This window comes from Pinus tabuliformis, chromosome 4_1 (assembly GCF_031772625.1).
Source record: "Pinus tabuliformis cultivar Carrire ecotype Pingquan chromosome 4_1, CPIR1, whole genome shotgun sequence".
Lineage (NCBI taxonomy): Eukaryota > Viridiplantae > Streptophyta > Pinopsida > Pinales > Pinaceae > Pinus > Pinus tabuliformis.
In genome coordinates, this window is record NC_142303.1 from 648,971,442 (window position 1) to 649,043,530 (window position 72,089).

Here is a 72,089-nt window from a genome sequence, read left to right on the forward strand (position 1 = left end):
CACGGATGTACCCAACTGCCTAACCTGCTCCATCGGGTACCACCTTAATACTTCTCACCATCCAATCCCAAAGGAGGGATCGAATGTACAATCCCCTATGTATGGAACAAGCCCTCCATGATGACATTGTGCCATACTCAACTCAAGCTATTGGCCCATGCTGACCTGGTCATCCCCTATGATCTGTATAGACAACTTCGCCTCTCTCCATCCAATGCATAAGGGTGAGATAATAACAATGTGGATCCCGTCAACATGCCTCTGAAGCGAACTGTGTTAGAATCCCAACGTGTGCTCTCTGTGTTGCCCCTTGTCAATGTCTAGCACCAAGGACGCTTGCACATCCTCCTCCATCACGACCTCAACTTGAGCCTCCAATTGCTCCTCCATTGACAACCCATCATATAAAACATCCTCACCAGTCAGCTGTAGGTGATTGTCGTCCAGCAACTATGTCATACATCTATACCTATATTGGGTGCCTCTATATCTATCGGCACCTCATCAACAGTGGGGATGTCTCCCAGGCTCCAGCACCTCATCAACCTGTTGTGTGTTGCTATCACCTGAAAACTCAACCATGACCCCAGATACATCATTAATGGACACCTCAACAATGGATGGCACCTCCTCAACGGTGGACAACTTTGTGTCTCTTGGCACCTCGTCAATGGATGGCCCTATGGGTGTATGCTCCACTCTCTCCCCCAAGGTGTCAACTAGTGCTATCAAAGAGGTCTCCAACAATGGTGACTCCTGCGCCACACTGGGTATATCGATGTGCCCCTCACCATCATGTGTTTCCTCAACATCATGCTCAACCTCCTCCACAGGCTCCTCATATCTAAAGCAAGGCCTCCCCCCGCAAAAGCGCCCCCTAGTCTCATCCTCTAATTGTCCCTGTCCTGCTTGCTCCTTTTGAGGAGATCTGGTGTCTTGATATTGTTGACTTTCCCCACATGGTGTAGATCGATGCACCCCCACGACCTGCGCACCTCTAGTGTCTCTGTTGTAAGGATGAGGATGGATCTGGTCCATCACCTTCCTCAACTGGGTCAATCTCTCATCGTTCTAGTGGATTCTACCCCAAAATTCCTGCATACTGAATCTTCCTTGAACCATGGGTTGTCTATGGTTTAACCTGTCACTATGCATACATGCCCAAACCTCACATGATCTAGTTGCCTACCCCATCGTTGGCTAAGATCCTGGCTTTGATACCACTGTAATATTCCAAATTGAAATTTACAGCAAATAACAGATGCATGAACTAAAATACAACAATAAAAATTTGAACAAAAGCACAAATCAGAAAACTCCAAAATCTAGGCAAAAGTCCTAAGCCATTTTATTAATTATGCATGGAAAATCAAGTACAAGAGGATGAAATCCATAGAACCTGGTCTTGAACAACAAGCAACACAAACCCCAGGTTAGAATGTGTAAGATCATGTGCTAGAATTGCGCCAAAATTATAGCTCGAACTTGCCCAGAAACTCCACTGTAAACTGTTGAATGGAACTGATAGTCCTGCTCAAAATAATGCCTAGAATGCTTTGAAATTGCAGCCACAAGCTCCCCTCCTCAAACCCGAAAATACGCAAAAAAGGTTTGGCCTATCTCCAAGCCAAAGTCGAACCCACAAAATGGTGCAAATTCCCCAGCTAACTAGCAATTCGCCATGCTACAAGAATTAGGATTTCAGGCCCGAATATCGCCTAGAAAATTCTGTAAAATTAGTCAAAGACTCCTCTTAATAAACCCACAAAAACCCAAAAAGGGTTTGGGCTGAATCCTCAGACCCCCAGTGACCCGCAACAAGTGCAAATTGTCCAATTTGGCCTAAAAACACCCCACAAAATTGATACTATTGAATTAAGCCCAAATCCACCACTGGAAATTTCTCCCAACTTTGACTAAATTCTCCCATGAAGAATACCTCCAATCTCTGACCCTTATCTCTCCTCAACCTCTATTCCTCTAGCCCTTGTGCACTCCCTGAAATGTAGAATTTCGGCCCCAAGAATTCCCTCAACTTAGCCCTACTAATCACCACAAAATCTCCGGCTAAATTAGGGGAAAAACCCTTGCAAATCCTCTAGTGTTCTGCTCCTTCGTAACTGATCTCCCCACAAGCAATTTGAACCACTTCTACCCCCTAGAGGAAAAGTGTACCAGTTGAAATAACTTGCAAATACACCCAATGGAAACTCTGAGTTGAGCTCTCCAAATTGCCTCACTAAGGAGACACTCGAAATTCTCTGAAATGAGGGTGGAATTCTGGCTCAGAAATTCCTCGTGTTGAACAATGTGATTTTATTGGCTAAGCAACTCAAGAGAACTAATGTTAAATTGTCAAATGATCAAAGATACCAAATGGAGGCCTTCAAGCTCTATTTATAATTGTTGGCCCTCTCTCCATTGGTGGTCCCCACCTTCCACTAATTTGCACCCCTTCTTTTCTCTCTCTTTTCCCACTAATGTGAATTGCTCCATTGGGTCGAATTTCCTTCTCTTGTGGCCCCCACATTCCACTACAACTATAATTTTCCATTTCTCCTAAGTCCCATATGCCAAAAATGTCTCCAATGCCCAAATGACAAAATTGTGCTATGCTTAACACCTCCCCAATAAACTTCATTAATCCCCTCAAATGAAAAATCAAAATTGGGGATATTACATGCTCTTTACGAACTTTCACCGATGGAAGGAGTCTTGGTATAAAGGAAATCACTTGAATGATAGGATCAATGGCAAGGTATAACGTGATTTCCAAGGTCCATTCAAAGGAGGGGCTCAATTAAAGGTTCAAATGCTTAAAGAAAAGTTGAAAGCCTCCCCAAGAAAGACCTAGGAAAGATGACTTTCGGCTTGGAACATTCAATAATGATGAATCCCTAAGATCAAAACTTTCAAAATCCCTCACTTGTGATTGTCATGTCTATACTAGGATTCAAAGTGAGGCAAATATAGCTCATTCAATGGAAAGATTCAATTGAAGTGTAAGCTTTGGGAGAAGCTAGGGTGGCTTTCCATGTAAAATCCCTTGAGAGAAATACTATACGAAACTAGGGTTGAGAGATATATTGTCGTAAAGGCTCATCCAATGATCACTTATAGTTAAAAGAAAAGGTTTTGAATGATGAACTACAAAATGAAAACCTTCAAGAAATCCCCAAGTCAAAGCAGCTTCAAGGGTTCCCACTTGTTGTGATAGCTATGGCATCAATTTATTTGAAATTCTACCATCAGAATTTGTTCAAAACTGGAGGATGCCTAGAGGAGAGATAAATGAAGAAACTTGTCAGGACGGAATCCTAAAATTCCTCCTCCCTAAAATTTCGCACCAAGCCCTAGAAAATATCCTTATCCTTAGAAGGACGAAGAACATAGGTGAAAATATGATATTTCGTTAAGTTAATGTGATCACCATGGATCCAGGACCAGTGCCTAGCTATTGGGAAGATTGTAGTCAAAATGATCAAGATTTAGGAACTTCACTCTTCAAGGAGGCCTAAAGAGGCAGCTTCACTATCTATTGAGGAAGCTACATGGAAACTTTAGACTATTATACGACAATGGAAATTATTATGGAGTTTCAAAGATGAAAATGCAAATTATCCCGTATGAACTGTTACCCACCACCCTCTGGGTGATATCCATAGCAAAAAAAATTCTCCTAGATGGTCCTCAGTTGGTAGCCCCTTGCAGCCACCAGATAGCTCTATGTGTTATTTTCTCTGCCACCTGAGCCAACCATATGGTCCCCTGCCCATCTCTTATGATCATATGTTTGAAGGTGGGCTTCCAACCCCTAAGTATGGCTTTTCATTGTGTATTTGGATATTTTTGTTTAGTAATCATGGAGACTTTTGGGCATGGATTGGTGAGGGGATTCAGCAGAAAGAGTGGGCTAGGTTTGTAGTCGTGTCTTCTCTATCCAGTTTGATGGTTAACCTTGTATCCTAGTCCTGTGGGATCTCCTTTACTGGTTGCTAGCTTTAGGGGTGGCACTACATGGGAAACCCTGATTTTGGTTGAGTGGTCCTGCTTCCCAACTCCATATACATCACTCCCCTCTGCTCATTATAACCCCATTCATCACTTTTCCCATCTGGGTCCACATTTGTCCACTGGGTCCACATAGAGTTAGCTTCCCCCTCCCCTTGTCCACACCTTGGGTTGAGCCTAGAAGGATGCCCCGGAGGTTGATGCAACTAAAAAGAAAAGAAAAAAGCATAATTTGGACACTCAATAGGAAATGTACCATAAAATGTAAAAGATGGATGGGACATACAGATTTAGCACGAGGGAAAACTCCAAACATGAGCTCTACCCCTATGATTATGGCCATCACCCTGGTTCCTAGGGCCCCTCATATTGGCCCCTTACATCATTAAGGAACCCATGATTATCCCAACCCCTCGTGGGAAACAAACTGCCCCACCTTAAGCAGGTATCCACTGCTATAACCTACATATCATGTTCTCATCCCCTGTAGCCCCGAGTGATTTCAAAAGAAAAATCAATAAAATGAAAAAGGCATATGAAGAAGGATGGAAAAACAAAGGTCGAGGTAACTCATGTACCACGATTGCTCCCTCCTACATTCATATACCCAAGTGTGGCCTTCCCCTATTATTGCTACCCTTGTACTGTGGCATGTGGCTTGGAGCCTTCCCATGATGCCCCACTCCATTTCATCATTATATCACATGCCACCTACCACTTGATGACATATGACCCGCTTTAGAGGTTGAAATCAATGTTGCGAACATCGACATCGGGATAAAATCAGAAAGGGTCTGAAAAACCAAAAAATCGTAAAAATCAGGAAAATATCAGTGAAAATTGGCAAACATTGGCAAATTTAAGATACCATAAAAATATCTTTAAAAATTGGCAAACATCGAATAGGCCAAAAAATCATGATTTCGAGATAAAATTGGGATGTTATCGAGATGTTCGCAACACTGGTTGAAACCACCTAATAGAGTCCTTAGTTAACCCCCTTATTGAGCTTGGAGACACCTGTACATGATAAAGCTCCCTATAGAAGGGCATGCCACTATGAAATGTCCACTTGATTCCATGATTTCTAAGTTATTTACTCGATTACTCTAATGATTTTTTGTATTGGAAGGCGAGGGGGCGCATTGGATCTTATACATGATTACAGGTGGGTCTCCATTTCAGGTTTGGTCTCCCTATACGAGGTCCAAGCCCTCCAAAGGGTCATATTGGCACTTGTAGCATGAGCATTGAGAGCCATGGGCCCCCACCATAGCAGAGAGAAGATTGCCAATTCATGGATCCCTCAACACCATTCATTGGTTACTTGTGGTCCACCTTTTGGATGAGGATGATGCACCTGGACCACCATGCCCAATCAACTTCACACTTGCACCACACACTTGGCAAATGTTCTAGGGCCTAGATGAGGATGTGTCTCACCATGAGAGACAAACGGAGGGCTTATGTCATCATTATGGCCTTTACAGATGGTATACAGGTATTATCGATCCACTTGGAGACCCATGAGGATGTCATTGTGCCCCCACACCCACTTGGGAACACCACATTTGATTTGCTAGGATATCAAGGGGCCACCCACTTGATCACTATGTTTGGAGCGTATTCTCTCACCTTGGCACACGTTGGACTCCACTAGGCCTCTTCAATGGCCCAATGACTCATTGTATCTACTATTCTTCCCTCTTGAGAGGCTTATCTTTGTATTATGGAGCTATCTTGGTGGGCTTGTCACCAAATCATGTCATTATTGTACATTATTTTATTATTTGGGGCTCAAATAGGCCTAATTAGAAAAATCGATCTCATTAGGAAGGATATAAATTGATGAGAGCTCATTTGAGTTTGATCATCACTTGGATTTGGATTGGTATCTCTAAAGATTTTTGCACTTTCTCTTCTTGGACAAAATTGGAGTATCTTGATGCACTATGATGTTTGGATTTTCACTATTGTCTTTGGAGCTTCTATTTTTGTGAAGATGATGAATGGATATACTCTTCTCTCTATTGTAAGTGCATTTTAACGCTAGTTTGTCTTTCTACTTGTCTAACACATGGAATGTTTATCATTGTTCTTGTAATTTCCCTAAATGATGCAAAATTCTTATTAATTCTTCAATAATCGATATATTGCATGTGTTACTCATTGAGAGGGGGAGTGAATGTTCTTAGGGGCACCCTAAGAGGTTAATAAGATTTGAAACTTTATCTATTTTGTAAATCGAAGTATAAATCCCTAAATGACCTGGTTGTTGCACTTCGAAAGGCTATCAAAAGTCATCTAAGGCTCCTTAGCATATGAAAATTCAAAATGTATGTGTATCTTGACTCCATTAGGCCCAAGAGACAAGGCATTGATCCTCGCATTCCTTTGGTGGTCAATATAATCTCCTATTTTCTTCTATCTTTCCAAATAAAGCCATAACCCTAGTAGGCTCCTTAGGGCATCATACGAATTCCATTGTAGCCATCAAAAATTGATGAATATTGGTCTAGAGTTGTGCTGGTGGATCCTCAAGAAGTCCTCCAAATTTGAGGCCATTACGATGATGGAATCTCTAGATATCCCAAGCCCTATCTCGGAAATCATTTCCCTAGTTTGTCTTTGGTTAGTGGCTTCATTAAGATCATTGCACTCAAATTCTAAGAGAAAATTACTCCTTTAATCCTCTTCTCCTCCCTAACTCGGTCAAGTCCACTAATTGTTGCTCAACCTCATACTCTTGACCTAGTTTGGGTCCACTTAGGCTTCTTTGTGGTCCCGTAACCTTGTAACTTTAATTTCAAAAGGATTGCATAGAAACCCTTTCCTTTAGGATTCTTTGATCTTGGGCGCCTCCTTTTAAGTAGCATTCCTCAAACCCTAAGTATGGAAACCCCCATAGCCCTTCTACGAGAGCCATCCACCTTGCTTCCAAAGAAATTAAGCCAATCATCTAAGCCTCTCTTATGAATAGGCTTTAGGAATCACCCCACATCCTATCATTGATCCATCTATTCTAGTGATTCCTCTCATACCGGGACTCCTCCCATCGGTGAAAGTCTGTAAAGAGCAGCTTAACTGAGGTCACAGTGGGCTATCACTCCATTGTTGCCCCTTGACCTAGTAGTTGCTCTATAGGATCCCCTCCTAGGACCCCCACTAGTTTGAGCGGTAACATGAACATTCATTCATTCCTTGTCCAATGAATAACACACGCAAAAATCTCCAATAGTTTCAATGGTTCCACTAATTCGCATTAATTACGACACATTATTTCACCATATACGAAAGTAATTCAATGCATTAGCCATCCATTAAACAGAAATATAACATTATATCGCACTTACAAGACAAAGAAGAATATATCCATCCACAATCTTGCCAAAGAGAAGCTCCAAGAGAGATAGTGAAAACTTTCCACACATCAAAATGCATTTAATCATCCAAAATCATTCCACAATTACAGGTTTGAATTCTTTAGAGAGAGATATCCCAAATCCAAGTGATGATGAGTTGCAAATGAAGCCTCACTTGTATTTATATGAGCCTCTAACAATTCGAATGGGTCAAATTTGCCTAACAAACCCCTAAAAATGACTCTAATGTGCAAAATAACACCCTAATTGGTGACAAGCCCATCGAATAGCTCCATAATATGAAAATTAAGTTTCTCAAGGGTGCCGAAATGGTAATACAATAGCTAGGAGGATCATTGAAAGGAGTAGTGAAGTCCTTCATGTGCCAAAAAGAGTGGAAGGGCTACAAAAATAGTAATGAGGCGATGGCCTATTGATCTCCAAGCAAGTGACCTGTGCTACTCCCAAGTGGTTGTGAAGGCACAAAAACATCCCCATGGATCTCCAATTGAATTGAACACGTATGTATCCCATCTGCAAGGGTTGGAACAATGATGCAAGTGCTCCCTTTGTCTCCCACGGTGAGACAAAACCCCATTTGGGCCCTGGATCAACTGTCAGGTGTGTGGTGCAAGTGTGTAGTTGACTGGGCAAGGTGGTCCAAGTGCATCATCATCATCAAACGAGTGGAACACGAGCGAGCAATGAATGGTAGTGAAGGATCCCATGGCATGCCTATCTGCTCTCTTTTATAGTGGAGACCATGATTTTCAACGCACACCCTATGAAAGCCAATAAGACCCTCTGAAAGGGTTGGACCTCGTATAGGGAGACCAAACCCCAAGATGAAGACCCACATGCAATCCTGTATAAGATCCAATGCATCTCCTCACCTTCCAATACAACAATTCATTAGTGCAATTGGGAAAATGAGCTTACAAATCATGGAACCAAGTGGGCACTTCATAGTAGCATGTCCTTCCATAATGGGCCTTAAAGTGTACAATTGTCTCCAAGTTCAAGGAGGTTAATCAAGGACCACATTGTTAAATTTTCACAGTACTCTATGCTATTTCAATTACTTTAGCCCAATTCAATTCTTCAATTAGCAATCTTTCATCACTAATAATTAATATTTCCAATTATCAACAATAATTAAAGATAGAAAAGTAAATACAATGACAAAGGAGACAATCAACACATCTACAAGAGACACCAGATTTGGTCAAGGACCGGGGAAAAACCCACTATGGAGAAAAAACTTTGAAATTCTTCTTCTATTAGATTGTCATAAAATGTTCAGCAGAGATTACAATGAGCCCAAATCCATAAATAATAATCAAAGTCAAAGTTTTGACTTGTTCAACAAATCTACCAACCAATATCCAAAATATGTGCCAATAGTCAAGATAATGAAATCAAAGATACCTGTGCACTTCTTGTTCACCCTTGGCAATTCATGTTCAACCTTCGATTTTAGATAGAACGAAACTCCAAAAAGAAGAAGAAATGATTTGTGATCAGGATGTCCAAATGAGCTTGAGGTCACTTAAATTTATATGCTCCCAAGGGTGTCCAATTTGCTTTACGGTTGACTTGATCAAATATGTATATGCGGGCTTTTCTTCATAAGTACACTTTCCCTTATCCAAATTGAGTGCTTAAATAGTGAAAATTGGTCCTCTCAAAAAGAGGAATCTATTTCCATGGTTGGAATTTGTCACTGAGTTTCCAAAATTAACAGTCCCTTTCAGCTAGGGATAAATTCCAACTGCATCATGTCAGGTGTATCTTGTCGTCATATCATGTCCCATCTCTGCTCAACTCTATCTGCCAAAACATTCTTGAATCTAAAGAAGAAGAATCGAGGAGCATTAGCTACCACCCTCAATAACCTCTAAGAGCACATCTTGATCCAAAAACAAGATCAGGGAGCACATATAAACCTGAAACTACATTGGGGAGCACATCTCAACCCAAAATCTCATGGGGGAGCTAAAAATCTACAACCCCATATCAAGGAATAGGTGATATAGGGGTGCACATCTCAACCCAACCTATTTCCCACTGATCTTCCCAACAATGACCTTCAAGAGTCATGTGGTAGAACACCTATATCATAATTAGCTTGGCCCCTTACATCATTAAGGAACCCATGATTATCCCAACCTCTCGTGGGAAACAAACTGCCCCATCTTAAGTGGGTATCCACTGCTATAACCTACATATCATGCTCTCATCCCCTGTAGCCCTGAGCGATTTCAAAAGAAAAATCAATAAAAGGAAAAAGGCATATGAAGAAGGATGGAAAAACAAAGGTCGGGGTAACTCATGTACCACAATTGCTCCCTCCTACATTCATATACCCAAGTGTGGCCTTCCCCTATTATTGCTACCCTTGTACTGTGGCATGTGGCTTGAAGCCTTCTCGTGATGCCCCACTCCATTTCATCATTATATCACATGCCACCTACCACTTGATGACATATGACCCGCTTTAGAGGTTGAAACCAATGTTGCGAACATCGGCATTGGGATAAAACTGGAAAGGGTTTGAAAAACCAAAAAATCGTAAAAATCGGGAAAATATCGGTAAAAATCGGCAAACATTGGAAAATTTAAGATACCATAAAAATATCTTTAGAAATTGACAAACATCGACTAGGCCAAAAAATCATGATTTCGAGATAAAATTGGGATGTTATCGAAATGTTCGAAACACTAGTTGAAACCACCTAATAGAGTCCTTGGTTAACCCCCTTATTGAGCTTGGAGACACCTGTACATGCTAAAGCACCCTATAGAAGGGCATGCCACTATGAAATGTCCACTTGATTCCATGATTTGTAGGTTATTTTTACTCTATTACTCTAATGATTTGTTGTATTGGAAGGCGAGGGGGCGCATTGGATCTTATACATGATTGTAGGTGGGTCTCCAATTCAGGTTTGGTCTCCCTATACGAGGTCCAAGCCCTCCAAAGAGTCATATTGGCACTTGTAGCGTGAGCGTTGATAGCCATGGGGCCCCACCATAGCATAGTGAAGATTGCCAATTCATGGATCCCTTGGCACCATTCATTGGTTACTTGTGGTCCACCTTTTGGATGAGGATGATGCACCTGGACCACCATGCCCAATCAACTTCACACTTGCACCACACACTTGGCAAATGTTCTAGGGCCTAGATGAGGATGTGTCTCACCATGAGAGACAAACGAAGGGCTCATGTCATCATTATTGCCTTTACAGATGGTATACAGGCATTATCGATCCACTTGGAGAACCATGAGGATGTCATTGTGCCCCCACACCCACTTGGGAACACCGCATTTGAATTGCTTGGATATCAAGGGGCCACCCCCTTGATCACTATGTTTGGAGCCTATTCTCTCACCTTTGCACACGTTGGACTCCACTAGGCCTCTTCAATGGCCCAATGACTCATTGTATCTACTATCCTTCCCTCTTAGGAGGCTTATCATTGTATTATGGAGCTATCTTGGAGGGATTGTCACCAAATCATGTCATTATTGTACATTATTTTATTATTTGGGGCTCAAATAGGCCTAATTAGGCAAATCAAACTCATTAGGAAGGATATAAATTGATGAGAGCTCATTTGAGTTTGATCATCACTTGGATTTGGATTGGTATCTCTAAAGATTTTCGCACTTGCTCTTCTTGGACAAAATTGGAGTATCTTGATGAACTATGATGTTTGGATTTTCATTATTGTCTTTGGAGCTTCTATTTTTGTGAAGATGATGAATGGATATACTCTTCTCTCTATTGTAAGTGCATTTTAACGCTAGTTTGTCTTCTTACTTGTCTAACACATGGAATGTTTATCATTGTTCTTGTAATTGCCCTAAATGATGCAAAATTCTTGTTAATTCTTGAATAATCGATACATTGCATGTGTTACTCATTGAGAGGGGGAGTGAATGTTCTTAGGGGCACCCTAAGAGGTTAATAAGATTTGAAACTTTATCTATTTTGTAAATCGAAGTATAAATCGCTAAATGACCTGGTTGTTGCACTTAGAAAGGCTATCAAAAGTCATCTAAGGCTCCTTAGCATATGAAAATTCAAAATGTATGTGTATCTTGACTCCATTAGGCCCAAGAGACAAGGCATTGATCCTCGCATTCCTTTGGTGGTCAATATAATCTCCTGTTTTCTTCTATCTTTCCAAATAAAACCATAACCCTAGTAGGCTCCTTAGGGCATCATAAGAATTCCATTGTAGCCATCAGAAGTTGATGAATATTGGTCTAGAGTTGTGCTGGTGGGTCCTCGAGAAGTCCTCCAAATTTGAGGCCATTACGACGATGGAATCTCTAGATATCCCAAGCCCTATCTCGGAAATCATTTCTGTTAAAATTGGCAACCAGGGCAAAACTTCATGTGGGTCATCTTATTCATGGCTAATAATATTTTTATTAGATTCCTCTCGTCGAGAGGTGTAGGATTGATATAAAGATCATCCAATTCCGATAAGTATTCATGAAGATATGAATTTATTTTGATTATGGAATTATTATCAAGCCGACCTACAACTCATGTAGGCTCAGAAGCCCAACAGTCGCATCTATTCACCCACCAACGTTGTGTATAAATATAAGAGGACTTTTCCTCATTTGGACTCACTCATCTCATCACATCTCTCTCTCTCTACTGCACAGATATGAGTCTCTTCTCTACTGCGCTGAAATGGGTCTCTCTCTCTCACACATGTGAAGCCGGAAACTGCTGAAACTGAAGCTGCAACTGCAGAAGTAAAGATTGACTTGCGTGGCCTAGAAGATCTCCTCATCTGAACTGCGCTGTAGGTTCATCTGAACCTCCTTTGAAAGCCGCAAATTTTGGTGGTGGAATGAAGTCAATCCGACTGTCGGTTTGTGAGATATGGTCTGCCCTAGTTTGATAATGAAGCCGCTAATGCTGATGCTACTGATCTAGGGTTTGCTACTGCTGATATGAATTAGATTTATTGTACTATTTCTCTCTGCTGAATTATTGAAGATAAAAGAAGATTTGATCAAAGGGCTTCCCCACACATTGTGGGGTTTGTCCCTAGCTAGCCGCCACATCTTGTGTCTCTTGTCTTGGCTTGTTTTCTGTCGATCATTTAATGTTCTATCTGCACTTTACTTTATGTACATGTGATTGCTAATCGGTGGAATATAATAAGAAAAAGAAGTAAACTGTTATAAGCATAGAACATACCATAACTTAACATGGTATTAGAGCTGAGGTGAAAACAAAGCCCGAGCAAGAGCAAGAGCAATCATTGAAAAGAAGATTGGCAAGGCTATCCTAAAAGAACTATGGGGTCCTCAACACTCTTTCATGCCGAAGACAAGCTCCGTGAGAAAGCTGACTATCACGGATGGAAGATGTCTATCGATCTAACCCTTGAAGATCAAGGAGTGCTGGACCATGTAAGAGGCAATATTGTTGAGCCTTCATCAATTGCATCTGCTGCTGCCTGGAACAAATGGAAAAATGGAGAAGTCAAAACAATAGAAGATCATCCAGGACTCTATCAACAAGCACTTGGTGGCCTACATCTCTGAACTGGACACCTCCAAGGAAATCTACAATAGACTGGTGAGTTTATTTAAAGTTAATGATGCAAATCAAGTTTTGTTTCTTAGAAATAAGCTGAGGTAAATCAAGAAGAGCATGGATGAAAGTATGCAAGCATACTTCTTAAGAATCACCGAGATCAAGAACGATCTCCTATCTATTGGGGAAACTATTACTGACAGAGAAATGGCACTCACAACTCTCGGAGGATTACCATCTGAATGGTATGTGTTCAGTCTACTCTTCTGAACAATAATGTAATTCCTAGTTTCGAGGAATTAATGGCTAGATGCATTCAAGAACAAACAAGGGTAGAAGTGCAAGAAATGCCCATGCCTAAAGGTCCTCCTGCTGCCTTTTCTTCTCATGCAAAGAGAAGAAAGGACTCACACCGGGACGATGATCAAAATCCCTCTGATGGCAAATCAAAGGAATGACAAATTCAACAGCAAAGGTAAGAGGAGAGCTGGAGATCGAGGAAGAGGACAACCATTCAGGAAGGCTAGAAAGTCCAGGATGTATTAAATGCACCTGACCTCAAAAGGAACCTAGTGTCCATCTTGGCAATGGAAGACAGAGGCTACAAGGTAACCTTCAGCAATGGCAAGGTATGTATATGGAAAAATAATGATAAAGATTCCTTTACTCTTGGGTTTAGTGTTGATTCATTATATCAGGTCGATGGAAGTCCGCTAGGTGTCATGTCTTGTGACACAACTCTTTAGTCCGAACTTTGGCATCGGAGGTTTTCCCACCTTCATTACAAAGCTCTACCCGATGTAAGACAGATGATAACAGGGATGCCCGAATTCCAAGTAGAGAAAGAAGGTGTATGTCCGGGATGTGCCGAAGGAAAGCTCAAAAGGGGACCATTCCCCTCAAGCCAAAGCAAGACCTCCGATATATTACAGTTGGTTCACTCAGGCATACCTGAGGTTGGCATTAAGAGGGAGACTACTACACCACATACTCCTGAGCAGAATGGTGTGGTGGGAAGGAAGAACTGCACGATGATGGAAGCTGTCCGGGCCATGCTACATGATCAAAGACTTCTAAAGTTTCTATGGGCTGAAACTACAATCACCGCTGTATATGTACAAAATCGATGCCCTCATCAAGCATTGGGTTCCAAGACTCTTGAAGAAAAGTTCACCGCAAGGTGAACAATCTTCTGACTTTGAGGAGCTCTCAAGAAGCCGACACCAGGGAACTGAAAGAAAAGGATGATGAATCAATGCCTGATGTAGAAGAACCCATGGATCTGATTGATTCTCATCCACATGAGCCTTCCTCTTCTAGGAAGAGGCCTTCATGGCTTAGGGGGATACTTGATGATTCTGAAGGACATGCTGCACCCTGAGGAACCTTCCGTCAAATTAAGAAACTTAACAAGTATCAGGGATACCTGACCATCATGAGCACGATCATACAAAATGAGCCTTCATCATTCTCAGATGTCGTCAAGCATTAACTATGGAAGGGTGCTATGACCATAGAATATGAGTCTATTATGGAGAATGATGTCTGGGAAGTAGTTCCCAGACCCTGGACAAGACAATTGTTACTTCAAAATGGCTTTACAAGATAAAGCATGCAGCAAATGGAAGTATGGAAAAGTATAAGGTTCATTTTGTTGCTCGTGGTTTATCCCAGAAGGAAGGTATAGACTATGATATTTGCACCTGTTGCCAGATATACGACCATCCGCTTGATCATAGCCCTTGTGACTTCACAAGGATGGAACCTACATCAGATGGATGTCAAGACTGCATTCTTGCACGGTTTGATCAAAGAAGAGGTCTACGTGGAGCAACCCGAAGGATTTGAGATTTATGATTGAAAATCTCATGTATGCAGGTTGAAGAAGGCTCTCTATGGGCTGAAGCAAGCACCCCGAGCATGGTATGAGAGGATCGATAGCTACTTGATGAAGTTGGGATTCACTGGGAGTGAAGCCGATCCTAACCTTTACTTTAAGGTTGAAGATGAAAAGCCTATCATACTGGTGTTGAATGTGGATGACCTCTTTCTACAGGTGCAAACCCTCTCATTCACAAATGTAAGAGGGAGATGGCTTCTGAATTTGAAATGAAGGACCAAGGACTTGAAGTGCGGCAGAAGCCAAGGGAAATTTTCCTATCTCAAGGAAAATATGTGGTAAATATATTGGAAAGATTCGGTATGATGGACTGTAAGCCTGTGACTACCTCGAGGATCTTAACTTTTAGAAGTTATATGGTAGTGATGTCGGACCAGACTTGAGAAATGCCTCTGAGTTTCAAAAACTCATTCGCATTGATGTTCTTAGTGAACCTCCGTCCGAACATATGTTTTGCAGTTAGCATTGTGAGCTCATATTTGGTTGAGCCTCACTGGATTGATGCCAGGAATCTTCTGAGATGTCTTCAGGACACAATCTCTCATGGATTAAGATACGCTGCCGGAGATGTGAGACTACTTGGATATACTGATGTTGATTGGGCAGGGAGTTTGGTGGACCGTAAGAGCACTTCCAGGTACTGTTTCACCTTGGGATCTGCTTCGATATCCTGGTTGAGCAGGAAGCAGAAGTCGGGGGCTTTGAACACCGCCGAAGCAGGATATATTGTTGCTAGCATAACCTCATGTGAGGCAGTCTGGTTGCGAAAGCTCTTCAGTGAGTTGTTTGGATTTACATTGGATACCACTGTGATTCTTTGTAACAACCAGAGGTGGGATTCGATTATTGAGGAATCTCGTATTTGTCAATTGCTCCAACAGATAGACATCATCTGGGATATGGTAAGTCGATGAGCAAGGAAGCTCCATGACATTAAGATGATGTACAAGTTGATACACCTTGTCAAAGCCCCGAGGAAAGATTTAATCTGTGAGTTTCCCAAAGGACTTGGAGTCGGCAAGAAACCCTTGTACAAGGGTCCTGCATATTGCATACATTCAGCTCTGGGAGCTCTGAGGGCTTGTGGTTCCTACTGGAGCAACATATGACCACAGGGTGACTCACCCTCCCCTGGTGGTGCACACTGGAACAAGATGATTCGCTCTCTTGTGGGACAAGATGATTCGCTCTCTTGTGGAACAGGATGATTCGCTCTCCTGTATAGCAGGATGATGTGTTCTCCTGTGAGGCCTGGATTGATGTGTTCTCCATGGCAGCCTGGATTGATGTGTTCTCCATGGCAATTGTAGCAAGATTGATGTGTTCTCCTGTGAGGCCTGGATTGATGTGTTCTCCATGGCAATTGTAGCAGGATTGATGTGTTCTCCTGTTAGGACAGGATTGATTAGTTCTCCTGTCGCGGCATCCTACCCATGCAGTATGGGACTCATGGGAAGTACCTCTCATATGATCAATGAGCAGGGAAATGAAGTTAGGGACCATAGTAGTACCGATGGACGCATCGTTGTAACTACCGTACTCCCTACGCTAGGATGACCTCCATTGATCTGGGATCAATGATACTGGTCTGGGACCAGTGGTAGGAGTTGTACCATACTATGACGCTGACTTCGGGTCGGTTGAGACTGGTCTGGGATCAGTGGTACATACTCTGAGACTGACTTTGAGTCAGTGGAGGATGATATTGGTCTGGGACCATTGGAGTTGTACTCACTATGACGCTGACTTTGGGTTGGTTGAGACTGGTCTGGGACCAATGGTACATACTCTGAGACTGACTTTGAGTCAGTATGATACATCCTCGATCATTTCTTCTTCTTCATAATTCGGACAAAAGCAGAGTAGAACAGAACAATGCAAGAGCAGAGCAGAACAGAACAAAACAGTACAGATCAGTGCAGGGCAGAACAAGACAAAGCAGAACAGGCAAAATAGAGCAGAGCAGGGCAAGGGTCCGGTTGTACAAGGCAATGCATTTGATGGATGAATAGTAACGACCGATAGACAGATTGCAGATGAAGTTCTCCATGGTTGAGAGGGAGTGTTAAAATTGGCAACCAGGGCAAAACTTCATGTGGGTCATCTTATTCATGGCTAATAATATTTTTATTAGATTCCTCTCGTCGAGAGGTGTAGGATTGATATAAAGATCATCCAATTCCGATAAGTATTCATGAAGATATGAATTTATTTTGATTATGGAATTATTATCAAGCCGACCTACAACTCATGTAGGCTCAGAAGCCCAACAGTCGCATCTATTCACCCACCAACGTTGTGTATAAATATAAGAGGACTTTTCCTCATTTGGACTCACTCATCTCATCACATCTCTCTCTCTCTACTGCGCAGATATGAGTCTCTTCTCTACTGCGCTGAAATGGGTCTCTCTCTCTCACACATGTGAAGCCGGAAACTGCTGAAACTGAAGTTGCAACTGCAGAAGTAAAGATTGACTTGCGTGGCCTAGAAGATCTCCTCATCTGAACTGCGTTGTAGGTTCATCTGAACCTCCTTTGAAAGCCGCAAATTTTGGTGGTGGAATGAAGTCAATCCGACTGTCGGTTTGTAAGATATGGTCTGCCCTAGTTTGATAATGAAGCCGCTAATGCTGATGCTACTGATCTAGGGTTTGCTACTGCTGATATGAATCAGATTTATTGTACTATTTCTCTCTGCTGAATTATTGAAGATAAAAGAAGATTTGATTAAAGGGTTTCCCCACACATTATGGGGTTTGTCCTTGGCTAGCCGCCACATCTTGTGTCTCTTGTCTTGGCTTGTTTTCTGTCGATCATTTAATGTTCTATCTGCACTTTACTTTATGTACATGTGATTGCTAATCGGTGGAATATAATAAGAAAAAGAAGTAAATTGTTATAAGCATAGAACATACCATAACTTAACAATTTCCCTAGTTTGTCTTTGGTTAGTGGCTTCATTAAGATCATTGCACTCAAATTCTAAGAGAAAATTACTCCTTTGATCCTCTTCTCCTCCCTAACTCGGTCAAGTCCACGAATTGTTGCTCAACCTCATACCCTTGACCTAGTTTGGGTCCACTTAGGCTTCTTTGTGGTCCCGTAACCTTGTAACTTTAATTTCAAAAGGATTGCATAGAAACCCTTTCTTTTAGGATTCTTTGATCTTGGGCGCCTCCTTTTAAGTAGCATTCCTCAAACCCTAGGTATGGAAACCCTCATAGCCCTTCTAAGAGAGCCATCCACCTTGCTTCCAAAGAAAGTAAGCCAATTATCTGAGCCTCTCTTATGAATAGGCTTTAGGAATCACCCCACATCCTATCATTGATCCATCTATTCTATTGATTCCTCTTGTACTGGGACTCCTCCCATCGGTCAAAGTCTGTAAAGAGCAGGGAGTTTTAACCGAGGTCACAGTGGGCTATCACTCCATTGTTGCCACTTGACCTAGTAGTTGCTCTATAGGATCCCCTCCTAGGACCCCCACTAGTTTGAGCGGTAACATGAACATTCATTCATTCCTTGTCCAATGAATAACACACGCAAAAATCTCCAACAGTTTCAATGGTTCCACTAATTCGCATTAATTACGACACATTATTTCACCATACGAAAGTAATTCCATGCATTAGCCATCCATTAAAACAGAAATATAACATTATATCGCACTTACAAGATAAAGAAGAATATATCCATCCACAGTCTTGCCAAAGAGAAGCTCCAAGAGAGATAGTGAAAACTTTCCTCACATCAAAATGCATATAATCATCCAAAATCATTCCACAATTGCAGGTTTGAATTCTTTAGAGAGAGATATCCCAAATCCAAGTGATGATGAGTTGCAAATGAGGCCTCACTTGTATTTATATGAGCCTCTAACAATTCGAATGGGTCAAATTTGCCTAAAAAACCCCTAAAAATGACTCTAATGTGCAAAATAACACCCTAATTGGTGACAAGCCCATCGAATAGCTCCATAATATGAAAATTAAGTTTCTCAAGAGTGCCGAAATGGTAATACAATAGCTAGGAGGGTCACTGAAAGGCCTAGTGAAGTCCTTCATGTGCCAAAATGAGTGGAAGGGCTACAAAAATAGTAATGAGGCGATGGCCTATTGATCTCCAAGCAAGTGACCTGTGTTGCTCCCAAGTGGTTGCGAAGGCACAAAAACATCCCCATGGATCTCCAATTGAATCGAACACGTATGTATCCCATCTGCAAGGGTTGGAACAATGATGCAAGTGCTCCCTTTGTCTCCCACGGTGAGACAAAACCCCATTTGGGCCCTGGATCAACTGTCAGGTGTGTGGTGCAAGTGTGTAGTTGGCTGGGCAAGGTGGTCCAAGTGCATCATCATCATCAGACGAGTGGAACACGAGAAAGCAATGAATGGTAGTGAAAGATCCCATGGCATGCCTATCTGCTCTCTTTTATAGTGGAGACACATGATTTTCAGCGCACACCCTATGAAAGCCAATAAGACCCGCTGAAAGGGTTAGACCTCGTATAGGGAGACCAAACCCCAAGATGAAGACCCACATGCAATCCTGTATAAGATCCAATGCATCTCCTCACCTTCCAGTACAACAATTCATTAGTGCAATTGGGAAAATGAGCTTACAAATCATGGAACCAAGTGGGCACTTCATAGTAGCATGTCCTTCAATAATGGGCTTTAAAGTGTACAATTGTCTCCAAGTTCAAGAAGGAGGTTAATCAAGGACCCCATTGTTAAATTTTCACAGTACTCTATGCTATTTCAATTACTTTAGCCCAATTCAATTCTTCAATTAGCAATCTTTCATCAATAATAATTAATATTTCCAATTATCAACAATAATTAAAGATAGAAAAGTAAAGACAATGACAAAGGAGACAATCAACACATCAACAAGAGACACTAGATTTGGTCAAGGACTGGGGAAAATCCCACTATGGGGAAAAACCTTTGAAATTCTTCCTCTATTAGATTGTCATAAAATGTTCAGCAGAGATTACAATGAGCCCAAATCCATCTTGAAGGCCAGAACCCTGGCAGTTCTGGATCGACATCGCATCAAGGACTTTGCCTTGAGAACCATGGCTATCCCGATCGACCCAGCTGAGAATGAGAAGTATGAGGATGCAATGGCAAGGGCGAAGTGCATGATCCTAGACGGGGTCAAAGATCATGTCATACCACATATTGCTGAAAAGAACACAGCAAAGGAAATGTGGGATACTTTGACGACCTTGTATCAGGGCACTTCCGTGCAACGGAAGATGCTATTGGAGAATCAGCTGTGGTCGTATCAAATGCAGAAGGGAGAGCAGATAGATCCGTTCCCCCTCAAATTGCAGGAGATTCGTGACCAACTTACTTCCGTGGGGTTTGTTGACCACTATGTGTCAACTACCAATAGCAGTACACCCCCTATTTTCGCAAAAGGGATAGCGCTTAATCAACATGTCCGTGCCATTCGACAGTCATCGTCGACCTGATCATGTTATGTTGTAAACCCAATCTACATGTGTAACTTGTAAATAATCTTAGCAAATCTGAGTCATGTATGTAAATTGCCTAGGTGAACCTAATTTTCTAGTGATAATCTACATTCCGGAAGGTTTTTTGTCTCACCGATCCATGATCGGCAGAGTTTTCCTTCAGCCTAACCCCAAAGCCGGAATGAATTTTGTCATTAGAATCTTAGGGGAGTCCTAGTGTGCTAGGTCGAATCTATGTAAAAGTGATTTGGGAATAGTCCTAACTATTTGGTTAGGCTATTATATTACAAGTTGCTTGATCTGCTAAATTATGTTTGTGTCACAGAACTGGGTGGTTTATGAGGGTCTGTGTCAAATGGGTTTTCCCCTTGAGATGTAAAATTGTAAAAGTCATGATGTAAAGTGTCTTGAGGGTTAGAAAATGTTTTATCCCCTCATAAGTCCTAGGTCCTAGGTGATTTTTCCCAAAGGCTAAGTTCGAGGATCCAAAAATAAAAAATAATAATAATAAAATTAAAAGATTAAAGAATAATTAAAATTAAAATTAAAATAAAAATAATAACAACAACAATAATAATAATAATAAAATTAAAATAAAATAAAATAATAAGTCAAAGTTTTGAGAAAATAAATGCAAGTTTTAATTTTTTAATATATTAAAATGCAATTAAAATTTCGACGAATGAGATTGAATAAGAATTTGATCCTCATCGACGATCGAGATCATTTTGACATGGATCACTCGAACTAGCCATTGGGATTTTTTCCTTTAAATAGGGTGCTAGGGGTCATTTGAGATCATTCGATCTGTGAGTCTTGTGCTGAAGAAAGCGCTCTTGTAATCTTTTTCTTGTGCAATAAAGAAAGACTTTGGGGTAGAAATCTTGCGGGTGTTACTCTCCTGAAATGTTGTAAGTTGTTTCATTTTTCTACATAAATTTAATTTCAGCCATTGGTAATAGCCTGTTGAAGAGTGATGTTGAACACGGGTATCTTGTTCACTCACTAGGGTTTAAATGGTAATAAAATTTCTAAAAATAATGGCAGGTATCTCCATTGGATTGGGTTTTACTACTGTTTTTCCCTCTTTATTGATAGTTGAAGTGAGCTGTGCAGGAAATCTAGATTGTGAAGATTACCGAGCGTTTGGAGAAGTTCTCGGCTGAACTAGCTGATTCTCGCAAAGCATTTTCCTGAAGAGCCCAGCTAGTTTCGATTCTAGATCTATCATTTAAATTTATTTTTTGAATGCATGAGAAATTTCTGAAGTATCTCATAGTAAATCTGAAATTCTGAAAACATTATTGTGGATTACTGACAAATCTGGCCGTTGTAGAGTTCTAAATCTGTAAATATTGTAACTGGTTTGTAGGGTTTTAGTTTTAAATTCTTGCATACATTATTTCTGGGTGTTTTTCTTTTGCTGTCACAGGTTTTGGAGATGAAGATATTATCTTGTCCCGAAGCCAGATCTAGGCCCTGGAGGGTAAGATCTGGCCTCAGCCTCAATTTGCAAGGATAATCTTCAACGGGTTTTCAGTTTTTCTGAAGAAAGTTGAAGCTATCTGCTTGCTGGGATTTCATTTCTAGGAAAAATATTTCGATTTTTTTTTTTTAAAGGAGGCTGTGTGGAGCTCTTGGATTGTTGTCAGGTTTCAGACTGCCATTTTCTCACTCCAACTCCCGCGTTGCAGCCATCAGTCCATCTCCAAGCTCTTCCCAGAACCTTTATTCCTCATGTTGTTCAAAAATCCCACCGAACTCATCCACGCACTCCCTCACGTAACTCCAACACTGTTATAACCAATGCGTTGTCCCTTCATCTGACATCGCTGTTGCGGCTTCATAGCACCTCCACGCTGTATCTCCTCTTGATCCATGCATTCTTCAACGTGCTGCTCCTGCTTCCCTACGCACCTCCCTACGTGGCCCTATCCATCTCGCACAGCTTCATACAACCTCAATCTTTTTACGCAGTGCCATTCGCTCTATCCATGCAGCGTTATTCTTTGTTGTATCTTGCCATCACTCGGTCGAATTGTCTAAACCATTGTCCCTCATCTGCCCTTTCAAACCTGCGTTCTGCAGATCCATCTCTGCAAGCCCAAGCCTCATCGCATAGCTCTCCCTGCGGCTTTTTTGCTATCCTCTTGACCTACCATCGAGCTACCATCACTGTTGTTCCTGGCACACCTGCGTTGAACCCTCTCCATCATGCGTCCTCATCACCTGTACGCTGCCAATTCCACCTGCGTGAAATCCCTGTGTCCTCTCATCCTTCATGCGAAGCCTGCAGTCTCAAACAAAATAAATACGATTTTCTCCTCTCTTTTTTTTACGTTAGGATTAGAGTACAAAAATTTTCTTTTGTTATATAGTTTTTGGAATTAAGCTTTTGGTTATGTATCTTTAGTTTCATTTAACTCAGTTATTGGGTTTTAGATTTTAGATAAATTTAAATTTAGTTTTATTTCATTTTGACATTAAAAATATATATAAAAATAAAAAATAAAAAAAGGCTTAAAAAAATCTTTCTTTCAAGTTTCATTTTTCTAGTTTTGTTTATTTTTTATTTCATTTAGATTTAAATTTTTTAACTTAGAAAAAAAATCATAAAAGGCATAAAAAGTTTTCTTTTAATTTAGATTAGATTTTTCATTTTAGTTTTATTTAGATTGTAGATTTATTTAGTTTTTTTTTTTTAATTTTGACTTTAGTAATATTTAAAAATATAAAAAGCATAAAAAATCCCAAAAAGCATAAAAAAAAATAATCTTTAGGCCTCTTTATTTTGTTCTATAGTTTAGATTTTTGTTTAGATTTAAAGTTTTTTTTATTTAGACTTTAGTTTTTCTTAGTTTAGTTTTGTTTTATTTGAAAATATAAAAATACAAAAAAAAAAGCTGGAAATATTTTGTCAGATTCAGTCTTGGCTCAAGGAGTTGTCATGTTTGCGATTTTGATGTATCTTTTCCGCTAAGGCTAAAATTTTGATGTGGGATTAATATTTATCATTTTTATGTGGTTAAACGTGCTCAAATGCTCATTTGGAAATTAGCTATATGAAAGTGATAACTGGTTAGCATTTAAAATTTGCGTGGTTATTTAAAGCATTTGATCTTTTTAAAATTGCTGGAATATTGTTAAGGCATTGAGCATTTATCGATTACCTCGCATTTGGTAAAAGTTAATCTTTGTTTGAGTTATTTGATGATAAATGATTGTTAATGAGTTCATATTTCTGCAGCATTTGATAAATAATCATTTAATCATTAACTCCATAAGGCACTGGTCTATTAATTTCTAAAATCAATCAAGTGCTTGTCGCCTTGCTGTGTCTCCCAACCCAACTGGTCCACAGTTGGTCATCCTTTATCTCATAGGGTCTACTCCCCTTAGCTTCGGGAGACGGCTTAAACGGAGAGATCGGGGATCAGGGTGACAGCCCCCAGTCTGAGTGTTGTCATGACAATCTGTGCGACAACATTTTTTGGCGCCGCTGCCTGGGATAGAGCTTTTTCTGTCCTTGGTTCCTTCGACATTCATCTCGTTTCTTTCCTCTCGTCATTAGCTCTTTCCTTTCGAGCTCTTCCGTGTCTCACTTCCTGTCCGAGTGGCGACTCCACTTCATATATCATCTGCAAGAGTGTATACTAGAAGACATACAAGCAGTCTGTGCAATCCTGCTCCTGATCCTAAAAGGGCTCTCAGGGTATGATCACACAAACTCTCTTCTCATGCACTTCTTGTTAAACTCAGACAAGAAGCCCTCTCTGATATCCATTTGCTTTTTACTAGTCAAGTTGGGCACGACATCATGAATATATATGCCCCTTGTGATTTTTCTAGCATTCCAGGTTATCCCAATGATCTTCCTTCACTTGGGATAGATAAGTTACCTAGCTTTCGAGGAGATAATGTGACTAGTGCTAATTCGCATCTGAGAAATTTTAGCATATGGATGGCTAAGTACACAAGGTTTGCTGATTTCGATCATGAGGATGTTAGAATGACTCTTTTTATTTTAACCTTCGGGGGCGATGCTCATGAGTGGTTTTCAGAAAAGCCTCGGAATTCATTTAACTCCTTACAATCGATCATTGATGCCTTTAAGGAAAAGTATGGAGATAAGAGAGAAGGAAGACACCTCGTGAAAGCTATTAGCATAATAAAAAAGAGAGAGAATGAAACCGTTGAAGAATTTAACAAAAGGTTTAATGATATTGTTAAAGAATTACCTCAAGATTATAAACCTACCGACAAATCTCTTCGAGATTTTTACATTGATGCCTTTAGTCCTGAGCCCTCTTATGAATTAAGGCGTGCTAAACTTAATGATTATAGGGATTGCCAAGTCTTAGCAATAGAGCTTGAGAAGGACAAGGCGGCGTCTAGGAAGTCTGAGATCCCAGGTTTCGATAGGGCTGTTACGAAACTAAAAGAACCTAAAGGAAAAGCAGTTCAAAAGCCTAAAAGTGAGCTTGTTCAGAAATTGCTCCAAAAGATCGAAAGCATGGAAATTAACCATAACAAGGAGATAGCTACTTTGCAGAATAGGTTGGTCCAAATGGAAAGAGCACAAACGCAAAATTTCCAACCTAGAATTAATAATAACAGAAATAACAATTGGCAAAAGAAGGGTCAATCTAATGAGCAAAGACCTCCTAATCCTCTTACTAATTTGGTCAATAATGCTCCACCTTACTGTCGGGTTTGTGATGCTCTTCATGAAGAGGCAACTTGTCCCATCGTTAGAAGAATTTATATAATGGAATGTTGGGGGCAGGTGATCAAATAAATGTAGTAAGTAACAAGTTTTCTTTGTCTATGGATAATTGGATGGAGTGCTACAGGGAAAAGTGTCTATGCAGAACTACTAATCCCACTAAGGCGTGGTAGCTACCTTAAAAACAAACAAAGTAAAACTATTTTTGTTTTCCTTTATGAAAGATAGTTGAGAGAAGAATAAAGGAGACCAACCTCTGTCTTGCGCTTGGCTCTTTGCTCGATTCCTCTCTCTTTTGATAGTCCTTTGCTACTTGTTTTCTGGTATACCCAACTTCACAGAGTACTTGTAGAATCAAAGCAACATAACACTATACAAGAACATGGATCTATTATCATAAACAATCTAGGATCAGATGTAAATTGACCATACAAATGCATAAAACATAAATGACACAAGAGTATGGAGGAAAACTTGAATAGCTTTATTGATAATCAAGAAAGAGCCAAGAGAGTTACAACCAGTTGTTCTGACCCAACATCATCCTCTCAGCAAGTGAGCCCTTCTTCACCTCATGCAAAGCTTAGATCACCCAACACTATGATGTTGCCTCAAGAAACCAACAGCAATTCCTTACAAGATGCAAAATTCCAGCCCCTGGATCTCTGGGATGAGGGATCCATATATAGATGTCTGCAAGGGAGATGAGTCAGCTTGTGATTTGATTAGTGTCTTCCCTCTGATAGTTCTTGCTTCCACTTGGAGATTGATGATCTCTTACTCATCCTTGGTCGAATTCAGAGAGGCAAGTGTCACAGGAGAAGTTTCTGGAAGATTCCATGCTTCTCCACCTCGCGGATTGACACTGCCATTTGTCTCTTCTCGCCCATCGCACCCCATAGAAGAGCTTTTTGAAATGCAACGCACCCACTGAGTGTACTTGGGTGAGATGCAACGCACTTTGCCTATGGAGCAGGTGAAATGATCCTGTTTTGACCAGTTCTGAGTAGTTTTTCATGGAGAACTTCTGGGAGAAGCTATAATCAGTTGACCTTGTTCCTTTAGGGGTTGGAACAACATTTTTAGGGACTTAGGAGCCCTTGGTTTATGGACATTTTATGCTTGGGGTTGCAGTGCCCAAAAATGTCTATAACAGTTGCCCCCTAAAGCATAAGGTCATTAATCTTTTTTGATGTCGGGTGAAATGCTTTATCATGAGGATCCGAAGTTCTTTCAAGCTGGGAGGAGACCTGTAATAAGATACAATACAATACATTATCTTCATAATATTTTCATGATCTAGCTGAGGCGGGCATTCCCATGCTCAGCTTTATAAATTCATTTTCATGTACATAGGACAGACAATTGTCTGAGTGTAGACTGATGATTCTGGAGGAGCCATCATCCCATAGATTGGATGATTATCTGTGCAGCAATGATGTACATTTGATGTCTTTATTTTCCTGAATATATATCGCAGCGATGGATGAAACTAGATCCGGGGTCTTCAATCTCGTTCGATCTTCACTCGAAGTACAAGTCGATCCATGTGAGAGATGTTCTGGAGTCGAGCATGGAAAGACATCGCCTGATTACCAGCCAATGATGTAAGTTGTTAACAGGCACGAGAGGAATCACCGATAATGATAATGATCCTCAAGGTACTACAGTACAATTCACGTGGTGTGAATAAGGGACTTGGCGTCGAACACCACGCAAAGTCTTTCGGTCGAAGGCCATTGATGTAAACCTGTCGCCGGAAGTGAGAAACTTGCCATTGAGGCATGCAAGCTTTAAAGTACTGAAAGGGGTGTCCCTAGATAGACTTCTTGGATAATACGCTGACGTCGAAAAAAAGTGATCCGTCATAGGAGGGCCTTAATGAATCCCACATCAATGACACGGAACGGAGCAAATGATTTTAATGGAGGTGAAAACGATCTGGTGATATAAGGTTCAGGGTGGCAGTCATGAAAGAATGGAGAATTAATGTATTGCAGTGGGTGAGACACAGGTGAATTCTCTGAGTGACTTCTCTTGAACATATCGGCGACACTGACACGATGGATTGGTAGCGTTAACCCCAAATGTGGATGGTGTGATGTGACCATGGTGATGTGACCAGTGAATGAAACAACCCAACCCGACTTGGATGCGGAGTGAAAGTGTCATGTTCAAGAGCGACTTGCTACCAACAAAGTTTCTTCAAGTTTTCTTTCCAATTTTTCCCCAGTCATTGCTGACCAATACCTCTTTATTTTTGTCAAGCTTGAGGAGGATAACATATGCTTGTTCTATAATTTGCCCTTCGGGCAAACCCATCGCTATGTTTTAACGAGCCTAGCGATAGTGAAACTCGTTCTTGTCCGCTATGGACAAGTTTGTCGTTATTAGGTTTTAACGAGTTTAACGACAAAGATAACTCGGTCCTTTTCAATTTTAGAGAGTCTGAAAAGGGACGTAAAGGAAACTCCAAAAATCCTTTTTCGTCATCTAATCCCTTAAGTCCGAAAAAGTATAAAACAATACAGAAGGGATGAATTTTCTATACTTTTAACGAGCCGAATAAAACAAGCGCTCGATCTTTTTGTGTAATAATCCCTCAGGTCCAAAAAGATTAAAATCTAAAGGAGGGATAGCACTTCCGGTCCCTTTAACGAGCTAGAGAGGTCAATGGCTCGACGATCTTTTCATATTTTATGATTCAGTTGAAAAGAGCTTAAAGGAGACTCGTCTTTGAGGAACGAGTGATAAAATTGGGTAGCAGCTGATTCCAGGTAAGGTTTGGAATTTTCCAATCACGACAGTGTTACAAGGATGGCTAATAGGATCACTCTTCGCAGCTGTTCCTCAAAAGGGGTAAACAATCAAATGGAGGTGAATGATCGGCCAATACAGAGTGGAGTTGATGTTGAGAACACGACCAAGGCTTTAAAGGCTAAAGTACTACATTCACGATGGTTATTTACCGGGAATTGGTTCATTTTTTATTGAGTTTAAACGCTGGGGGAAACATTTGCTCATTGCTTATGTTTATTTTTTAATGAGCATGAAGTCCGCGTTAAAACTACTCGATTAATCCAGTCGTATAATAAGAATGTCTCATATATGAAAATGGCAATTTTTAAAGTTTTGCCCCACATCCTTTCTTTATGCAAGTTAGGAAACGACCAATCCTACGAGTTTAAAGGGTTAGAGGACCTACAAATTTAAAAAAATAAATGGTCGCTCTTTGCTTGCACGCCAAAAGGTTTGCATGCCCCCAGGTATAAAATAGAGTTTCAAGGTTACCTCTCAATCTACCGACAAAACATTTGTTTTATCGGGAAAGGTTTACCTCTTTCAGGTTACCAAAGATTGTTTTATCTGCAGCGCAAACAAAACACTTCTTCGGCGATGCCTACCGAAATAGACAAAGGCGAGTGGCACAGACGCCTCTACCCACATAACTTTGACAAGGGAATCTTATTCCAGTCCAACCCCCTTTTCCAATCACAGACGGGAGTGTCAGACTAGTCATATATCCCTCGCGAAAACCTATCCTATACTTGAAGTTTTCCTGCCGAAGCAGACCAGGGTGCATGCCCCCTGGGGTTCAGTCATGTCCCCTGAATCACTCGCGCTCATCAGATGGACAGACTAGGGATTGAGACATTCCTTGTGTGAAAAGACCATTTAGGGATGGTATATGACTATTTGCTATGCGTGAACCGGGGAATGAAAGCTGGTCTACTAGCTTGACCACTCTTCCTTCGTGCGGAAAACACATTACTCTAAAGAGTGATGAGACAATGGCTCCCATGCAATAAATATAGTCTCGTCCAAGGAGTAGATTATAATCCAGAGATCCTTGGACTACCATTACGTTCATGTGAACGGTTTTCCCTCTCAATGTTATGGGCACATTGGGAAGGATCCCTAATGGTCGATTGGTTTCTTTGTCAAAGCCTGTTAGATTTCTCATCTCAGGCAAAACCGATGGCGAACCAAGCGCTTTCCAAGCAGTCGAGGAAAGGATACTCACAGAATCCCCTTCATCTATGATGGTACCGACCATAACCATACTATATACTTGAGCAATGATTCGGAATGGTACACTAGCCGGTAAACGAGGTCTGCCTAGCTGATTCCAGTCGAAGGAAACAACTAGGTTGCTTGGAGGTGGGACCGAATAGACGGCCGGGTATGACTCTGACGAACTTCCTTCCTACGGTAAAGGAATGGGTAAATTGCCCCCATGTTCATCGGAGTCTGTGCTTACGAAAAGAATTTGGACGGTGTCATCCTTGTTCTCTTTGGTGACTGTATCATCTGAAGATGGAACCTCTAAAGGCAAGACCGGGTCAACTGCCGCCTCGACCTTTTGACTTTCGTCTAGTATGGGTTCAGATGGTTTATCTTCAATGATAGACGCTTCGGTCGACCACCTGGGCGGGTCAGTCGGATTTTCAACTAGTGACGGACTCGGCAAAAGTTTCTTATATCCAGGAGGAAGTTGTAACGGTGAAACCGAACGATCGTCCAAAACTCTTTTAGCCTCGTCTAAGAAGGGACAACAGTGGACAGCGTGATCGCCTTCACACAGTTTACAAGGAAATTTGCACTTTCCTTTTTGTCCAAGGACTTCACTTTCACTAGTCGATGGTGTGCTTTCAACACGATCATCAGAGGTTGACGACACCGGGTTGTGCAAACGAGGAGACCAGTCCCTTAAGATCCGAGGGATGCAGGGACAATCTCTATGATAATGGTCTCCTTTGTAAATGACACATGGCGATTTAGGCCTGGTCGATGCAGTGTGCGGATTTTCGCTAAACGACGCTTGGTTGCCCCTTTTCACCTTTGGCTCCTTCTTCTTCTTCTCTTTCTTCTTCTTTTCCTTCTTCTTCTCAGGTACTTGATTTTTGGCTTTACCAGCCTCATCAAGCGAAGAGGAAGGAGGAGAGGAAGAATTGGACAAAGTAGAGGGTTGGGAGGTAACTCTGGAATTGTCTAGTTGCTGACTCGATTGTTCAGGAATTGCGGTGTTCTGAACGACGGAGGTTGAGAAAAGCCATACAAGCAAACCAATCGTCAATCCTAGAAGTGACAATGTGGCCATGTGGGGTGCACCAACATCTCCCCAAGAGGAGAAGGGACTAGGATTTCCTCCAAGGGGAACTCCTTGGTTGGTGGACTCCATTCTCTCAACCTAAGACCAACGTAGGAAAGGTGGTGATTATTCCGTTTAAAATAAATTTTAGACGCTTTGACACAACTTGTTTTTTCAATTTTAAAGAGTCGAGAAAAAACAAAAGATGACTCTAGTCGCCTTCGATTTTTAATGAGCCTGAAGTGACAAGTGCTCAGATGGACCTTTTCCGTTAAGGAGTCTGAAAAGGAACGAAAGGGACTGCTCTGGAAATCTAGGCAGAGGGATTACCAAACCAATCGCAAAACTGCAGAATACTTTTTACGGTATGGCAGTCAATCTTCCCGAATGCTGTGTTCAATGCATTGCGATCAATAGGGCGGCAGACACGGCTTCCTATGGATAAAGGATTAAGCCTATTGTGGTCTCCCAAAATATACTCGACGGTACGTGGGAGCACAAGTCTGTACTGGCACTTATCGTCTCAAAGTGGAAGAATCACCCAACCAACAGTGAGAACAACAGTTACTGGGCTTTACGACGCCGGAATATGTCTCTATCCTAGACTTCTAGATGTTGTGCGTTAGGTTCCAAAGCATTGTTAGATTCATTAAATTTATTTTATAGTTGATCTTGCTTAAGAAATTTGCCTTTCAGGTTCACCGCGTGATGTAGATGTACAATTCCTAAAATGCAATCTAAGATGATAAACAGTGTTTTTATCTTCTTTGTGCAATGAAAATCCTAGCTACTAAGGAAAGAGAGACAATATTCTTTCAACAAAGAGAAAAGAGCACACACTATATGCACTGTCCTAAATCAAACCAATCAAACAGTCTAAATGCAAATGCACATGCATGTATTTGTTTTCAGCCTTCTTAATATGTGAATGATAAAAGAAAGCTAATGCGCAAATCTGAATTATTTTCAAAGCGACAATTACTAACAAGTTTCTTTTCAAAATAAAAAATGAAGATAATGACAACACTTTACGATTTGGAAATGAAAACTTGCTTTCGACACTAGAAAAACTACTAATTCAGATCAAATACAATAGTAACAGGGTAATCGACTATCAAGAGCAATCAGACTCTCTTCTATGACTGAAAACGACACTTGCGACACTTTCAAATCAAGAAACGACAGTACAATTACGTTACTTTTTTGCAAAAGAGAACTGAAAATGACTCAACAAATACACAAAAACATTTACAGTCATTTGCACAATGGAGGAGGAATAACAGCAAGGAAAGGATTTTCAAACAGAGATGTACTGACTACAGGCAGCAAAATTCTTGAATAGATCTGAAAAGAGTGAACAGAAACCAAAATTCATGAACAATGCCTAGTTTGATCAGCGCACCTGTAACACAGTGAATTTGAAATGCAACGCACCTACTACACTCGGGAAGTGCGCTGAATTTGAGATTCACAGAACAGACAGTGCGCTGGACCAAAAACGAGACTTTGCTTGGGTTCCAGGTCACAGTTTGCAGTTCAGTTCAGGGATTTTGGCCGAGCAAGTGGTAATCAGTAAATCAACAACAGGGGTAGATCTAAGGAGGTTACTAGAGCTACCACAAGTGTAATTAAAGAGTTTGTAAATCAGTTGTTTAATTCATAAACAAAACCCGGAGATTGACTGAAGCGACATTTATCTACTTTGCATTTGCATAGCAAATGCAGTTCAAAAGCTACCTGGCTCGACTTCAGGCTTCGTCTGTAAGTTTATAAAGTAAACAAATGTAGATAGACAAACAACCTAGTCGCTCCCCAGCGGAGTCACCATTTTGTTACAGGGAAAAGTGTCTATGCAGAACTGCTAATCCCACTAAGGCGTGGTAGCTACCTTAGAAACAAACAAAGTAAAACTACTTTCGTTTTCCTTTATGAAAGATAGATGAGAGAAGAATAAAGGAGACCAACCTCTGTCTTGCGCTTGGCTCCTTGCTCGATTCCTCTCTCTTCTGATAGTCCTTTGCTACTTGTTTTCTGGTATACCCAGCTTCACAGAGTACCTGTAGAATCAAAGCAGCATAACACTATACAATAACATGGATCTATTATCATAAACAATCTAGGATCAGATGTAAATTGACCATACAAATGCATAAAACATAAATGACACAAGAGTATGGAGGAAAACTTGAATAGCTTTATTGATAATCAAGAAAGAGCCAAGAGAGTTACAACCAGTTGTTCTGACCCAGCATCATCCTCTCAGCAAGTGAGCCCTTCTTCACCTCATGCAAAGCTTAGATCACCCAACACTATGATGTTGCCTCAAGAAACCAACAGCAATTCCTTACAAGATGCAAAATTCCAGCCCCTAGATCTCTGAGATGAGGGATCCATATATAGAGGTCTGCAAGGGAGATGAGTCAGCGTGTGATTTGATTAGTGTCTTCCCTCTGATAGTTCTTACTTCCACTTGGAGATTGATGATCTCTTACTCATCCTTGGTCGAATTCAGAGAGGCAAATGTCACAGGAGAAGTTTCTGGAAGATTCCATGCTTCTCCACCTCGCGGATTGACACTGCCATTTGTCTCTTCTCGTCCATCGCACCCCATAGAAGGGCTTTTTGAGATGCAACGCACCCACTGAGTGTACTTAGGTGAGATGCAACGCACTTTGCCTATGGAGCAGGTGAAATGATCCTGTTTTGACCAGTTCTGAGAAGTTTTTCATGGAGAACTTCTGGGAGAAGCTGTAATCAATTGACCTTGTTCCTTTAGGGGTTGGAACAACATTTTTAGGGACTTAGGAGCCCTTGGTTTATGGACATTTTATGCTTGGGGTTGCAGTGCCCAAAAATGTCTATAACATGGAGGTCAAGGAAAATAGTCGTGACGTTATGAATCCCTCATCAGCTTTTAGTATAAATAACCTTGAAAGTGAAGATGACATTTTGGCTAAGATATATGGTGAAAAACCCTCTCCAGAGCAAATCATGGAAATTGCTAGAGATAAAGGTTTAACCTATCAGAGAAGGGATAAAGATCAGAGCGGGAATCAAATCCCCCTCGAACTTTTAACCCTGGTTTAAACTCTGGATTAGATGTCGATTTGGGAAGTTGGTTTAACAATGCGAAAATCTGGGTTCCCTTCTCCGAGATTGCTAAAATCCCTTCCCAAAGAAATAAGTTACTAAAAGCTATGCAGGGTCCTCAAGTAAATATTTCTCAACAGAAGACTCAGGAAGTTGACTATCAAGATGCTCCCATATATTTGCAAAGTTTAGATGCGGATAACGAAGATCACCAACCTTTCTTTATCACCTTGTTGGTTAATGGATATAAATTGAATAATTGCATGTTGGATTCTGGTGCATCAGCTTGTGTCATGACTAAAAGGGTCATTGAACAGCGTAACTTAAGAGTTTCTAGACCCTAGTATAATATATGTGCCATGGATTCTACGAAGATTGAAGTGCATGGTTTGATCAAAGATTTACAAGTTCATCTATTAGTTTACCCAGACATCATGATTGTTATGGATATTGTTGTTGTTGATGTGCCTGATGCCTGGGGTATGCTTTTATCCAGAAAGTGGGCCTCTGATCTAGGAGGAAGTATTCAAATGAATTGGTCATATGCTATGATTCCTTCTCCTAGAGGTGATGGTTTTGTAAGACTTAATAGAGAGCCCGAAAGAAAATTTCATATTGAAGATCCTAAGAGACCTCACAACGAGATAATTAAAGAACAATCTGACATTGGGAATTACGCTATCATGTCTAATTTCATAATTCCTCCTGATGATAAGATTAAGGATCTCAATGATAGAGTTTGGTACATGTACTTTTATGGTGCATCGTCTAGGCATGGTAAAGGTGCCGGAATAGTGCTTAAATCTCCCCTTGGTCACATTTTCAAGTTTCCCTATCGATTAGAATTTGAAGCAACCAACAGTGTCGCTGAATATGAGGCTTTATTGCCAGGTCTTGAATTGGCAAAATCTTTGAGAATTAAGTTGCTTAGCATTAAGGGGGATTCTGATTTAATTATCATGCAGCTTAACAATAAGTTTACGTGTAAAAATCAAAGATTAAGGAATTATCGAAATGCTGTGTAGGATACTTTAGAACACTTTGATGCCCTTGACCTCGAAGCTATCCCAAGAGAGCATAATAGTTTGGCGGATGAACTTGCCGTAGTTGCTACTACCTTCAAGTTATCTGATGAGCTAATTAAGGATAATATCAAAATGGAAGTTATATTTAGACCATCTATTCTGGATAACTCAGAGCATTGGCAAGTCTTCAATGATGAAAAGCAAGTCATTCGTTTTCTTGATAGTCTTGATGAGTTTGAAGATTTCCGGATAGATTCTGAGGAGGATGGATCTTTTAATCATGAGCATATCATAAATCCTACTCCTAGGAATGTGGTTGCCTTAGAGCAACACATTGATCGGCATGATGCCACGAAGTTGAGAGAGGAAAATAAGATGGACCCAGGTGAATATCTCGAGATAAACATTGGTACTCCTGCGAACCCAAAGATTGTTAAAATTGGTAAAGGTACTAGTGTGGAAGAAAGAAAAAAGTTAACTAATTTACTTCCCGAGTATCAAGATGTTCTAGCATTTTCTTATGATGAATTAAAAGGCTATAGGGAAGATATCATGGAACATACTATCCCCTTAAAAGATGAAAATGCTAAACCTTTTCGCCAGAATCTTAGGCAAATTAATCCCAAGTTAGCCCCTTTGGTTCAGAAAGAGCTTTCAAAAATGCTTGCGGCAACAATTATCACTCAAACGAGGCATTCGACATGGTGTTCCAATCTGGTGATTGTTAGGAAAAAGAACGATACGATAAGGCTTTGTGTCGATTTTCGAAATCTTAATCTAGCATGCAAGAAAGATAACTACCCTTTTCCAAACATGGAGACTTTGTTGCTAGATGGTTTTTCTGGGTACAATCAGGTATGGGTTAAAAAGGAAGATCGTCACAAAACCACATTCACCACACCATGGGGTACATTAGAATACATTAGAATGCCGTTTGGATTAACCAACGCTGGGGCTACATTTAAAAGGGCTATGGATTATGCCTTCAAGGGGTTAATCGGGAAATTTATTGAAATTTACCAAGATGATCTCACTGTATTTTCTAAAGATGGTTTCAGTCATATAAATCATCTTAGGCAGGTTTTCGATAGATGTAGAGAATACGAGATTTCTTTGAATCCAGCCAAGTCTATTTTTGAAGTCACTGAAGGGAAATTACTGGGCCATATCATTTCTAAAGATGGAATCAAGATTGATCCTAAAAGAATTGAAGCAATCCAAAAGATTCCTCTTCCTCATAATCTTAAATCCCTTCAGTCCTTCCTTGGAAAGACAAATTTTCTTAGAAGGTTTATTCCAAATTACGCAGAAGTAGCTAAGCCTATTCAAAGTCTTCTAAAGAAAGATGTAAAATTTGTTTGGCAAGAAGACGGCAAAAAGGCTTTTCAGGAAATCAAATGTGTTATTGCAAGAGCCCCTGTCTTAGTTAGTCCTGATTATTCCAAGGATTTCATGATTTTTGCTTTTGCTTCCGAAGATACCATTGCTGGTGTCCTGTTACAAAAGAATAAAGATGGTCACGAGCAGCCTATTGCTTTCATGAGTAGAGCGCTTCAAAATTCCAAATTAAAGTACAATACCATGGAAAAGCAAGCTTATGCCCTGGTCAAGTCTCTTAAACATTTCAAAACTTATGTGGGTTATTCTAAAATCATTGCTTTCATCCCACATTCTGTTGTTAAAGATATATTAACTCAGACTGATTGCTTAGGGACTCGCGCTAGGTGGGTTACTAAAATACAAGAATATGATTTAGAGATCAAACCCACCAAACTAGTCAAAGGCCAAGGCTTGGCTCAAATGTTGACCGAAGGTAACGAAAAGACTCTTGGTTTGTTTTGTCTTAGCAATCTATCTTCGCCTGAGTTGCAAAGATTAAGAAAGCATGAGTGGTACAAGGACATTGTTTATTACTTGATAAATCTTACATGTCCTAACCATTTAGTCGCTCATAAGAGAAGGGCTCTTAGATTAAAAGCCACTAAGTATTGCCTTATGAAGGATGGCCTTGGATGGAGAAATCCTGAGGGCATAGTACTTAGGTGTGTTGATGAAATTGAGTCCAAGAAATTAATTTATGAGTTTCATTTAGGATTTTGTGGTGGTCATTATGCTGCTAGAACTACCGCCTACAAAATTCTGAGAGCTGGTTATTATTGGCCTTCAATTTTTTCTGATGTGCATAAGTTTGTTAGAACTTGTCAAGCTTGCCAGCTGTTCACTGGGAAACAGAAGCTTGCTGCCCTACCCCTACAACCTGTCATTGTAGAGGCACCTTTTCAGCACTGGGGTTTGGACTTCATCGGGAAGTTCCATGAAAATTCTAGCAATGGCTACTCATGGATTTTCACTGCTACTGATTATTTCACTAAATGGGTTGAAGCCATTCCTGCTAAGAATGCCACTAAAAAGGTTATTATGGATTTCATTGTAAATAATATCATTACTAGATTTGGTGTCCCTGCTAAGATCACTACTGACAATGCCAAAGCTTTTAGTTCCTCAGAGTTTTCGTCTTTTTGTTTCAAGTATGGCATTGTCTTATCTCATTCATCAAATTACTGTCCTCAGGGTAAAGGTCTGGCTGAATCAAGTAACAAGATTCTCATAACCATTATCAAGAAGATAGTAGGAGATAATAAAAGATCATGGGATAGCAAAATCAAGTATGCTTTATGGGCAGATAGGATCACTAAAAAGAAATCTACTGGTAAATCTCCCTTTGAATTAGTTTATGGCTTGGATGTAACCTTACTTGTAAACCTAAAATTGCCAGCGTATCGGCTCCTTCAACAGTTTTCTACTAATAAAAACGTTGTTCAAAATAGAATAGATCAGGTTGTGGAGTTAGATGAAGCTCGTAGCACAGCTTTTGATGCTATATGTAAAAATCAATCTAACATTAAGAAAAGCTTTGATAAATCCTCTCGATCTAGATCTTTGCAGGTTGGAGATATGGTACTTCTTTGGGATCGCAAGAATGAAAAACCAAGAAAACATAAGAAGTTCGATAGTTTGTGGCTGGGACCATACATCATTCAAGATATAGCTGGACCAAACTCATTTCACTTTAGCATATTGGATGGCGAACCACTTGATTTACCTGCAAATGGCCAAATGCTCAAGCTGTTCTTCAAAGATGATATTTGATGCCATGGGGCATCCTCTGTATTGTATTTCTAACCTTACTCCTTGTCATTTCAACATTTTATTTCTGTTTTAGGATTAGATTTATTTTTCATGTTACTAGATAGTTAATAAATGAAGAGTTTATATCTTTCATGTGCTTAATGCTATATGATGATTTTTTGGATGGACGCTACTTATATTTTGTTGTGTGTTGCATGGATGCAGATTCTGGATTCTCACATTCCTACAGTGCAGCAACGTGTTCCCAAGTAGAGCCAGATGTTGACCACTATGTGTCAACTACCAATAGCAGTACACCCCCATTTTTCGCAAAAGGATAGCACTTAATCGACATGTCCGTGCCATTCGACAGTGATCATCGACCTAATCATGTTATGTTGTAAACTTAGTCTGCAAGTGTAACTTGTAAATAATCTTAGCAGATCTGAGTCATGTATGTAAATTGCCTAGGTGGACCTAATTTTCTAGTGATAATCTACATTCCGAAAGGTTTTTTGTCTCACCGATCCATGATCGACAGAGTTTTCCTTTAGCCTAACCCCAAAGCCGGAATGAATTTTGTCATTAGAATCTTAGGGGAGTCCTAGTGTGCGAGGTCGAATCAATGTAAAAGTGATTTGGGAATAGTCCTAACTATTTGGTTAGGCTATTTTATTACAAGTTGCTTGATCTGCTAGATTATGTTTGTGCCGCAGAACTGGGTGGTTTATGAGGGTCTGTGTCAAATGGGCTTTCCCCTTGAGATGTAAAATTGTAAAAGTCATGATGTAAAGTGTCTTGAGGGTTAGAAAATGTTTTATCCCTTCATATGTCTTAGGTCCTAGGTGATTTTTCCCAAAGGCTAAGTTCGAGGATCCAAAGATAAAAAATAATAATAATAAAATTAAAAGATTAAAGAATAATTATAAAATAAAATTTAAATAAATAATAATAATAATAATAAAATTTAAAAATTTAAAATTTAAAATAAAATAATAAGTCAAGTTTTGAGAAAATAAATGCAGGTTTTAATTTTTTAATATATTAAAATGCATTTAAAATTTCGACGGATGAGATTCAATGAGATTTTGATCCTCATCGACGGTTGAGATCATTTTGACATGGATCACTCGAACTAGCCGTTGGGATTTTTTCCTTTAAATAGGGTGTTAGGGGTCATTTGAGATCATTTGATCTGTGAGTCTTGTGCTGAAGAAAGCTCTCTTGTAATCTTTTTCTTGTGCAATAAAGAAAGACTTTGGGGTAGAAATCTTGCGGGTGTTACTCTCCTGAAATGTTGTAAGTTGTTTCATTTTTTTGCATAAATTTAATTTCAGCCATTGATAATAGCTTGTTGAAGAGTGATGTTGAACACGGGTATCTTGTTCACTCACTAGGGTTTAAATGGTAATAAAATTTATGAAAATAATGGCAGGTATCTCCATTGGATTTGGGTTTTACTACTGTTTTTCCCACTTTATTGATAGTTGAAGTGAGTTTTGCAGGAAATCTAGATTGTGAAGATCAGTGGGCATTTGGGGAAGTTCTCGGCTGAACCAGCCGACTCCCGCAAAGCATTTTCCTGAAGAGCCTAGCCAGTTTCGATTCTGGGTCTATCATTTAAATTTATTTTTTGAATGCATGAGAGATTTCTAAAGTATCTCATAGTAAATCTGAAATTATGAAAATATTATTGTGGATTACTGACAAATCTGGCTGTTGTAGAGTCATAAATCTGTAAATATTGTAACTGGTTTGTAGGGTTTTAGTTTTAAAATCTTGCATACATTATTTCTAGGTGTTTTTATTTTGTTGTCACAGGTTTTGGCGCTGAAGATATTATCTTGTCCAGAAGCCAGATCTAGGCCCTGGAGGGTAAGATCTGGCCTCAGCCTCAATTTGCAGGGATAATCTTCAACGAGTTTTTAGTTTTTTTAAAGAAAGTTGAAGCTATCTGCTTGCTGGGATTTCATTTCCACAAAAAACGTTTCGATTTTTTTTTTTTAAAGGAGGCTGTGTGGAGCTCCTGGATTGTTGTCAGGTTTCAGATTGCCATTTTCTCACTCCATCTCCCGCGTTGCAACCATCATTCCATCTCCAAGCTCTGCCCAGAACCTTTATTCCTCACGCTGTCCAAAAATCCCACCGAACTCATCCACGCACTACCTCACGCAGCTCCAACGTTGCTATAACCAGCGCGTTGTCCCTTCCTCTGACATCGCTGTTGCGGCTTCATAGCACCTCCACGCTGCATCTCCTCTTGATCCACGCATTCTTCAACGTGCTGCTCCTGCTTCCCTACGCACCTCCCTACGTGGCCCTATCCATATCGCATAGCTGCATACAACCTCAATCTTCTTACGCAGTGCCATTCGCTCTATCCACGCAGCCTTATTCTTTGCTGTATCTTGCCATCACTCGGTTGAATTGTCTGAACCACTGCCCCTCATCCGCCCTTTCAAACCTGCGTTCTGTAGATCCATCTCTGCAAGCCCAAGCCTCATCGCATAGCTCTCCCTGTGGCTTTTCTGCTATCCTCTTGACCTGCCATCGAGCTACCATCATTTTTGTTCCTGGCACACCTGTGTTGAACCCTCTCCGTTGTGCGTCCTCATCACCTGTACACTACCAATTCCACCTGCGTGAAATCCCTGCGTCCTCTCATCCTTCACGCGAAGCCTGCAGTCTCAAACAAAATAAATACGATTTTCTCCTTTTTTTTACGTTAGGGTTAGAGTACAAAATTTTCTTTTGTTATATAGTTTTTGGAATTAACATTTTGCTTACGTCGCTTTAGTTTTATTTAACTCAGTTATTGGGTTTTAGATTTTAGATAAATTTGAATTTAGTTTTATTTCATTTTGACATTAAAAAATATACAAAATAAAAAAAATAAAAAAGGCTTAAAAAATCTTTCTTTCAAGTTTCATTTTTCTAGTTTTGTTTATTTTTTATTTCATTTAGATTTAAATTTTTCAACTTGGAATAAAAACAAAACAAAACAAAAAAAATCATAGAAGGCATAGAAAGTTTTCTTTTAATTTAGATTAGATTTTATTTTTATTTAGATTGTAGATTTATTTGGTTTTTTTTTAATTTTGACTTTAGTAATATTTAAAAATATAAAAAGATATAAAAATCCCAAAAAGCATAAAAAAAAATCTTTAGGCCTTTTTATTTTGTTCTATAGTTTAGATTTTTATTTAGATTCAAAGTTTCATTTATTTAGACTTTAGTTTTTGCTTTGTTTTGTTTTGTTTTATTTGAAAATATAAAAATACAAAAAAATAAAATTAGAAATATTTTGTCAGATTCAGTCTTGGCTCAAGGAGTTATGTTTGCGATTTTGATGTATCTTTTCTGCTAAGGCAAAAATTTTGATGTGGGATTAATATTTATCATTTTTATGTGGTTAAACGTGCTCAAATACTCATTTGGAAATTAGCTATATGAAATTTGCGTGGTTATTTAAAGCATTTGATCTTTTTAAAATCGTTGGAATATTATTAAGGCATTGAGCATTTATCGATTACCTCGCATTTGGTAAAAGTTAATTTTTGTTTGAGTTATTTGATGATAAATGATTGTTAATGAGTTCATATTAATGCAGCATTTGATAAATAATCATTTAATCATTAACTCCATAAGGCATTGGTTTATTAATTTCTAAAATCAATCAAGTGCTTGTCGCCTTGCTGTGTCTCCCAACCCAACTGGTCCACAGTTAGTTATCATTTATCTCATAGGGTCTACCCCCTTAGCCTCGGGAGACGGCTTAAACGAAGAGATCAGGGATCAGGGTGACAGCCCCCGGTCTGAGCGTTGTCGTGACAATCTGTGCGACAACAGGGTCTACACTGGATTCGGAGTTCCTAGTGAGGATTACCCTGAATGTAGTCTTCGAGGAGTGGGAGACATTTGCCCAAAGTATTTTGGGCAAGGCCACTCTTCCAGGATGGGAGGAGATGTGGGCAGCTCTTCACTAAGAAGAGATTAGACGGTTGACCAAGGCAGGGAGTAGTGGCAAGGGAAGTCGAATCAAGAAAGAGAAGGAGGATGCGGCTCTAGCATCTGCGAGACAATAAGGGAAGAAGAAGAAGAAGGACATACCCAAGGTGAAGTGATTCCATTGTGGGGAGCTCGGACATTATGCATCCCAGTTTCCCAAGAAGACAAACAAGGGAGAGACTTCTCCAAGGCAGCGCCAGCTAAGGCGGAGAAAAACATCGAGACTATTGACGACTATGCCGTGAGTGCTCATGCACCTCTAGAGAAGAGGTGGGAAGACATCAAGTAGTAGTCAGGAGGACTACACATTAGGGGCAGTATCCTTGAGGTGCCCAAACTCTTGGATCATGTCCAGCTACGAGATCCCTTAACGACAGTAGCATGATGAGTCATGACAAATGTCAAATGGAGCGCAGTGTAGTGGAGCAGCAAGGCAGTGCTTAGGTGCAGAAATCTGAGGCAACGCAATGGAGGTTGTAGTAGTGCGAGATGCACAGAGGTGTATGCAGCAGCGCAGTGGCAGCAGAGGGAGCACAGGATAGCAGCAGAGGCAGCTTCAGTTTCACGAGGCTTCCAGACTGACTAGGATGTCAATATTTTGGAGAAGTTAGTTACCTACTTCTCGATAATTGAGTTGCAGTGCAACAGTTAGCAGTGGCAGTGCTAGGGGTGGCATGGACAACATATTGAGAAGGAGCTGCAGTACAGATGTAGCAGTGGCAGTGGCAGTGTCATGGGCAGTAGCAATGCAGATGATGTGAGGCAGCAAGCCAAGCATCAGCACAGGTATCGGTGTGGAGGATCAATGTGATGTTTTAGTGATGGAGTATTACTAGAGCACATTCCTCCCTAAGAGGGAGTGTTGATTTGTGGTAGCATCGGATGTGCTTTAGCCATGAAAATTGGTGGAGAGGCTAAGGCACATAAGATCTCCAAGACCTAGAAATGGTTTGGGGAAATTCCACCCGGTTGGAGAGATATTAAAATAATTAATATTTTTAATGGGGTTCCTAAGTCTAAACTTAGAAAAATTAAAATATTAATAAGTATTAATATAAAATTGGGTGAGAATGTTCTAAATGACATAGATCAAGCCAAATCTAATCTTAGCTTTCGGTTAGGGACTTAATCTTGGCTGTTGAAGAATCAACAGGAAAAGTATAAGAGGAGGCTTGAGGTTCAGTTGGAGATACACCAAGAATTGATCAGTCAGTTCGATTTTCTGGAGCGGGGTTTTGCTAAGAGAATTGAGATAGTGATTTGTTACAGCGAGGGGCAGTTCAGCACGAGCCCGAAAATACATAGAAGAGAGGCAGAGATAGTGCCAAAGAGACATCGCAGAGCCTGGAGAGTCTAACGCAAAGGCAGCTGGGAGCTACGCAAAGGCTGAAGAGGCCAGCGTGGGCGATGCAGAGGGTTTGAGAGCTGATGCAGAGGCTAGCATAGCTTACACAGGGCCAAGAGGCAGCGCTGGAAGATTTTTCGTGGGGCAAATTGGGTGCTAGTGAGTCGGGAAGGGTGACACAATCGCTGCAAAGTGACGTAGAGCAGCAGAGAAGCTTTCATTGTCCAGCTAAGGAGCTCCAATTGTTGTTGTGGGATCGTTCATCCGCTGATTGATCAACCAGAATATCTATCTCCGAGGAGAGGTACTACTGCCAAGGGCATTCTCTGTTGGGTGAGCCATTTCTAGCACCCTAGTTGTATTCAAAAACTGCATAATAATAAAACCCTCATATCTGTTGCACCGGTTTTCCCGCATTGGGTTTTTCCGGGGATGATTCTCCAAAAATAACGATGTCCCTTGTGTGTTTTTCTCAGTTATTTCAGTTGTTGATCTGTATATGAGTTAAGGCTGCATTTGTGTTTATTTTCGGTATTTATATTTATAAATAACTTGTTAATGAAAAGAACAAGTAGGAGAAAATAAATCAGATAATGCAATAGGGATTTTTGACGTGTCAAACTTAGAAATTTCAATAAGGGGGAAGAGTCAGATCAATGTTCTCGATTAGTGATGCCCCTTATCGGGAGGGGTCACATCGATCAATCCAAGTTGCTATCTGATGACCAAGAACTTCCCTTTAAGTAAAGCGTTGGTTAGAATATCTGCAATCTGCTCGTCTGTTGATATATGATGGAGTGTAACAACTCCTATCTACACCATGTCTCGAATGTAATGATATTGAATCTCAATGTGCTTGACCTTGTCATGAAATACGGGATTCTTTGCCAGATGGATCCCACACTTGTTGTCGCAATATATCATTGTAGTGTCTAGGACTTGCTCAAATAGATCTCCAAAGAGCTTCCTCAACCAAACTGCTTTACAGTTAGCCATGCTAGTTGAAATGTACTCCGCCTCGATGGTACTTAATGCTACGAACTTCTTCTTCTTTCTCATCCAAGACTAAAACAACATCCAAACGTACTCTTCCTGTCAACAACAGTTCCTGCCTAGCCAGCATCAGTATATCCATGAAGTCGAACAAATCAGGTAGAACATCTCAAACCAAGGGTGATCATCCCATGCAAAAATCTCAGAATGTGTTTGGCAGCGATCCAATGTGCATGGAGAGGCTCAGTCATGAATTGGCTCAATGCGTTCACTGCATAGCATATGTCTAGACGCGTCTTAACTAAGAACATCAGAGCCCCAATCAATTGTCTATACTTGGATGGATTTGCCAAATTGGGTCCTACAGCGTCTCCACATAATTTCTTGGAATTCATTTCCATCGGTGTGGGAAAGGACTTACATTCTGTCATTCCAAATCTCTCCAACAACTACATGACATATTTTCTTTGAGAAGGGAAAATCTCAGCAGGCCATTGCCACACCTCAAGGCCTAGAAATTAGTACATGAGTCCAAGGTCCTTCATCTTGAATTTAGAGGCTACCTCCCTCTTACACTCGATCATCAAGGGCTCACTATCTGTTGAGAATAGAACGTCAACATATAAAACCAAAATCAACGACATACCTTGGACTACCTTGAAGTAGAGGTTGGGATCGACATTGCTTCTTGTGAATCCCAACTTCACCAAATAACTATCTATGCAGGCATACCATGCTCTGGGGGCTTGCTTCAAACCATACAATGCCTTCTTCAACCTACAAACATGTGTCTTTCGATCCTCTACTTCAAATCCCTGTGGTTGCTCAACATACACTTCTTCTTGTAACATGCCATGGAGGAATGTTGTCTTCACGTTCATCTGATGTAGGGTCCATCCTTGACTTGAGGCAAGAGCAACTATCAAACAAATGGTTGTATATCGAGCCACATGTGTGAATATATCGTCATAATCTTATCCATCTTTCTAGGAGAATCCTCGGGCCATGAACCTTGCTTTATATTACTCAGTCCTACCATCAACTCCATGTTTAATCTTGAATAGCCACTTTGAAGTCACCACGGATTTCCCTTTTGGTCTGACACAACATCTCATACGTCATTCTTCATGATTGATTCATATCCTTCGGCCATAACATCCTTCCAAACTTGATCTTTCACAACTTCTTCAAAGGTGGGAGGTTCAGTTTAAATCATAGTACTCGTGGCTACAACATATCCCTGGTATCTGCATGGCTTCTTCCTTTCTCTAATTGATCTTCAAACGGGAATTCGTCTCTCATCATCCTGTAATGTGTCATGGAGCCAAAGTGGCCTCTTCTTGGCAGGAGGATCACATGGAGGAGGATCTAAGGGGTCGATAGGCTCCATGAGATCATCAACAATATCTGTCTTGGATTCAGGTATGGATGAACCGTTTAAAATATCCATATTATCATTCTTCTTCTCATGAGGAGGAGGCAGAGGAAGGTCCCTTGCTTTTCCAAGGGCAACACCTTAATCGAATGTTATATCCTTGCTAATCTCAACCTTCCTTTGACCAGGAATATATAAACTAAAAGCTTTAGAATTTTCACAATATCCAACAAACATACCCTTTCTTCCTGTGGATTCCAACTTGTTTCTTTTTTCCTTCAACACAGAAATATACGAGGAAACCAAAAATACAGAGATGGTTATCATCAGGCTTGACACCTGTGAACACTTATTCGGGGGTCTTGTTGTCCAATGCTTGATGAGGCGCCCTGTTTTGAACATATAAGACAACGTTTGTTGTTTCTCCCCAAAGGAACTTTGGCAACTTTTGATCATGGAGCATGGCACAGACGACTTCTACAATAGACCTGCTCTTTCTTTCAGCTACTCCATTTTGTTCGGAAGTATAGGGCACAATCGTCTCCTTCTTGATACCTTCCTTCTTGCAGAAATTGATGAACTCATTTGAAATGTACTCTCCACCATTATCAGACATGAATATCTTGGTTTTCTTCCCTATTTGATTTTCAACCAAAGCTTTGAACTCCTTGAACATTTCAAAGGCTTCATCCTTGTGCTTCAAATAATATATCCCCGTCTTTCTTGAGAAGTCATCAATGAAAGTGATGTAATAGAGATGGCCACCAATAGAATGTACGAGCATTGGACCATATAAGTTAGAATGAATGAGATGGACGATGTCATTTGTCTTGTTTTCGCTAGAGGGGAATGGTCCCTTTGTCTTCTTTCCATTGGCACAACCTGGACATACTCCATCATGTTGGGCTTGAACATTGAGAATACCAGAAACCAATTTTTTCAATTTCAGAAGAGCATCATAATGTAAATGGGCCAATCTTTGGTGCCATAGCTTCACTTAGATGATTTGCGTCATGGACTAATGCTAGAAGAGGTATTCTAGTAACCCAGTAGAGTCCTTTAGATATCGATCCCAATGTGAATGCATCTCTCATAGGTGATCCAACAGGCCAAGTAAGAACCTTTACCCTAATGAAGGCAACCCTCATCCCTTTGTCTTCCAAAGCAGATATTGATACCAAATTCTTCTTCAACCCTGGCACATACATCACATCATGGAGCACAACAGATTCCCCGGACTCTAAATGGAATTTTATGGACCCAAAACCTTTAACGAGATGAGTGGAGTTGTCTCCAAGAATAATTTTCAAATTTGACTCCCTCTCTACCAAATTAGAAAGAACTTCTTTATGCCTAGAAAAAATGATGAGTGGTCCCACAATCAACCAACTATTGATTTTGGGAAGCATCGGATGTGCTTTGGCCATCAAATTTGGTGGAGAGGCTAAGGCACATGAGATCTCCAAGACCTAGAAATCATTTGGAGAAATTCCACCCGGATGAAGAGTTATTAAAAAATTAATATTTTTAATGAGTTAGACTTTTGAAAATAAAAATATTAATGTGTATGAATAAAATATGGGTGAGAAAGTTCTAAGTGACGAGGATCAAGCCAGTTCTAATCTTAGTCGTTGATTAGGGACTTAATCTCGGCCGTTGATTCATCAACAGGAAAAGTATAAGAGGAGGCATGAGGATCAGTTGGAGACACACTAAGAGGGATCAATCAGTTCAATTTTCTGGGGCAAGGTTTACTGAGGAAATCGAGCAAGTGATCGGTTGCAGTGAGGGGCAATTTAGCAAGGGATTTTCATTTGAGGCTGAAGAATACATAGCAGAGAGGCAGCGGAGACAGCGCAATGCCAGGAGAGACAACGCAGGCCCTAGAAGGGCTGACACAGAGGCCGTAATGCTGATACACAGCACGCAGAGGGCTAACGCAGTGAGACACAGAAGCCACAGAGGATGACGCTAGACCTCAAAGGCAGCTGGGGAGATTTTGTGGGGAAGACTGGGATTAGATCAATAGATTTTGAGCCAGGAGAGTGTGACGCAGTTCCAGAGCAATGCTTGGAGTAGCTTTCGCTATCCAGCATAGGTAACAACCGGAATTACTGTGGGGTTTGATAATCCGATTGTTGATTTGCCGGAATATCTGTCTCTGAATAGAGGTACTAATGCCAAGGATATTCTCTGTTGGGTGAGTCATTTCTGGCACCCTAGTTGTATTCACGAATTTGCTTAGTAATACAAACCCTCTATATGTTGCACTGATTTTCCGGAATTGGGTTTTCCCGGGGACGGTTGCCCAAAAATAACGGCGTCCCTTGTGTGATTGTCTCAGTTTATTTCACAGCATGATCTGTATATTTGTGAAGGCTGCAATAGTGTTTACTTCGATGTTTATGAAATTAAATAACTTGTTAATGTAAAGAACATGTAGGAGATTGTAAACCAGTAATTGCAATAGGGGTTTCCAATGTGTTAGATTCAGAAATTTTCACACCAACCAGCTATCCCACGAATCTAGAGGAGAGGAAATAGTAAGGGAAGAAATAAGAATATATACAGATTAATTGCCAACATTACTTTCATACCTAGATTATCTTGACTTCTATTGAGGACGACAATCTTCTTCATGGTCACTTGGAGCATCTCTTCTTCTTTTTTCATCTCTTCCATTGTGATCATTCCTTTGGTCATCTCTTCTTCTTCGATCATGAAACTTGTTATTGTTGCTTCTTGTGTTGTAACATGGACCACTGTTATTCTCAGGGAAATCTCGAGCATAATGGCCTTCTTGTGACAATCTTAGTATTCAATGTGAGATGATGTTTGATCATTCCTTTTCTTTGCATTTTGAAGTGGAGGCTTTCTTGAATTTGATGGACCTCCTTTTCCTTTCTTCTGCTTATTTTGAGTGATGAATGCAGCGGGCTCTCCCTCTTTATGTTTTTGAATCCTTCCTCTTGACATCATCCTTGATTCTTCTTGAGTGAACTTTCCAACAATCTCAGCAAATGATGGGTAGGCATTGTTGTTGCTTATAGTAGACTGTAGTAACGAAGGTTTCCCAAATGGGAGGGAGACCTCTAATAGTTACAATCACCAATTACATGTCAGGCATAGTTTCTCCAACTCTTCGCAATTGATCTCTATGACGAGATATCCTCATAATGTAGGATTGCACAGACTCCCCTTTGTTCATCTTCATGTCTTTGAGTTGATCTTTCAAGGAGATGATTTCATTCAAATTGTTGACTTCATACATTCCAGCTATCTTATCATACATGTCAAACTTTCTCAAATTTCCAACATATGCAAGTAGACTATCTTGTAAACCATCAACTATAATTTGCTTTTCTTTTAACTCAACTTTCTTGTTCTTGTTCTTGGAAGCAGCGGAAGAATTCTCTGGAGGCTCTGGTACTTTTCCTTGAATGTATTCCAAAACATCAATGTTGTCAGCTATGATCTCTAATCTCATCTTCCATGCAGCAAAGTTAGATGAGTCACCCAACTTCTCATTTTCCTTGAAGAAAGAGGAAGACCTCTTGACTTTATTAGATAGGCTCCTTCAACTTTCCAAAGATGATTGCTTCCCTTGTCTCCTTTTGGGTTTGTCCTTCCCCTTGCCTCTGATACCATGTTAAATTTTCACACCGCTCTGATCCAAGTGGATGTTGGTGGCCACCCGCCTCTCCCACTTGGACCCCCACAACTGTCTCTTTCAGTTTTTCAGTTTCCTTAATTGTAGCACAATTTACTATTTTTAACAGTTTTTCGGGTCCTAAACTTCCGAAGTCGTTTTGAGGCCCTAAACGACGTTTTTTGGCAATCTACCACCAGCGATAGGACCATAAAATCGTCTTTTTAATCATAGTCCTCGGAGAGATCTTTCCAACGGGGTATCATGCACGTCAAAAGGAGATAATATGACCAAGTCATGACCCTGGGAAGTTGGATGTCCAACTAACCCCAACGGGGCCCATTAACTCTTGGTGTTAAATCTCCTCGGGTTAGGATTTTGGTTGTTTAGGGTATGCTCTTATTGTTCAATAATAAAAAGGCCCTTGAGCCTCAGTGTAACGCAGTTCAAAGGCATGTAGCCACCACATCTCTTCTTAGAGATAAGCTACCATCGTCGAGCTAGTCTTATTTCCATACTGTTTGTAAGCATATTTCATTATTTGATATTAATCAAAGGAAGTGTTATTTCTGTTGCATCTCTGTATTTCTAGTTATATCTGTAAATTGTTGTGTTCCTGTTTAAATTCGGATCACGCTCTATGCTATTTCAATTACTTCAGCCCAATTCAATTCATCAATTAGCAATCTTTCATCAATAATAATTAATATTTCCAATCATCCACAGTAATTAAATATAGAACAGTAAATAAAATGACAAAGAAGACAATCAACACATCAACAAGAGACACCAGATTTGGTCAAAGACCAGGGAAAAACCCACTATGGGGAAAACCCTTTGAAATTCTTCTTCTATTAGATTGTCATAAAATATTCAGCAGAGAATACAATGAGCTCAAATCCATAAATAATAATCAAAGTCAAAGTTTTGACTTGTTCAACACATCTACCAATCGATCCAAAATATGTGCCAATAGCCAAGATAATGCAATCAAAGATACCTGCGCACTTCTTGTTCACCCTTCGCAGTTCATGTTCAACCTTCGCAGTTCCTGTTCAACCTTTGAGTTTAGATAGAACGAAACTCCAAAAAGAAGAAGAAATGATATGTGATCATAATGTCCAAATGAGCTTGAGGTCCAAGTGCCAACACTTGACAACTACTCATGATCTCCTTGAGGCAATCAAATGTCTCCTGTAGTTTAGTGTTCCACTCACAGGCACCTTTCTTCGTCAAGTCTGTGAGGGGTGCAACTAACTGGGAGAAGCCCTTCACGAACTTCCTGTAATATGTGCAAATGCCCATGAAACCCCTCAGCTCCGTCACATTCAAAGCTTTGGCCGATCCTGGATAGCCCCGATCTTCTCCTCATGTACTCTGACACCATCCTCCCTAATGACGTGCCCTAGGTAGAGCATCTCGTTCAGCCCAAAATCGCACTTGGACTGTTTGGCATAGAGCTGCTGCTCCTCCAGAATGCGCAGTATTGTCTCAAGGAGATGCAAATGCTCTTCCCAAGTCCAGTTGTAAATCAGTATGTCATCAAAGAACACTAGTACGAACTTCCTCAAATGCCCATGAAACGCGTGGTTCATGCATGACTGGAATGTAGTTAGTGCGTTGGTCAACCCGAAGGGCATAACCAGGAACTCGAAGTGCCCATAATGGCACCGAAATGTTGTCTTCAAGACATCTTGGTCCCTCACCCGGATCTAATGGTACCCCGACCACAAATCAATCTTCGAGAAGTACTTAGCTCCCCTCAACTCATCCATCAACTCATCAATATGGGGAATGGTGTAGCGGTTCTTCAGTGTCTTCTTATTCAGGGCCCAATAATCGATGCACATTCGTAAGGACCTGTCCTTCTTTTTCACCAGCACAATTGATGAGGCAAAAGGGCTAGAGTTGGGCCTGATATGCCAAGTGCCAATAGCTCATGGATGGCCCTCTCGATCTCATCCCGATACGCCTTGGGATGTCGATAAGGAGTGGTGATGACGGCCTGCATTCCCGACTCTAACTCGATAGTTTGCTCAAACTCCCGGTTAGGTGGTTGACCCGGTGTTATGTCCCCAAATACAACTAGATACCTATCAAGAATACCCTGTATCTCCGGATGTGGTGGCTTGGGCTTTCCCCCAGCCTCTAAGATCCTCAACTCCACAGCGCACTCAATGTCTCCATGTCTCAAGTCAGCCTCCATCTTGTGGGCCGAAATAGTCTGTGGTGGATATGAGTGCATCCCCCGAAGCAACATGGTCTTGCCATCTGACCCTACAAACTCCATCTCCAACTTCATCCAGTTGGCTGTGACTCTACCAAGCGTATAGAGCCACTACACTCCCAACACGACGTTGGTGTCCGGTACATCTACAACAAAGAAATGGTCTATCATGGAGTAGTTCCCCATGGTCACTATCAAGGCTGGCACATAGCAAGTGCATTGCATGGTTCTGTCCCCAGGCACAAGAATTGAGAATCCCTCAAACTCCTCAGTTGTGATGCCCCTCCTTTGAACCAACTGAGCATCAATGAAATTATGGGTAGCCCCACTGTCCACCAGAACTGATACATGCTGCCATCTGACCCTACAAACTCCATCTCCAACTTCCTCCAATCTATTGTGACTCTGTCAAGCATATAAAGCCACTGGACTGCCAACACCACGTTGGTGTCCAGTACATCTACCACAAAGAAATGGTTTCTCAGGGAGTAGTTCCCCATGGTCACTGTCAAGGCTGGCACATACCGAGTGCATTGCATGGTTCTGTCCCTAGGCACAAGAACTGAGAATCCCTCAAACTCCTCAATTGTGATGCCCCTCCTCTAAACCAAATGAGCATCAATGAAATTATGGGTAGCCCCACTGTCCACCAGAACTGATACACGCTTCCCCTGAACAGTGCCTCTAATCCTCATAGTCAAGAATTTGAGTACCCCATGCAGTGATGCAAGGAACCCTCCAGTAGGTGCAAAGGAAACCCCCCTGATGGTGGTGGTCCTTCCCCCTGAGGTGTTACGATGTCCTCTCCACCCATCTCAAAATAGGTCTCATCCTCTGCATCATTGTCAGAGAAGACCTCGATGTAGTGGGCATTGCCCGCTGCACACCTGTGGCCTGGTGCCCACGGCTCCTGATAAGTAAAGCACAGTTCCTCCTCTTGAGGTCTTTCCAGGTCTCCTCATCCAGCTGCCCACGCCCTTGATTGGCCCTCGATGGTGGAGCCATGATGTCCTTCCCCCTCTGCTAGAAACCCTGTCTAGGGGGTAATGGTGCCCGAGCCCTAAGTAGGGAATCTTATAAATCTCGGGCTCTCCCTAGCGCATCCTTTAATGTAGTGGCCCTATTGGACCTCACTAACCCGCGCAATGGATCTTCTAGCCATCCACAAACATGATGATCCTCCTAGACTCTGACAAATCAGGCACCATCACAGACAATCGTAGAAATTCTGAAATGTAGGCTTCTGCATTCTCGGTCTACTTGAGCCTTGTCAACTCCCCAAAATACTCCTCTGGATCCTTCCTCTCAAACTGCTCCAACACCCTTCTGGTGAAATCATCATAGGCAGTTACTCCTGCATGTCCCAACGTGGTCAATCCATGGAATCACCAGTCATGGGCTTTCCCTTCCAGATGCAACATGCCAATCTTGATTGCCTCTCCTTTTGTCATTTGGTTGAACTGGAAATAAACATCCAACTTTTTGACCCATGCCTTGGTCGAGCTCTTGGAGGACCCATTGAGGGTTGGGAGAAATAGCCTCCCCATAGTGTGTTGCAAGTCTGTCCCCTGCATGTAACCTCCTACACTTTGTCCCTTGGGCCTATAATTGCCCTTCAACTGACAGAAATCCTTGAGTGCCCTACCAAAATCAGGGCCATAAGACTGATACTCTAGGAAATAATCTCCATAAGGTGCTTCCTTCTGCTCCAGCTACCCACCAACACCAGATTGTAGGAATGTAGAAATGGTGGATCTAGGGGGTGTGTTTTGAATCAATTGCATGTTGGCATGGAGAGATGCATGGTGCTGTGAGGTCCTAGATCCTTCTCCATACTGGAAATCCCCTTGGACTCCCTTGCCCTTGTTGCTATTGCCATTTCGTTGGCCCATTCCTTCAATGTCCTGAGATAAATCTTGCACTGCCTTTAGTAGGAGTTGGGCAAACTCCTTTTCCTCACCCATTTTGTTCTACCTTTGTTTTTGTAGTCATAGGATCAAGGGTGACCTCTAACTTTCGTTCTTTGCTTCTATACCTCTGCCTCTAGTATGTCAGGTTCTGCTTATCCTCTGGTGTCATAGACTGCGCTGCTTCCATAGGTTGTGCCAAGTTTATGAGCTTTGATACCATTGTAATATCCCTAAGGGAAAATTAACAGTAAATATGCAAATCAAAATAGACAAAAACACCATGAAACAAAACAAGCAATCAGACCACGACTTTGTTGAATCACCCTCCTCCAATTTGCTGCTAATCTGCCTAAGTGTTGCGTTGTAGATGCCTAGAAATGTGTTGTTTCCTTAAAGGATCTGTTGTCAAGGCCTTCTACACAGCTCAGAAAATTTCGGGAAATTAATCTCGACCTCTACTCAAGAAACCCAGAATAACCCACGAAGAGTTTGGCCAAAGCTTGACCCCAAAAATTTGACCTTCTTTGGCTTGAGTGGCTCTGCTACTGGGCAAATCAACCCACCTGAAGATCTGCTGCTAGGTGCCCCGAAAATTCCTGCAATCCCTATTAGAAGGCTTCCTAGGCCTTCCCTCGAGGTTTCGTCCACAAAGTCCACTCACTCCTCAACCTCCGGGAGTGTCTCTACCCAAGACTGCGCAGTCCCTACGCTACTACAGCTTTCCCTGCTGCTGTGACTCAGCCTTCCTGCTGCTGGTACAATTTGGGACTAAGTAGAACTCCCTCCTTGGGTTGGCACTCGAAGTCCACCAAAGCAAGGGTTGGGCGTTCCGCTCAGAAACACCCGGTGTGCTGAACACATGCAAACTTGGCTCCTATGTCAAAGGACAAATTCTGAAAATGATAGATGACGAGAAAAATGAGAACCCCTCCTTATTTTTGTCGATTTTCCTCCAAGATTGCCCATGTGGGCCCACATCGAATTCCTCTCACCAATTTCGCTCCAATGAGAGCGTACTCTGCATGTGGGCTGAGATTCCGCTGTGGTGGCCCCCACGCTCCACCAAAGCCGCAATCTTTCCATCGAACTCTAATGTTGGGGAGGGTTCCTCTCATGCCAAAAATCGAATGTGGGTCCCCTAAGCCCACTTCTCCTAAGTGTAACCATGTAATATGCCAAAATTGAGCAAAAATTGATATTTACTTAGTGAAACACTAAGTAGGAATATCACACAGCAGCCCATGATAGCCACCAGTATAGCTGATACATTGTGCCATTTGATCTCCGCTCCCAACATTAGTCATATGTCCCCTCACCTACCTGTCAAAAGCATACATTTGAAGGTAGGCAATCCAACCCAAAAGGCATGTTTTTCATTGTGCAATTGAGTGCTTATGCTTGTTTTTCCTTAGGCATCTTGGGCATGGATTATTGGGTGACTTGGAAGAAGGAAGGGCTTTGACCGTAGAGTGTTGCTCCCTCACCTTAATGGGTTGTTAATCCTCAATCCTAGTCCTGTGGGATCTCCCCTGTTGGCCTGTGGCTTTAGGAAGGGCACTACCTGGGAAACCCCGATTTTGGTTGTGTGGTCCCGTTTTCTTGTTCCAGATTTTTCATTCCCCTCCACACATTACAAGCCAAAAGAATACATTTGAAGGTAGGAAATCCAACCCAAAAGGTATGTTTTTCATTGTGTAATCGAGTGCTTATGCTTGTTTTTCCTTGGGCATGGTTTATTGGGTGACTTGGAAGAAGTAAGGAATTTGACGGTAGTGTTGTTCCCTCACCTTAAATGGGGGGTTAATCCTCAATCCTAGTCCCGTGGGATCTTCCCTGTTGGCTTGTGGCTTTAGGAAGGGCACTACCTGGGAAACCCCGATTTTGGTTGTGTGGTCTCATTTTCCTGTTCCACATTTTTCACTCCCCTCCACACATTACAAGCACTATTCCATCACTTTCCTTCTCCAAGTCCACATGAACACTGGGTACACAAGGCATTGGCACACCCCCTCCCCTTGTCCACATGTCTGGGTCAGGTTTGGAAATGTTGCCCTAGAGGTTGATGCAGCTAAAAGATCATTAAAAGCATATCATGGCCACAAGCAAGAATCAAAAGCAAAGAAAATTATAAAATGCAAAAGATGGTTGAGACATTAATATAGCACATGAGTAAAAGCCAAGCATGAGCCCTACCCCTTATTATGGCCATCACCCTGGTTCCTAGGGCCCTATGAGTGCCCCCACATAATTAAGGAACACATGCATGCCCCAACCCCTAGTGGGCAATGAACTGCCCCAGCTTAAGGGGGAATAACTACTTACATCATACACAGCATGCTCTCATTTCCTAGAGCTCCGAGTAATAATACAAAGAAAAAATCAAGATGTAACTCATGTATCTACAATTGCTCCCTCCTACACCTATAGACACAAATATGTAGGATATTCCTCATCATTGTCGTCCTTGAACCCATGGCATTTGGCCCTGAGACCCCGGTGTCCCCATTCATTCATCATCATTCACATGACACCTATTGATCAAAGGATGTACCAGGGACCTATCTTTCCCCTTAGGGGCTGAGAACAGCTAATAGGGTTGTTTGTGAGCTACTCCTACCTACAGAGGTAACACTATTATGAGCTTGAAGCCCCAATTCTTGAAGGGAAACCCACTATGAAATATCAATTTGCCCTTGATTAACAAGATTGGTTCATTTAAGAATTATTGTACCTAATGGTGAGGGAGAGAATTTGATCTTATAACTAATTCGTAGGTGGTTTTATGATGGATTAGGCAACTTAACTAAGGCCCAAGCCCATCAGAGGACCATATTGACACCCCCAGGGGAAACGTTGAGAGCCATGGCACTCCAATCATGTGTAGAGCATCATTTCATGCCATGGGTACCCTCATCACCTTTAACAGTCTTTTCATTGCCCTACATTATTCACGAGGTGATGCACCTAGACCAGTGTGCCCCGCCCAGCCTAGCATTATGCGGGAGTTGATCCAAGGCCCAGAGGAGGTTTGTCTCATCCCCTGAGACATGAGAGGGCAAGCACCATCATCAGAGCCCTCAGTATTGGAGCATTACAAAGTATTCTAAGGAGACCCACGAGACAAGTTTTTGTGCCCCAAACTCATTTTGGGGCCCCACATGATGACTTCCATAGAGAATAAGGGTCCATCCCCTTGTTCGAGATTTATGGAGCCCTCTCTCTCATTTAACACCTAGAGGACTCAACATGGCCCTCCAATGGCCCTACATCAACATGACATCATCAATTCGGCTAGCAATTGGATGGTTATTTCCTGAGTTGTAAAAGCTACTTGGTCGGCTTGTGGCCAAGACTTGTTTTTTTCTAATTTTTATAATATTTTGGGGGCTAATAGACTAATTCGACTTAGGAGGACTCATATAAATAGAACTTAATTTCATTTGTGAGAGATCATCATCATAACCACTTGGATTCTTTCTCTTGTAAGAACTCGCACTTTTTCTTTGGAGCTATTTAGAAACTACTTTGTTGCATTTCAATGTTTAGAGATGATTCACACTTCTTCTTTGGAGCTTCTTCTTGCATAGTGGATGGATATATTGCAGGTTTCTTTATAAGTGTCTTATGTTAATAAATTTTACTTTGAACTTGCTTAATGTATGGTTGTTGCTCTAGATATCTTAAATCTGTGCCCTAATTGTTGAATATAAATTTTGAAAGGCTAATCTAATAGAGTATTGCATATGCTATCCATTACAAAGCATTTAATGAATGTTCCTAGTGAATGAATGTCTTTAGATTCTTCATGAAACTCCACTATCTTTGGAAGAGGGTAAATGCTTGAAGTTGGTTCCTAGGGCATCGACTTTGGGCCTCCTTGGAAGACATTTTATCTCACCTTAAGCATCTTAAGACTCTATTACCCAAAGGACTAGGCATTGGTCTAGGGAATTTAGTGATCAAACTTCCTTTTCTCCATAATTCCTCTCCTTAAAATTTTGGTCCCCTTCCTATTGGGTGGATAGACTAGGGAAATAAGTGAAATCATCTAGAGAGAAGATTGATGGATTTCGTGAACACAAGACTCTTCCTTAAGGTCTTGTCTAGAGGACCTCCAATTTTGGTAGGTTTCTCAAAGTTGTCCATCCATAAAATCTTGTGCCCTAGGTGTGCCCTAAAAGGGAAAAACCTAGATTGTATATCATTGATTTAGGGACTTCTATGAGGGTTGTATCAATGTTTTAAAACTCCGACTCAGACTCCGACTCGGCCAAGGGTTGACCCCGACTCCGACTCCGACTCGGTATCGACTCGGTCGAATTGATTTCAATGACTCGATCGTTGTAAAAAATACATTAAATTTTTTTTTTTATAAAAAAACATAATTTTAAAGATTTTCTGGTTTTGAGGAAAATGGTGAAACAATTAAACAGTCTGCTGAAGAAAGAAACAAATTAAATAAGCTGGAGGATACAGAGTCAGACAAGATGGAGCAATCTAACAGAGTTACAGAGATGAAGCCAGATCAAATGAATTCATAGTTACAGAAAGGGAGGAACAATCATCTGAAGATACAACAAATGAATTGGGAGATGCAGACAGCAGATCTTTAAGGGATGAAGTGAGTCAATTGTTCAGGGGTTCTGGTTCAGATGATGTAGAAGGAAAGTTCAAAGATCCTGATCTGCTTGAAAGGGTGCGTTTTAGAACTGAAAATTTCATTCAGAAATTCCCATCTGTATTGGATGCAGCATATGATACAGGTAACAGTACTGTGCTTAAGTGTCACCAAATGGGTCCACCTTAATTGGGGTGATGAAGGTTTGATTTGTCTGTTTGCAAAGATATGGCAAATATTGAGGCTAGGTGGCATTTTGTTGCTAGAACCACAACCTTGGAAATCCTATGAAAGAAAACGCCTCGTGTCCGAGGTTGCGGTAGAAAATTTCCGTGAAATTATTTTCAAGCCAGATGCTTTCAGGGATATTCTGCTTGACAAGATTGGTTTCAACTTTCAGGTCAATGAAAATGATCAGTATGCAATGTTCATTCGCCAAATAGCACAGCTGGATTTAATAGGCCAATTTATTTGCTTTGGAAATGATTTACAGGATTTGGAAGAAATTATGAGTAACTAGTTGTAACTGATTATTGTTTTACAGAGTAAATTATACTGATGGTTGGTAAGAAAATTATGATTGAACAAGAAATGGTAGAGGAATGGGCCGCTATTTCTAACCCAACCGAGTTAATGCAGGCTCGGCCGAGCCAGCCGGGTTAATACCGAGCTGGCTGAGTTGTTAGACAACTCAGCCGGCTCGGTATTAACCCGGCCGGCCGAACCGTTTCCTAGGCCGAGTCAAAGTTTGACGGCATGGCTCGGACCAACACAACTGAGTCGGTTCCGAGCCGGCCAGTTTTGAAACAGTGGGTTGTAGAATAGATCATAAGAAGCCCTTTCTCATACTTGCCTTGATCTCGGGAATACCTTTGACCACAATATTTCACAAAACCCTAGGTCTTGTGCAAGATCTTGCAAGGTATCTTAGTAGGAGTGAAAGTGATCTGAAATGGGGCCTAAAGGCTTCTTGTCAAACTTACAAGAACCTCTCCTACTCCAAAGCTTATATATTCCCAAGATCTAGCTTATGATTGACAATTTGCGGAATAAATAACTTGAAATAGGTGTATGCTTTTAGTTTGCCTTTGACTGCTTAATTGCCTTAAGTTTATTTTCTTAAACTGATATATAAACACACATAACAATAAATGCAACAAATAAACAAACCATAATGACAACAAGTTTAATTAGGAGTTCACCCTGATATCTTGGGCTACGTCTCCATGAGCTCTAGTCAACTCAACTAGGCTCTTTGGGATTATGGTAAACTTCTTTTACAAGTTCCACACTCAACTCCATTGGTTTACAACTGAACCTATGGGTTTAGAATACCATCTTATCCTGCTAGCTATCCATACTCTGCAGACAGATCTAGGCTTCTCTGGACTAGATTCCTTCAATCAGTGCTCCGGGCTATCTTGAGCTCCTGGCTTGCACCAACTCCCTCAGAATTCTTTTACTGTCTCTGGAATTCCTTCTTTTGTCTTTAGCACACATCGGACACCAGCAACAGCTTAATCATTTGATCTCTTTGCTGCTCTGAAACTTCATTACAACCCATGGCTCTTAGAAGTCTATTTTGAGCTCTCTGGCTTTGCGGCTCTGCCTCCCACCTCTGGTGGCTCTTTCGCTGTCCTCCCAACCTTTGGTGGCTCTCTGCGAATCCTCAGCTCTACGGCTTGTTGTCGCACAGATTGTCACGACAACGCTCAGACCGGGGGCTGTCACCCTGGTCCCTGATCTCTCCATTTAAGCCTGTCTCCCGTGGCTAAGGGGGGAAGACCCTATGGAATAATGGATGACCAACTGTGGACCAGTTGGGTTGGAAGACACAAGGAAAAACAAGCACTTATTTGATTTTATTAAGTTAACAGACCAGTGCCTTAAGGAGCTAATGATTAAATGATAATTTATTGAATATTGCAGAAATATAAACCATGTAGAACAATCATTTACCATCAAATAACCCAAGCGATGTAAGATTTTCAACAAATGCACAATGCCTTAACGATGATCCAGCAATTAAACTTCAAGAAAAATTAAACGCTTTAAATGATCATAAAATTTAAATGCTGACCAATTACCACTTTCACATAGCTAACTTCAAAATAAACATTAAGTGCATTTAACTATAGAGAAATGGAACATAGAGACATCAAAAATGAATTTTTTAATTTTTAGCTAAGCCTTTTCAAAAAAAATTATTTTTTTAATATTTTTTTTAATTTTTTTTTATTATTTTTTTTTAATTTTCTAAGAATAAAACAAAACTAAAATCTTAATAAAACTAAAATAAATGAAACTTAAAACTATTCTAAACTAAATAAAACTCAAAATTATTAAAATTTAATCCTAAAATCAAATAAATCTAAACAAAATATGAACCCATTAAAATCTAAAATTTAAATCTTTTTATGATTTTTTATTTTTATAATTTTTTGATTTTTTAAATAAAATTCTAAGATTAAGATAAAACAAAACTAATATCTAAAACTCTAAACAAAACTCTAAAAAAGGTCAAGGATCAACTTTTTATGGCTTTGGGAATTTTTTTAATTTTATTTTTATCAAAATTTAAACTTAAATAAAAAAAAATTGAACTAAAACATTAAAACTAAATTTTTTATTATTATTATTATTATTTGTGATTAAAAAATAAAACAAAATTTAACTTGACTATACATAATTCTTAAAACCAAAAAAAAAAAAAAACTCTACGTTAAGCATAATCAAAAGGTAAATAATAAAACAAAAAGTCTAGTTCTAAGACTAAAACTTAATTGGATAAAATACATACAAAAAATAAAAAATCAAAATTTTTATTTTTAAATTTTAATGATTTTTTTTAATCACGAATTAAAATGATAAACTTTTTCCAAAATAAAATCAATTTTCTCAAAATGAAAAGCACTCCAAAAATAAATGACGTAAAAGCTTTTAAGGGGAACCTTCTAAAAAAAAATTGCTTTTTTTTTTATGAAACTATTCTTCTAAAAAACGATTTTTCCCCAATGAAATCCTTTTAAACCATTTTTCAATTCATACCTAAGGAAATCAATGCAATTTAATTTTTGTGAAAGAATCTTCAGGATAATTATTAAACCAATTCAAAGCATCACCCTCTAAAGAAAGGACAAAAAGATGCATTTTGACATCTTCATGATTACAGTGAGGGGGTCTACAATATATGATCATTATACGAGTAAACAAGCCTAGATGTCTTTTAATAGCGACTGAATCCCCACTTGAGAACAAAGGTAATTTAGAAATGGCCACTTCCGGAATATCATGGAGATCATCAGTGAAATGACATGGTTTAAACGAATAATCCATGATGAATAACGAGGGACAAAATGGATGATAGAACGAGATCTATGCTCAAGAAAATCAATAGATGAAAGAAGTGGAGTCGCCACTTGAACAATGAATCTACTTCTAGGATCCAAAAAGCAACCAATAAGCAGATATGAGGGAGGCTTCTTGTCTGGGAAAAATAAGAAAATGGAGTCGCCACCCAAACAAGAAACGAACTAAAGAGAAGTTGCTGATATGACGAAAGATAAGGTGATGAAAATATCCAAATGATGCCAAAAAATGTTGACTCTACCAGCACAAATGAGATATGCGAAAGATGAAAGAATGATAAATGTCGTTGAAACGCCAGGGCCAGAAAAACTCTATCCCTAGCAACGGCGCCAAAAAAATGTTGTCGCATAGATTGTCACGACAACGCTCAGACCGGGGGCTGTCACCCTGATCCTCGATCTCTCTGTTTAACCCTGTCTCCCGTGGCTAAGGGGGGTAGACCCTATGGGATAATGGATGACCAACTGTGGACCAGTTGGGAAGGGAGACAGAAGGAAAAACAAGCACTTATTTGATTTTATTAAGTTAACAGACCAGTGCCTTAAGGAGCTAATAATTAAATGATTATTTATTGAATATTGCAGAAATATAAACCATGTAGAATAATCATTTATCATCAAATAACCCAAGCGATGTAAGATTTTCAACAAATGCACAACGCTTTAACGATGATCGAGCAATTAAACTTCAAGAAAAATTAAATGCTTTAAATGATCATAAAATTTAAATGCTGACCAATTACCACTTTCACATAGCTAACTTCAAAATAAACATTAAGTGCATTTAACAATAGAGAAATGGAACATAGAGACATCAAAAATGAATTTTTCAATTTTTAGCTAAGCCTTTTCAAAAAAAATTAATTTTTTTATATTTTTTAAATATTTTTTTTTATTTTTTTTATTATTTTTTTTTAATTTTCTAAAAATAAAACAAAACTAAAATCTTAATAAAACTAAAATAAATGAAACTTAGAACTACTCTAACCTAAATGAAACTCAAAATTCTTAAAATTTAATCCTAAAATAAATCTAAACAAAATATGAACCCATTAAAATCTAAAATTTAATTTTTTTTTATAATTTTTTGATTTTTTAAATAAAATTCTAAGATTAAGATAAAACAAAACTAATATCTAAAAATCTAAACAAAACTCTAAAAAAGGCCAAGGATCAACTTTTTATGGCTTTTGGGATTTTTTTATTTTTTATTTTTTATCAAAATTTAAACTTAAATAAAAAAAATTGAACTAAAACATTAAAAATAAATTTATTATTATTATTATTATTATTTTGTATTAAAAAATAAAACAAAATTTAACTTAACTATACATAATTCTTAAAACCAAAAAAAAAAAAAAAAACCTAAGTTAAGCATAATCAAAAGGTAAATAATAAAACAAAAAGTCTAGTTCTAAGACTAAAACTTAATTGTATAAAATACATACAAAAAATAAAAAAATCAAAATTTTTATTTTTAAATTTTAATGTTTTTTTTAATGATTTTTTTTAATCACAAATTACACTGATAAAATTTTTTCCAAAATAAAATCAATTTTCTCAAAATGAAAAGCACTCCAAAAATAAATGACGTCAAAGCTTTTAAGAGGAACCTTTAAAAACAAAAATGCTTTTTTTTTATGAAACTATTCTTCTAAAAAAACGATTTTTCCCCAATGAAATCCTTTTAAACCATTTTTCAATTCATATCGAAGGAAATCAATGCAATTTAATTTTTATAGTCTCAAAAAAAATTATGAATAGAATCCCTCTCCCCAGATTTTCTTTTATTCCAAAACGCAGGCGTCAAAGAAACTTCGGCTACTCATCGATTTGATTTTTATGTGCAGGAAAAGCTTCGCACCAGGCAAAAGAGATTAGCTCCCTAGGGCTTGCGGCCTCACTGGAGTGGCTGGGAAAGTATTTTTTAAGAAACAGCTGTGACTTCAGAAAATTGCAGCAGGCCAAAAAAATTCATTATGCTTTTAGAAATCTGAAAATGGCTTCTTGAAGAAAATGGTTTGAATTTTGCAGGCTTTTAAAAAAAATCGATTTTTTTCAACAACAAACCAGAAAAAGGCTCGAAACCCTTTCAGAAAAAGGAAAACAAAGAATCCACCCTCTGCTTAGACTTTTAAACATGTAAGGAAGAATGGTACAGCAGAGCGGAGAGTCAAAAAAACGAAAAAAAAAAAAGAAGAGGAGGAAATATATATGCTTAAAAAATATACATGGCTTCCTCAAAATAAAAGTAAGAATTTTTTTTTTTTTTTGCAGGTACGTGGGACATGGAGGGGCTCAAGAGATGGAGGACGCAGGCAAAGGGAATGCGGGCGAAGACTGAGAGTATGGACAGTGGGTGAGAGAGCTAAGGGAGTGCTGACGGAAGGATGGAAGAATACAGTTGCTGAGAACTACAGATAAGTGAAGCCACAAGTTAATGTTGATGGACAACGATAAGAAGGGAGCCAGCTGCGGGAAGAAATGATATGGCTGCGTGGAATGGAAGGGATCGACAGCGTGGAGAGGGTGATGGTTAGCTGGCAGCACGCAGGAAGCTGAGGAACTTGGACGGCAGCGTAGGAGTGACTACGGGAAAATAAAAAGTGGAACGCATATTTGGAACAGCAGATGAGGGCAGCATGAATGGCGCTGAGGAAGCTTGCTGCGAATAGTTGAGAGGAAAAACACAGAGGGAAAAAATGCTGCCAATGAGCTACAAGTGGGAAAACACTGCTTAGAGGTGAAGCAGCAATCCCACAAACTGCTTTAAAAAAAAAGTTTAAATTTTTTTCTGTAAAATGAAACCCCAGGCAACAGCAAAGAAATGACTTGGAAAACCTTGAACCTCTTCAGAAAACTTAATTTAGAGATCAGCTACTTCAGACTTGTCTGATGAAAACTCCGCAAAAATTTTCAAAATTTGTACCTGCAACCTGCAATGACAAAGAACATAAAACCCAAAAATAATATGTGCAAGAAACGAAACTGAAAACCCTAACTGAATAATTACAATATTCACAAACTGCAGGCTCTAAAATAGCCAGATTTCTCGTTATGCCACAAATATTTTCAGAATTTTAATTTAATGTGAGATTTCAGAAAACCCTTCATGCATTCATAAAAAATTTCAAATAATAAGCCTGGGATCAAGAACTGGCTGGGCTCTTTCAGAAAACACAATCCAGGAGTTGGTTGGTTCAGCCGAGAACTTCCCCGAACGCCCAGTAAACTCAAAACTAAGATTTCCTGCACAGCTTAAAATCAACCATTAACATAGAGGGAGAAAATAATAGTAAAATCCAGATCAAATGGAGATACCTGCCATTATATTTCAGAATCTAAACTATCATTCAAACCCCAGAGATCAGACAAGATACCTGTGCCTAAATCAATCTTCATCAAGCTAAAATCAATGGCTGAAAATAAAATTATGCAGAAACATAAATCATCTTACAGCACTTTCAGAAGAGTAACACCAGCGAGATTTTTAACCCCAAAGTCTTTCTTTATTGCACAGAAAATGACTACAAGAGAGCTTTCTTTAACACCAAACTCTCAGATCAAAATTTGATCTCAAATGACCCCTAGCACCGTATTTAAAGAAAAAAATCCCAACGGCTAGTTCGAGTGATCCATGTCAAACTAATCTCGACCGTCGATGAGGATCAAGATTTCTTTTAATCTCATCCGTCGAATTTTTAAATGCATTTTAATATATTAAACAATTAAAATTCTGCATTTATTTACTCAAAAATTTGATTTGTTATTATTTTATTATTTTATTTTATTTTTCAAATTTTTATTTATTTTTTAAATTATATTTTATTTTATTTTTATTTTTATTTATTTATTTATTTATTTTTAATTTTACATATTATATATATATATATATATATATATTTTAATTTTTTTTTAATTATTAATATCTTTTTTTTAATTGTTTTTTTATTTTTCCAAATTTTTTTATTTTTATTTTTAAATGGATCCTCGAACTTAGCCTTTGGAAAAATCACCTAGGACCTAGGACTTAGGAACTATGAGGGGATAACCCTCAAGACACTTTACATCATAACTTTTACAATTTTACATCCTAAGGAGGAAAACCCATTTGACATAGACCCTCATAGATCACCCAGTTCTGCGACCAACTATAATCTAGCAAATCAACGCACTAAGATTCCCCTAAGATTCTAATGACAAAATTCGTTCCGGCTTTGGGGTTAGGCTGAAGGAAAACTCTGCCAATCATGGATCGGTGAGACAAAAAACCTTCCGAAACATAGATTATCATTAGAAAATTAGGTCCACCTAGGCAATTTACATACATGACTCAACTCTGCTAAGATTATTTACAATTCACACATGCAGACTGGGTTTACAACATAACATGATCAGGTCGACGATGACTGTCGAATGGCACGGACACGTTAATCAAGCGCTATCCCTTTTGTGAAGAAAAGGGGGTGTACTGCTATGGGTAGTTGACAAGTAGTGGTCAACACGGCTCTCTAAAGCTATCGCTCTCTAGCTCTCTACAACTATCGGCCCTCTGGTTCTGCGCAACTATCTTGCTCTCTGGCTCTGCACAACTATCTTGAGCTCTAGCTGTCTGGCTCTGCCTCCAACCTCTGGTGGCTCTGCGTCTGCTCGGTCCTCTAGCTCTGAAGCTCTCGGCTTTTGGGCTCTTGACTCTCTGGCTCAATTCACAGGCTCTTTGTCCCTTCCTCGTCCTGAGGACACATCCTTTGCAATCGCCCCAACCTCTTGTGTCTTCTGCTTCTACTCAGCTCTCTGGCTCTAACGCTCTCAGGCTTTCTAGCTCTCAGTGCTCAGGTTCTCGGGCTCTCTGTCCCTTCCTCATCCCAAGGAATCATCCCTGGGCAATTTGCCCCCAACCTCTAGTGGCTCTATGCCTCTATCAGCTCTGCAAGCTATCGGCTATTACAGCATGAGCTCTCTGGCTTTTGTGAGGCATCCTCCCAGCTCTGTTGCTCCCTATCCGTTTCTCTGTGTAGAATCATGAGGAATCATTCTTGGCGGCTCTGCGTCTCTTCGACTGGCCCTTTGTCTTCCTCTCTATGCAATCATCCCTTTGTCTCTGCGTTTGGCCCTCTGGCTTCTGGATCTGTGGCTCTGCGCGTTACATAATGCATTCCTGTTACAAAATGCCCGCTTACAGCGTGGCACAGGTGCGATGGACTGTTTCCAATGGAAATGACATAGTCGGGCGTTCTTCTGCCTACATTCTAAAAATAGAAGCATAACAACAACACACAAGAAAACTCACGAAAAACACATCATGAACCTTTAGGCGGAACTCAAATAAAGTTCAATCGCCCCTATAATCCTCTCGAGTCCGTCCTCTGATCGCTTATCGCAATCACAACAAGAAGGAGCCCCTTTGTATTACTGCGATCCCGATCGCCGATCGCGCTATCGCAATTGCATGTCGGCGTTGTCGCATATCAGCATATCACATTGTCGCATGTCAAAGGCCCCTTTACATGGTTGCGATCCCATTCGCCGATCGCCGATATCGGCGCATCGCTTATCGCAAGTCGTAGCGGCCCGGGGATCTATACCACTTTCCATGGACTACTCTGATGCGATAATTATCGCCGATCGCCGATTTGCTTCATCGCAATCACAAATTGGCTCACCCGGATTCCGATATCATATGGCAGTCTACCTTCGATGCGATATGTTAGAGATTGCAAATCGGGGAGTCTTCAGCCTTCGGTTTAAGTCCTCCCTTTGGAACCTTTCCGATGCGATATTTATATAAAACTCCGCCTTTGACCCTTTTCTTTATCCGACTCGGAAATACAAAGGATTTGTGCTATTTAGCACTTTTTAACTCTTATATGAAGTCTTTTAGACTTAGAGGTTTATCCTAGATCCATTTTGGATCACGCCTTCCCACTAAAAAGCTTTTGGACTCCAAAAGACTGATATACTGATCTGAACACTAAATGAGAGTAACAACACCCTCTTCTTTTAGCCTCCATACACTTGCCTTTCACAGTGCCTCTAAACCATACCCTTTGAACACTCCCTTCCTGGATGTGCTTGTCCTCCTGGGAAGAACTGTCTTCCTCCTTGACTTCCTGCAGAAATCCTGCTGAGAAGGTCACAGACGGTAGTTTGAACTTCTCTGCCTTGATCATTGATCCAAGGTGACTCAAACCAATGTGAAGTTACATCTGCTTCACAAAATTTTCATTTGTACCTGTTTGACATACTGTCAACAACAACTGTTAACAACAAGAGGATTACAGACAACAACTGGATGGCCTAAACATCTGCTTCAACAAAAGAAACAGATTTCACATCTTGTGAACACTTCCATGTCTTTACATCTGCATACAAATGATTGACTAGATAACAAGTCAACAAAACATGCCTTTAAAACAACTGACCCTTCAAGTCAAGCATGTAGAAAAAGAACTTTAGGATTATTTTTCAAAGATGAAACACTTAGGATTACAGACAACAACTGGATGGCCTAAACATCTGCTTCAACAAAAGAAACAGATTTCACATCTTGTGAACACTTCCATGTCTTTACATCTGCATACAAATGATTGACTAGATAACAAGTCAACAAAACATACCTTTAAAACAACTGACCCTTCAAGTCAAGCATGTAGAAAAAGAACTTTAGGATTATTTTTCAAAGATGAAACACTTCATCATTATCTCCATCTTAGAGACCAAATCAACTTTTTCCAAGTCAACCTTAACATTACATGCATGTTTAAAAACAAAGTAATCAACCCTTCAAGTTAATCACACATACATGTTCAAATACAAGGAAATCATCAGCGTCCCTGTGTTCATGCATATCATGCTTATGCATGCATTTCATCCTTCAACTTTCGCTTAAGTACACTGTACTTTCGAAGCTGAAATGAAATATAATGTTTCATCCTTCAACTTTCGCTTAAGTACACTGTACTTTTGAATCTGAAATGAAAATAATGTTGCAGCAATAAAGTGAGTCTGCCTACTCAACTTTTTCCATCTTGCAACTTGCATCTCATTAGCAAAGAAATGCAATAAATCAAAATACAAGCATCCTTTTGCAACAGAGCTCTTGTGCTTCAATGATTGTCTTGGGGTCCTTCGAGATAAGGAGAATGCCTTCAACCCTTCTTCCTTCTTGTCCTCTCCTGGACTTAGCTATCACTAGCTTTCCTTTCACCTTTTCAAACTCAAACAACAGTTAGTTTACAAACAATCAAACAGCAAAATCTTTGCTACTGTTTGAACACCTTTCAAGTCAAACAAGCATATACTAGTACCACTTGCATCATGATACCACCTGCTTCATGATACCACCTGCTCTGGTATAACTTCGCTCAGATACCACCTTCTTTGAAGGTGGGGTTAATTAACCTGAGGCTCCGATACCACCTGATCTGAAATGGGGCCTAAAGGCTTCTTGTCAAACTTACAAGAACCTCTCCCACTCCAAAACTTATATATTCCCAAGATCTAGCTTATGATTGACAATTTGCGGAATAAATAACTTGAAATAGGTGTATGCTTTTAGTTTGCCTTTGACTGCTTAGTTGCCTTGAGTTTATTTGCTTAAACTGATATATAAACACACACAACAGTAAATGCAGCAAATAAACAAACCATAAAGACAACAAGTTTAATTAGGAGTTCACCATGATACCTTGGGCTACGTTTCCATGAGCTCTAGTCAACTCAACTAGGCTCTTTGGGATTATGGTAAACTACTTTTACAAGTTCCACACTCAACTCCATTTGTTTACAACTGAACCTATGGGTTTAGAATACCATCTTATTCCGCTGGCTGTCCATACTCTGCAGACAGATCTATGCTTCTCTGGACTAGATTCCTTCAATCAGTGCTCCAGGCTATCTTGAGCTCCTGCCTTGCACCAACTCCCTCAGAATTCTTTACTGTCTCTGGAATTCCTTCTTCTGTCTTCAGCACACATCAGACACCAGCAACAGCTTGATCATTTCATCTCTTTGCTGCTCTAAAACTTCATTACAGCCCATGGCTCTTAAAAGTCTGTTTTGAGCTCTCTGGCTCTGCGGCTTTGCCTCTAACCTCTGGTGGCTCTTTCATTGTCCTGCCAACCTTTGGTGGCTCTCTGCGAATCCTCGGCTCTATGGCTCTCTACAACTATCACTCTCTGGCTCTCTACAACTATCGACCCTCTGGTTCTGCGCAATTATCTTGCTCTCTGGCTCTGCACAGCTATCTTGAGCTCTAGCTGTCTGGCTCTGCCTCCAACCTCTAGTGGCTCTGCCTTTGTTCGGTCCTCTGGCTCTGAAGCTCTTGACTCTCTGGCTCAATTCACAGGCTCTCTGTCCCTTCCTCATCCTAAGGACACATCCTTTGCAATTGCCCAAACCTCTGGTGGCTTCTGCTTTTACTCGGCTCTTTGGCTCTGAAGCTCTCAGGCTTTCTGGCTCTTGGTGCTCAAGTTCTCGAGCTCTCTATCCCTTCCTCATCCTGAGGAATCATCCCTAGGCAATTCGCCCCCAACCTCTGGTGGCTCTATGCCTTTATCAGCTCTGCGGCTATCGACTATTACAATGTGAGCTCTCTGGCTTTTGTGAGGCATCCTCCCGGCTCTGCGGCTCCCTGTCTCTTTCTCTGTGTGCAATCATGAGGAATCATTCTTGGCGGCTCTGCGTCTCTTCGACTGGCCCTCTGTCTTCCTCTCTGTGCAATCATCCATTTGTCTCTGCATCTGGCCCTCTGGCTTCTGGCTCTATGGCTCCGCACGTTACATAACGCATTCCTGTTACAAAACGCCCGCTTACAACGTGGCACAGGTGCGATGGACTGTTTCCAATGGAAATGACACAGTGGGCCGTTCTTCTACCTACATTCCGAAAATAGCAGCATAACAACAACACAGGAAAACTCACAAAAAACACATCATGAGCCTTTAGGCAGAACTCAAATAAAGTTCAATCGCCCCTATAATCCTCTCGGGTCCGTCCTCTGATCGCTTATCGCAATCGCAACAAGCAGGAGCCCCTTTGTATTGTTGCGACCCCGATCGTAGATCACCGATCGTCGATCGCATGTCAGTGCTGTCGCATATCAGCATATCGCATTGTCGCATGTCAATGACCCCTTTACATGGTTGCGATCCCATTCGCCGATCACCGATCGGCATCACATATCGCAAGTCGCAATGGCCCGGGGGTCTATACCACTTTCCGTGGACTACTCCGATGCGATAATTATCGCCGATCGCCAATCTGCTTCATCGCAATCGCAAATCGGCTCACCCGGGTTCCGATGTCATATGGCAGTCTACCTCCGATCTAATATGTCGGAGATCGCAAATCGGGGAGTCTTCAACCTTCGGTTTAAGGCCTCCCTTTGGAACCTTTCCAATGCGATATTTATATAAAACTTCGCCTTTGACCCTTTTCTTTATCCGACTCGGAAATACAAAGGATTTGTGCCATTTAGCACCTTTTACATCTTATATGAAGTCTTTTAGACTTAGAGGTTTATTCGAGATCCATTTTGGATCAGAAAGAGCTCTAAAAGTGTCAAGATATCACATCGAACCTCCTCTAAGAGGTCCTTCCTCATCACCTAATAACTTAAAACTTAGAACATCAATCAAAAGGTGATTATCTATCTACTGGGAATCCTCCCATCAGTGAAAGTCAATAAAGAGCAAGGGACTTTGACTGAGGTGACAGTGGGTCATTGTCCCATTGTTGTCACTTACTCTAGCAGTTGTCCCATAATCTTTCCCTCCTTCGGGCGATGCTAGATTTTGTGGTAACATTTTGGCGTCGTTCCCAGGGACAAAGCAAGTTTGCCTCCTTGGTCAACTATTTGAATAGGTGATCCTTTCAACGACAATATAGATCCTCTTATGGAGACTCCTAAGTTGCGGGTTACGAAGATCATGAAGAAAACATAGCTCCTGCAACTAGATTTGCTGCTACAAAAGCTACTAAGCTTGATAGGTCTCCCTCAAGAAATCCAATAATAGTTGCAAGGTAGCTTTTCCCCAAGATCATAAACACTAACACTCGACAAACTCAAAATCAAAATCTCCAAAATCAAAATCAAACACCCCAACTTAGGAAATGGAATATAACATCTTTCAAACCTTTGAATTTCGTTTCTTTCCCAGATGCTCCCCATCTATTACCTGAAAGGCATCATGAATGGCTACCCAAGTTTCAAGGGAAGGGTGACATAATTGCTATCAGACATGTAAATAATTTCCTTTGGGCCATCTTCCCTAAATGATTGAGCATGAAGATGTTGTGATGATTTTATTTGCTTTAACATTTGAGGGATATGTTAGAGATTGGTACATAAGTGCCTCAAGGTAGTTTCATGACTCTTGACTAACTCGAAGACATATTTAGGAAAAGGTGCACCACTGATGCAGATGGAGACATTGCAATTGAAAAGTTCTACCGTATACAAAAGGGATAAAATGAAGATGTTAGAACTTTCATCCAAATATTTGATAGGGTTATTAGGGATATTCCCTATCGTCTAAAGCCTAATGATGCCCAAATCTTAGAAAAGTTCGCAATCCAAGGCCATCTAACATACCAACTTAGAGATAAGAAGCCTAAAACTCTTGCTAAAGCAAACAAGATGACCATTGAAATTGAAAAAAATAAAGGTTGCCCATATTGAGTTATTCAATTTCCCTAGTGCTAAGGTTGAAACTAATAAGGTCAAATCTAAGGATCAGGTACAAGAAGTATTGGTTACCTTGTGTAAGAAGGTTACCTTGTGTAGGATGTACATGAAAAATTTCACTGCTCTAGAAAGGGGACAATGACCTACTTTCCCTTCCAAGAACAAAAGCAAGGCACTTGTTAGAAAGAACAGTGAGGAAGGTAAACTAACTCAACAAAGTGTCCCTAATAACTTGTTTCCAACCAATGACATTGAACAAGAACACTCATCTTCCAAAGAATATCAAAGTGATATTTCTAATGAAGAGGGTGAAGATGAGGAGGGTAGTGATCAAATGAATGTGGTTGGTGAATCTAAAGCTTTCAACATCATATTAGGTGTTGCATGCACTCATCCACAAATGAGTGAAGTCAAACTTAAAGAAGATCCAAGTGATATTGTGTTGAATGCAGAGAATAGTGAGTTATTCAAAGGATTGCAAGACTACAGGAAGAATGCTAAAGAAGCTTCCTCA